We start from the raw sequence: 69,619 nt of genomic DNA on the forward strand, positions 1-69,619 counted from the left end.
TGACTCCTCCTCCTCCTATACTGACTCCTCCTCCTTACTTCCTTTAGCTTCGGGTTACCCAAGTAACCCGAAGCCTTTTGGCCTTCACCGCCAAATCATCTGCCCTTTCATTCCCCTTTACTTCGTTATGGCCCGGCACACAAACGATGCGGATTTTGGCATCCTCAGAGAAGGCGGTAATTTACTTCTACTTCTTCTAATCTACTTCTTACTGCAAGACTGTTCCTAACCTTACCGCCCTGGTTGTTATTGTCCTTATGGCAATTTTACTGTCTGTAAAGAGGTTCACACTCGACGTCCTCGCGTTATCACCACAGCACTTCACGCATTCCCTGATCGCCCGGATCTCCGCCTGCAGGACCGTATAATAGTCAGGCTGTCTAAAACAGATCTTAGTTCCTGGATTCTAAATGTAAACCCCCAGGCTCACTCTGTCCTCTAGCTTTGATCCATCCGTGTAACATGACCATCCAGATGGCAATACTATGGTTTCGTCAATACAAGACTTTGCCGCTGGCCGCAGTGCCTTTTACTCGACCTCAAGGTTCATCTCAGGTACCCGATCGGAAACCTCTTCTCTTCCTACCAGGTTCCCTATCGTTTCCTCGATTATACCCAGGTGGTAAGAGTTGCTCCCATCCTCAATCCATTCTCCCATCGCCCTAAGTCTCATAGCCGCAGTGGCTGCCTCACACTTAATCTGTATGCCAATGGTCGGATATCGGAATAGTCTCCAGTTCCCTAGTGGGCGTAGTCCTCATCGCTCCGCCTATGCCAAGACAACATGTTCTCTAAACCTGTTGTATGGTCCTTATGTTGCACTTTTTCTTCATAGCATTCCACCAAACTAATGAGGCGTAAGTAAGTATTGGTGTGAAATAGCAGTAAGAAATGTTTGCTTGTACAGCAACCCTAAGTTTGCTAAAACAGCAGTAATGTATTTTTCTTCCATTTTCAGCAGACAAAAAACTGCTGTTTTAGCAAACATTTTTGCTGTTTTTAATAACAAATTAAGTTGAGTGTGGATGTCCCATCACTTCAAACTCTGCAAGCAACATGTTTTCTATCAAAAAAATAGCTTAGGCGCATCAAATCCCCTTCGCATATAAATATGTTGTTGTGGCAATGTGTTGTACACTGAGGCAGCAACCCTTCCCAATTAAGGACTCCCTCGGTTATTTTACAAGGGCTTTCTTCAGCACATCCATACTAGCATTGTATACCCTCCACCATTGGACGGGGGCTTACTAATTTCGCCATTGGAGCTCAGATCATCGAAATAATGATCTGATCTCCAACAAAGTATACATATGTAGGATGGTAACCCTGACGATGTTGGAAAAAGAGGAATAGCAGATAAAGAAAAGGTTAGACAGACGACACTGACCTACGTTAGCTTCTCACACTTTGTGCAATGTCTTTTCGATGCACTCTTACGGACCGTGGACGATAACAACGTGTGATGTTATCGTTCTTTTTAAATAATATTATCATTATACCCTACACCACTACCGTGATACAGGGTATTATAACTTAGTGCATTTATTTGTAACACCCAGAAGGAAGAGAGATAGATCCATTGATAAGTATACCGATCGACTCAGAATCATGTTTATTTGTGTACAAAGTACAGGTCGCAGTTTTCATCCGATCGTCTTAAAATTTGGTACAGGCGTGTTTTTCGGCCTAAAGACGAAGCCTATTTTCTCTTCTAGAGCTACTGCAAGCGCTTTTTTTTTTTTGACCAATCTTGCCAAAATTTTGCACTACGCTTTTCTCGACGACTCCAACATTATCTAAGAAGTTTGCTCGAAATCGGTTCAGAATTAGATATAGCTCCCATATATATGTTCATCAGATTTTCGGTAATTTGCAATAATGTTGTCATTTGTCAACCGTAGTTATTACAGTTTGAACATATTTGCTCGAAATTTGATACGGATTGTTTAATAACCCAACTGAAAACATCCGGCGATGTCCATCAAAATTGGTTTAGAATTAGATATAGCTCCCACTTTTGCCTTTCGTTACTGGTTTCATTTAAATTAACTGAAATCAATTGAAATACTTTTAAGTTATTTTACACAGTAAACATTAACCGGTGAACATTGCAATTCGGAAGCTGTTCCCTTTGTAACTCACTGGGAACCCCACATATATTCTTGGTTCTTTTTTATTTAGTCGATTTAGACATGTCCTTCCGTCTTTTGAAAGCACTCTTATTTTCGAAGGAGTAAAGCCAGGTACTGAAATTTCACAGAAATTCTTCTTATTAGTGTAGGTCGGTTGGGATTGTAAATGGGCTATATCGGTCCATGTCTTGACATTGCCCCAATGTAAAATGATCGCCCAATTTTACTTCTTGTGCGTCTAACGTCTAAGAGTGAGGTTGTGGCTTGGATATCTCCAAGGCATTTGATAGCGTCTGGCACCGTGCATTACTATCAAAGCTTGTCGCATTTGGTGTCGGCAATGGCTTTGTTTGATTTATTTAGAGCTTTCTCAGAGATCGCACTATTCGAGGCGTTATAGATGGGTTCTCATCCAATGAGCATAAATTGACCGCAGGTGTACCCCAGGGCTCTATTTTTTCTCTTTCTCCTTCTCTTTTTCTTATTTTCATCAACGATCTGTTAGGGTAGATATCAAATCCGATATATTCATTTGCGGATGACAGTAATCTCTGTCATTCGTACTCATTGGACCATAGGCCGAGTCTTCGGAAGACAATGCTGTTTGTTGTCATACAAACGAATCGCTTAGGCCTAAACAGAATGAATGAGCGTTAAGGAGCGTCGCTTGGAAAATGCAACTCTTCAAACAAATGTCAAAAAAAAAACAACTCGCAAAAGTTAAGTAATTATTATCTTTGACATCTAAAAACAACGTGAAGTATAGACGTTTGGTAGCACAGAATGACGATCACTTTCAAGCGTCAAAGTTTAAAATTTTCTTAACTCTTCCGTGTTGTTTTTGTTGGATGCACAGTCGCATTTTTGAAACGTGACGCTCAAAAACAAAGCTCAACGCGATCATTCTGTTTCGGCCTTTAGGATGGTTGTTATGTACATACTTTGAACAGCGTGCAGATTTTTGATCTATTGGCCACTAGAACACAACACCATATAGCATTATAGGTCGAACAAGATTAAACTTGCAGCCGTAGCGCAGAGGTTAGCAAGTCCGCCTATATCGCCGAATACCTGGGTTCAACGGGAAAAATTTTCAGCGGCGGTTTTCCCTTTGCTAATGCTGGCTAAATTTTTGAGGTATCCAACCAATCGGCACTTCGTTCAGACTCGGCAATAAAAGTGAGGCCTCTTAAATATTAATCGGACTGCACTCATTGATATGAGAGAAGAATCCCCTGTTCCTTAATGGAATGTTCATGGCAAATTTAGTATTAGTAAGTTTAAACTCGCAATCAGCATACACAATACGTATCTGCAATAATACAGCAAATCATGTTTTCAGAATTTTTTATTACCACTTTTTGCATATATTACAATTCTCAACATTTTCTCATAAAACCCTTGGAATATTGTCTGCGAAATTACATTAAAAAGCCATTCGCCTCTTTAGATACATATTTGCATAGTAGTCTATCTATAACAAGTCATAAATCATCTTTGCCATGTATTTTTGATTATCCTCCATCGCCTACGCCTTCATAGATTTTTGTTTGCCACCCATTTGATTTTCATTGCAACATATGACGTTGAACGAAGGAAATGCTTTGGAATGCATTGCATCCATCCACTGTCTATCGGCCTACTCAGCCTAACAATGATACCAAAATAGAAAAAAAAAGTGGCATAAACATTTTATTATAGTTTTTATTTTTCTGACTAGGCATATAAAGGCAGCTACGTCGAATGCGTTATTAACGCCATACCAGACAAATGGATAAAAATTGAGTGTGTTGGAGTCGAAACTTATTTTTAAACATTTTTTCTCTTTTCCATTTGTCTATAGAGTTTCGCGGTGCGTGCATGGCATGCATATAATTTATTAAACCTAATGTGGCACAAGAAACTGAAAGGAATTTTTGGTGGGTGAAGCAGCGCAAATTCAAATAATAAAAGAAAAATATTTTTATAATTCAATATTTTCTAAGCCATTAGCAATCTTTGGGATAAAATCAAATTGTCATTGTCAACAAAAAGATTTTGAGCTTAAACCGAGCTTTCCATCGTTCCAGTAAAGTTTAAAATTCCCACTTATTATTATAATTAGCAAAAAACAAGTAAAAGCGTGCTAAGTTCGTTCGGGCCGAATCTTGGGAACCCACCACCATGGTTTGTTCTGGAATATGGGAGCTATATCTGGTTATATACCGATTAGGACCGTAATTGGCACAGTTGTTGAGAGTCATAACAGAACACTATGTGCAAAATTGCAGCCAAATCGGATGACAATTGCGGCTTCCAGGAGCTCAAGAAGACAAATCGGGAGATCGGTTTATATGGGAGCTATATCAGTTTCTTGACCGATTTGGACCGTACTTGGCACAATTGTTGGAAGTCATAACAGAACACTATTTGCAAAATTTCAGACAAATAGGATGACAATTGCGGTTTCCAGGGGCTCAAGAAGACAAATCGGGAGATCGGTTTATATGGCAGCTATATCAGGTTCTTGACCGATTTAAATCGTACTTTACACAGTTGTTGGAAGTCAGAACGGAACACCATTTGCGAAATTTCCGCCAAATCGGACAAAAAAATTGCGGCTTCCAGGGGCTGAACCAAAGGCCATGCCAGTCATGTACACAATTGTAGAGCATTAACAAAAAATGCGAGCGAGCTCAGCCACATTTCGAAATGTATGCCAATGGATGGATCAGGTAGCATCTTTACAGTAATATTCCACAAATTAAAATCATCTTTTCCAACGAAATTTCTAAAATAATGCCTAAACTAATCAAAACAAGTAACAGGCAAACATAAAAAATAGCATAACATTTTTTTCAGCAGATTTTGGTTGCTGATTTAGCTGACCGAAATGTTTGCTAATATAGCAGCCCTATGTTTGCTAAAACAGCAGTAATGTATGCTTTCCCATTTTCGGAAGATAAAAACTGCTGTTTTAGCAAACATTTCTGCTGTTTTGAATAACAAATTTGGTTGAGTGTAAACTGATCTCCCAATTTGACTTTCTGAGCCTCTAGAGGCGCAATTATTACTTGATTTGCCTGAAATTTTTGAGGTGGTGTTTTTTTATGATTTCTAACAGTCATGACAAGTACGGTCCATATCGGTCAATAACCTGATATAGTACATATATATTTGAAAAAGTCATTCAAAGTACTTGACAAATGCGATCCATGATGAAGGGTACATAAGAATCGATCCGGGCGAATTTAGCACGCTTTAACTTGCTTTTGTGTAAGATCGTGTGCATTTTAGAACTTTTAAGGCTTTACCTTGAGCTAATTTTTTAACATATGTTGCATGCTTTCACGGAATATTTTCTGACCTTAGCTATTTAATTGCCACTATGGTGTGAATTTCTTTGAATTCGAGCATTCACTCGCCGAACCATTTCAGGTGTTGTTGCAGTTTCTATTTTGACCACCATAATGGCGTTTAATAACGCTACTAGTAGCATTATAACGATTTATAGTGCGATACACAAACATTTTGCTTACTTTGAGGTGTTTGAGTTCGCCAACAATTCCTGCCAAATTTTCTGCAAAATTATAAATACCCAAATAGATAACCAAAAAAGGTATTTATTCGGTATTTACCCAAGCATTGCGTATTTACCCGGTAGAAACTCATCTCTAAGGATAATGGATGAGAATTGTTATGCTATTGGAGCTATGTCAGATTCAGGCCATACTTGGCTTGGATGTTAAATACAATAGTAGATCGGTTTGCATGGATATCAGGCTATGGACCGATTCAGACCATAATTGGCTTATATATTGTAGGGCATAGAATTTCAGCTAAATCGGATAAAAATTACTCCCTATAGAGGCTCAAGAAGTAAAATTGGGAAATCGGTTTATAAATCATTTAATTTAATCGACGTACCAAGTATGGTCTGAACTGATCCTTAAATTGATATAGCTCCCATATAAACACATCTCCCTCTATAGGGCGTAATTCTTATCCGATTTAGCTGAAATAACCAATTTCAGTCAAATCCGATAAAAATTGAGCCTCCTGTAGAGGATTAAGAAGTTAAATCTGGATATCGGTTTATATGGGAGCTATATCGAAATATGGGCTGATATACACCAATAGGAAGTACTTGTGCAAAATTTCAAGCGCCTAGCTTTATTCCTTCAAATGTTTGCAGGCTTTCCACAGACAGACAGACGGACGGACATGGCTGGATCGACTTAAAATGTCAAGACGATCAAGAATATATATACTTGATGAGGCCTTAGACGAATATTTGAGGTGTTACAAACGGAATGACGAAATTAGTTTAACCTCATTCTATGGTTTAGGGTATAAAAATGCGAGCTAGCTCAGCCACATTTTGAAATGTATACCAATGGAGGCCACCGTAGCGCAAAGGTTATTATGTCCGCCTATGACGCTGAACGCCTGCTTTCGAATCCTGGCGAGACCATCAGGGAAATTTTTTAGCGTTGGTTTTCCCCTCCTAATGCTGGCAACATTTGTGAGGTACTATGCCATGTAAAACTTCTCTCCAAACAGGTGTCGCCCTGCGGCACTCCGTTCGGACTCGGCTACAAAAAGGAGATCCCTTATATTTGAGCTTAAACTTGAATCTGACTGCACTCATTGATATGTGAAAAGTTTGCCCCTGTTCCTTAGTGGAATGTTCATGGGCAAAATTTTCATTTGCATACCAATGGATGCGATGTCATGTGTACAAAGAAGCTGTTTACAGTAATATTCCACAAATTAAAATAATCACTTCCAACGAAATTTCTAAAACAATCAAATCAAAAGAAGTAATAGACGAACATAAAATAAAGCATACATTTTTTTTCAGCAGATTTTTGTACTTGAAACTGCAGATTTTGTTTGCTGATTTAGCTGACCGCAAAGTTTGCTAATACTGCAGCCCTATGCATGCTGAAGCAGCAGCAATGTCTGCTTGCCCATTTTAGCAAACAAAAACTGCTGTTTCAGCAAACATTTTTGCTGCCTTGAATAACAAATTTGGTTGAGTGTGGTTATAAAAGTGGAGGATATAAAACGTGTAAAACAACAGTTTTGTCCGCGGAAAATGGTAAGCAGATATGTCTGCTGTTTTAGCAAACATAGGGCTGTGGTTTTAGCAAACATTTTGGTCTGGCATTTAACCAACAAAATCTGCTGTTTCAGCTATGAAGTCTATTAAAAATTTTGAACACTTCTACAACTTATGCCGCGGCAGCAAACTATTCTGCTATAAGAGCAAATCATATGATGTGAGCTCGTTTGAAATTATTCTTTGAGGTTGTTTAAGAAATATGTTCGTCAATAAGTCAAGTAGAATTTATGAGCTAAAAGATGCTATAATTCTGCACATACACTACCTTGAATCTCAATCCTGTTCAAAGTCATTGAGAACTTATGAACTGGCCACCTAACAATCCCATCCTAAATGAGTAGCAGTCATTTTCAGCAAACAACAGATTTTTCAGCAGTCAGCCTGCTGTTCTGAAATTGCAAACATTTTGCTATAACATCAAAACCATTGCTGTAATAGCAGCGAATTTAAATACTAACAGTCAGCAGACTTTTTTCTATTATTAGCAGACTTTTTTCTATGACTGAAGTGCAGTATATGGGTTAATACAAAAATTGTGAAAAAGTTCATGAAATGTCATTGACTTTATGAACTAGGCACAAGAGCACTAGCCTATGAATCTTACAAAAAATCTTGGCAGCACCTTTTAGATTTTGGTTGCTTTCACTAAAAGCAGGGCAACAACCATAGGCATAATGTTCACATACATACATTTTCATTTATTCACAAATTGTGAATCACAACCCCACTTTTGCCACCCTTTCACTGAAGCCAGAAGTGAAATGTTTACATTTATCAACCACATTGGGAATGTTCATCGAGCATAGTGTCGTCTTCGCTGGTGCTACAGATGCTTGATATCAAAATGTTTTGTAGTCTAATCTGCGATGCATTGTTTGAAATACCCAAAAAAAAATGTTAAAACCTTGAAATATGAAAACAACATCCATTCATTCGTATTGTATGTTTATATTTATTATGTATGTATGTAAATATTTTCATTATCAAACATGCAATACATTTGTCATGTTTTTGATGTTCATCTTATGTGGTGTTGTTTACTTTTTCATTCAAAACTAATGGGGAACAATTAGATAAATGTGTAGCCACAAGTGGCATTGTATGACGCATGCGTGGAACACTTAAAAAAGTTTGTTGGAAACGTGAATTAAGTACAAAAGCTAAGTCTCTTTGCATAGCGTTTTATATTTTAAGAGAAAAACTGGGATATTTTTATAATCATATCAAAATTTTTTTAATACAATGATAATATATTAACTAGCATTTCCATACTCGGAAGTCCTTAAGAAATCGGCCAGACCTCCCCAAATTGTAACAATGTACAAAAGGTTGATATGGGAGGCGATTCAAAATAATATCTTTCGGGGATCTATGTTCCAATATTCATACTCAAGTGGTGGACAAAGCCCGCTCCTCTGCGCCTTCTTTCACTGTCTTATTTTATCTGAGCCCTATGCTGGCACGGTCAGAAAAGTCCTGTTTGGGGTTGCTGGTACGGCCTTTCAAATATTTCACCTCAATGTCGATAACATATTAGTGCTCTGCTCCCAAATACCTTTCATTTGAGCATTATATTGCTATGGTTTGTTTATAGGTTCGTTATGGGCTTATTTTTGGGGTGAGGTGAACCGTCATATGTCAGATTCATTTTCTAGTCTCAAATACCTTCCATTTGAGCCCCATATTGTCATTATTGGTTTATATTTCCTATTAACGGACTTTGTAGGTGATATCCCACCCTAAACAAGGAAACCAAAATTCGGGTTTTGAGTTATTATAAACAAACTAAACCTCACTTAAATTGGCCCAGCCATCTCCGAGATCTGGCGTTTTTGAAAATAGAGTAAGAGGATGTTAAAGTTTGGATGTTACTTTATTCTCTTGGTTTTCGTAGCCAAACCCTTTGGCCCGAAAGTGGATATCTGATACATACTCTACTCTCAAAAACCACATTTGGGTTACATATTGCCGTAGTCGGTATATATATGTGTTTTAGGAGGAGTTTACGTGAGGCGTCCCTGAAACTAACTACATTTCCCATGAACATTCCCTAAAGGAAGATACTTCTCTCATATCAATGTGTGCAGTCCTATTAAAGTTTAAGCTCAATGATAAGGGGCCTCCTTTTAATGCCGAGTCCGAACGACGTGCCTCCTAGCGACACCACTTGGTAGAGAAGTTTTAACATGGAAGGATACCTTACTAATGTAGCCAGCATTAGTAAGGGGATAACCACCGCTGAAAATTTTGTTGATGTTCACGCTGGGATTTGAACCCAGGCGCTTGCCGTCCTATGAGGACATACTAATCTCTGAGCCACGGCCTGAAGCACTTGGCCATAAAACAGATAACAGATATGAGCCCCTTTTTGCCATAGTCCACAAATATGTCCAGTTTGAGGAGTATGTCGGGTCGGGCGTCCACCCACACATCACATCAGCATCGTAATCTACTCTCAAATTCTTTTTATTTGAACTCCAATTGCCATTGGTTTAGGGGACATTTTTTTTATACGTTAGACGACCTCCAAGCACTTGGTCTCAAAATTGGATATCAAAATCGTTTTCTACTAATATAAAATACTTATTTTTTGAGCCCCTTGATAGATGGTCACAAAAAGGGTGCTGTGAGCATTCCAAAACTATAAAGCCTAATCTAGACTTGAAGAGGTCTACCGCTTTGCTGTCATTGGCTAGAACAGACGTCTCAGTCGGAATAATCGGAAAACATGCTGGCAGACTGAAGGTTGCCAGCAACGATTTTTGCAGAAGCTGTGAGGACATCGATGAAGAAGAGACTACAGAACACCTTCTGTGTGTGTGTCCCGCACTGGCAGTCAGAAGGAGTTCCACGTTAGGTTCTCATTTCTTTGAGAACCTGTCTGATTTAGCAGATGTGAACATTCGCAAGCTATTGGGCTTTTTAAAGCGATCTGGATGGTACGGGATGGACGGTAGGAGCTAGAGGGATTCTTTATTCTTCTGTTCCTGTATCACAATGAACGAAAACGTCTAAGTGAGCCACTTAAACGTAACTTAACCTTCCGTCTACTTCCAATTTTATGGCCAATTAAAAAATACAGCTGTAACAAGGTGAAGCTAAAGGTTTATTCATTCATCATTCTCCGTCATTCATCATTCTCCTCATATATGTACTCTGAGCATTTCAGATAAATCGGTCCTGATCTTATACCGAGCAAATACTAAATTTCACTTTAGGTTAAGTTCAAAAGAGGGTGCAAATATTAATCCGCCCTATACCACTATGGACATACACCTAAGCCAGTAATCGGCTTGTTGTGCGCTCTAAAAACTATAAAATAACTCCGAAAAAGAAAATTTTAAGTTAGGAATTCCGTGCTACTTACAAAATCCTTAATTGTTTACAATACCACTCCCCTAAGTTGGGTCATGTCTGGTATTGTGTCTCCACCTAAGTGCCGGTATCAGTTAGACACTTTAACTTTTAACAAAACAAGAAGATCTCTTCTAAAGGCGAAGATAACGTTTCAGCTAAAACAGGTTAAAGCGTGCAAAGTTCGGCCGGGCCGAATCTTGGGAACCCACCACCATGGATTCTGATAAAATATGGGGGCTATATTTGGTTATAGATCGATTTGGACCATACTTGGCAAAGTTGTTGGGAGTCATAACAGAACACTATGTTCAAAATTTCAGCCAAATCGGACAAAAATTGCGGATTCCAGGAGCTCAAGAAATCAAATCGGAAGATCGGTTTATATAGGAGCTATACCCAAATCTGAACCGATGTGGTCCATTTGCAATTCTTAACGGTCTACATCGATATTAAGTATCTGTGCAAAATTTCACGCGGCTAAATTTACGCATTCGACCTCTATCGTTATTTCGACAGACGGACGGACATGGCTAGATCGATTCAGAGCGACGAGACGATCAAGAATATATATATGCTTTATGGGGTCTTAGACGAATATTTCGAGGTGTAACAAACGGCATGACTAGATTAGTATACCCCCATCCTATGGTGGTGGGTATAAAAAGTTTTATATTACAGAATAACCTCGATGCACATTCAAATCAACTTCACTGTATTCCAGAGTACTATACCTCCTTGCATGAATGCATCCAACCTTTTGGTCATAAATTCTTCATTGCCGCAGCAACATTCATTCATTTTCAAAATTGTTTGCCAACGTAATTAAGTTGACGATAATTGCTTTGAACTTTAAAACAAAAAAAATTGCACGTTATACAACTGGGAAGAGAGCTACTCTACGAATGACTTCATTGCCACTTCCCTTGCGATGCTTTTTTTTTTTTATTTCGTATTTTTCACTTTTAATTTGAAACTTTAAAATTTTGAAATTGAAGTACTCCCCGCACATGTGCGTGTTCATATTTTTGTGTTTAAATAAAAGTTAGCACAAACAAGGAGAAAAAATGATGATGGTATCAATTAACATTTTCTTTGTATTCGTTTTTGATTGCTATTCAATGTGAGTGAAAGTTTCTGATATCATCATTTAAGAGATAGTATAGTAGAGTCCATCTAAAAAAGTGAGGTGTGTTTTTTTTTGTGATTTGTTTCTTTGTATTGCTATCAATGGCTAGAGTTTACATTTTATGTCTTTTCGGTTATAAATAATTTTTTTCGTCAATACACATTTCGTTAAGCTATTGATTGTTGAGACAATCAAAAGGTCATTAAGAAATTAACAACATTTAATTGGCTATTGTAAAGATTTGTCAAAGTTATAGATTTTAAACAAGTAAAAGCGTGTTGAGTTCGGCCGGGCCGAATCTTATATACCCTCCACCATGGATCGCATTTGTCGAGTTCTTTTCCCGGCAAAACAGTATATAACAAAAGATTTGCTCTGCTATTAGAGCGATATCAAGATATGGTCCGCTTTGGACCACAAATAAATTATATGTTGGAGACCTGTGTAAAATGTCAGCCAATTCGAATAAGAATTGCTCCCTTTGAGGGCTCAAGAAGTAAAATAGAGAGATCGATTTATTGTATATGGGAGCTGTATCGGGCTATAGACCGATTTAGACCATAATAAACACGTATGTTAATGGTCATGAGAGGATCCGTTATACAAAATTTCAGGCAAATCGGATAATAATTGCGATCCCAGATCGGTTTATATGGTAGCTATATCAGGTTATGGACCGATTTGTACTATACTTGGCACAGTTGTTGGATATCATAACAAAACACGTCGTGCAAAATTTCATTCCAATCGCGTAAGAATTGCGCCTTCTAGAGGCTCAAGAATTCAAGACCCAAGATCGGTTTATATGGCAGCTATACCAGGTTATGGACCAATTTGAACCATACTTAGCACAGTTGTTAGAAGTAATACTAAAACACTATGTGCAAAATTTCAGTCAAATCGGATGGGAATTGCGCCCTCTAGAGGCTCAAGAAGTCAAGACCCAAGATCGGTTTATATGACAGCTATACCAGGATATGGACCGATTTGAACCATACTTAGCACAGTTGTTAGAAGTGATACTAAAACACTATGTGCAAAATTTCAGTCAAATCGGATGGGAATTGCGCCCTCTAGAGGCTCAAGAAGTCAAGACCCAAGATCGGTTTATATGACAGCTATACCGATTTGAACGATACTTAGCACAGTTGTTAGAAGTGATACTAAAACACTAGGTGCAAAATTTCAGTCAAATACAAGGGGTTTTTAGTAACGTCAAGTTGGAGTCCATACACGGCGCTCTAGTGGAAATGAAGGTCCCACTTCTTGTGATAAATTGGGTTGATACGGTGCCGAAAGGCCGAATTATCAACGCATCACTGGCAAAGGGCTAGATAAGGAAGATTGTGACTAAGGAGATTTATCTCTTCTATTGTAGCTTCTAATAATCAAGGGGATTTTGAGGCCTTTCGAGAGGAAGATGGTCTTCGCCTTAACAGGAGGAGGAAGCTTGGTGTCTTTTTATAGGGAACCTGTTCTGGATAGTGTGGAGCTGCCGATTTCTTCGGAGACCAAGTACTTGGGGATTCTGAGGTCTTTCGAGAGGGAGATGGTCGTCGCCTTAACAGGGGGAGGAAGCTTGGTGTTTTTATAGGGTACCGGTTCTGGATGGTGTGAGGCTGCCGATCTCTTCGGAGACCAAGTACTTGGGTGTGATTCTTGACCAGACACTAAACGTCGAAGAAAGCGTCAAAAGGGGACTGAATGCACTCTACTCCTGTCGCAACTCGTTAGCAAGAAGTTGGGGTCTCAGGCTGGGACGGTGCACTGGATCTAATCGGCGGTCATTCCATCAATTCTCAGATGTCTGGTGTGGCACAAGGCTCTGGACAACTCGTTTGTCCTCGCCGTACCAGGAGGAGGAAGCTTGATGGTTTTATAGAGGGCTCGTTCTGGATGGTGTGGAACTGCCTTTCTCTTCGAAAGCTAAGTATATGAGTGCGATTATTGACCAGAAACTAAACGTCGAAGAAAGTGTCAAAAGGCGCCTGAGTGCACTCTACTCCTGTCGCAACTCATTAGCAAGAAGTTGGGGGCTCCGACCGGGAACGAACAAATGTTTTCGGCGGTCACTCCTGACCTATAAATGTCTGGTGTGGCACAAGGCACAAGGCAAACTGTGCTCTCCTCAGGATGATGGAGAGGTTAAAGGATACCGCGGCAGCGGAATGTCGATCTTATGCCTTTTCACCATTATGTTGGAAGTGTGGCAACAAACATGAGTCAGAGACGTAGCCAGGTTTTTTTTGGGACGTAGCCAGTTTTTTTTTCGAATTACGAAACACTATTCGAATTTTTTTATTCGAATTACGAAACAATAATAAGAACTAACAGCATTATTGTGTTATGGGGGTATGGTGATTTCGCGTGACAGCATGCTACATGCGACGCGAATGATTATATATTAGGGGCCACACCCTTCCCCCGGCCCTTGGTATACAAATGCCATATTTGCCCATGAACATTTCAATAAGGAACAGGGGCAAACTTCTCACATATCAATGAGTGCTGTCCGAAGCAAGTTCAAGCTCAATGATAAGGAACCTAATTTTTATAGCCGAGTCCAAGCGGCGTGCCGCAATGCGACACCTCTTTGTAGAGAAGTTTTTACATGGTTGCCATACCAAATAGTACAGTACCTCACAAATATTGCCAGCATTAGGAGGGGAAAACCACTGTTGATAATTTTTTTTGATGTTTCCGCCGGGATTCGAACCTAGTCTTTCAGCTTCATAAGCGGACATGCTACCTCTGCGCTACGGTGGCTTCCCGGCCCTTTGTATACAGATCCGACCGAGCAGTAATTGGATGGATTTTTACTGATGTCAATAACTGGCGAGAACATCAAAAATATTTTTTTTCTTTAGTCACCTCCTCATTTAATGCTAGAAACATTTATGAATACTTCAGTCATGTAAATCTTTAGATTCAATGGTGTGGCTCGCTGTTCGGATTTTGCTAAACATAGTAAAAGCTTGGATGATGGAGACCAAAATGGAACTCTTTGTACAAAATTTCATCCAATTAAGAAATAAAATTGGGAGATCTGTTTATGTGAGAGCTATATCATGGTATGAACCTACTTTTGACCATAGACCATAGTAATTTTTGGCCAAACCAAAACACTTCATGCAAAATTTCATCCAAATCGGATAATAATTGCGCCCTCTAGAGGCTCACGAAGTCAAGATCCGAGATCGCAATATATGCGAGCTATATCAGGTTATCAAACGATTTGAACCGTACTTGGCTCAATTGTTAGAAGTTAGAAAAAAAACACTTCATGCTAAATTTCAGCCAAATCGGATAATAATTACGCCCTCTAGAGGCTCAAGAAGGAAATATCTGAAATCGGTTTATATGGGAGCTATATCATGTTATGAACCGATTTGAGCCATACTTGTTGATGGTCAAACCCAAACTCTTCATACAAAATTTCAGCCGAATCGGATAATAATTGCGCCCTCTATAGGGTCAAGAAGTCAGGATCCGAAATCGGTTTATATGGGAGCTTTATGAGGTTATAAACCGATTTGGAACATACTTGTTAGAGTTGTTGGATGTCAAAATGAAACACTTGGTGCGAAACTTCAGAGAATTGGATAAGAATTGCATCCCTTGGAGGTTCAAGAAGTCAAGATCCGAGACCGGTTTATATGGGAGCTTTATCAGGTTATAAACCGATTTGGAACATGCTTGTTAGAGTTGTTGGAAGTCAAAATGAAACACTTGGTTCGAAATTTCAGTCAAACTGGATAAGAATTGCGCCCCTGGAGGTTCAAGAAGTCAAGATCCGAGACCGGATTATATGCGAGCTATATCAGGTTATGAACCGACTTGAACCGTACTTGGCACAATTGTTAGAAGTTAGAACAAAACACTTTATGCAATATATCACCCAAATCGGATAATAATTTAACCCTCTAGCGGCTCAAGATGTCAAGATTCCAGATCGGTTTATATGGGAGCTATATCAGGTTATGAACCGATTTGAACCGTACTTGTTACAGTTTTTGATAGTCAAAACACTTCATGCTAAATTTCAGCCAAATCGGATTAAAATTGCGCCCTCTAGAGGCTCAAGAAGTCAAAATACGAAATTGGTTTATATGGGAGCTATATCAGGTTAGGAACCGACTGGACCCATACTTGTCACAGTTGTTGAGGGTCAAACCCAAACACTTCATACGAAATTTCAACCAAATCGGATAATTATAACGGCCTCTAGAGGCTCAAGAAGTCAAGAGCCGAAATCGTTTTATATGGCAGCTATATCAAAACATGGACTGATGTGGCCCATTTACAATCCCAACCGACCTGCACTAATAAGAAGTATTTATGCAAAATTTCAAACCTAGCTTTACTCCTTCGAAAGTTAGCGAAGGAGTAAAGCTCCGAAGGAGCTCCTTCGAAAGACAGACGGACGGATATGGCTAAATCGACTAAGAGTGTCAAGATGATCAAGAATATATATATACTATATATATACTTTGTTGGGTCTCAGATCAATATTTCGATGCGTTACAAACGAAATGACGAAATCAGTATGCCCCCATACTATGGTGAAGGGTATAATCAAAGGTTGCTTACAAATATTCATGGAAGTTCCAGTGTAGAGGTAAACTCTTTTGTAGAACACTGTACATGTTATTAAATTCTCTAGCTACCCACAAAAAATATTTGGAATTTGTTTCGATTAACCCATACGCCATGCTAATAAGAAAAGCAACAATTTCCATAAACTGTTTTGTGGGTTAGTAGTGTAACCAATTCAAGACAGAATGTCAACGTTTATTCGACGACAGTTTATGCCAACAAATCACGTACAACCCTGACAGTTGCGGTGGAAGTGCATTAGGGTAGAGGGTGTCAAAAATATGTGAGTTGCTGGGGGCGTTTTGGTCTACTAATTGTTTGGCAGTCTGCTTAGTATTTTTTTACTACACCCAAGCATGAAAAATTAAACGATACACAATACTGCCGGATATACAGCTGGCATGTAACGGATTGTAATTGTCACTGTAGGCCACTTAACTGTTTTTTTCTTTTCAAAATGAAATTTAAGTACGATGCTTAAGTATCAGACAGAGGAAAAGTTTAAAATAAAAAAATTAGGTAAAGCATGCATGCATGCAAGCGTTTTGAGGTAGGGCTTTTTACTTTCCTTTATTTTTTTTTTCTTTGTAAAGCGTCAAATTAATATTTTTAAGCGTAATATGATATAATATTTCTAATTTCACTTTCATATGGGAGATAAACAAAAAATCAATTTCTGCTACTTGTCATTTATTTATTGACACAGTGAGACATTTATTGAATGTTGTTTATGAGCGCTCTCAAGTTATTGACCTCATATGGAATTGTTACAAGCAGAGCAAAATTGAACAGATCTCAAGCAACCAGTCAACGAACCGGTTCACCTACCTTCCAAATTAGCCGTGAAGATATTCGGTGGCAAATTCTCAGAGTATTAAAAAATTTTTTTCTATTTCCATTCACTACATGTGTCTGTTTTTGTAGACGACAAGTAATCATTAATCTGATTGCACAAATGAATGATCATATTCAAACATAGGCATATATTTTCTCTTTCAAAATCATACATTTTAGCTTGGTCTGCTATTTTTATAAATTTTTTTTTTCACATTTTGTTTATATTTTTGAATTCTTTAGCGCATACTACGTATGCATGTACATATGTATGGTAATTTGTTTATTTTTAAAATATATGTTTGCTTGCAAAATGAGTTTTCATTTCAAATATAACGGTGGACAGTGGTTTGTGGGGGCGAAATATATTTTTTATTTGACAGTTGGTGGCATGGCTGCGGCTGCCTACAATCAACCAAACTTAGACAATCTGATTTCACAGAAAACAAAAATAGAAACTATACAGTCGAACCCGGTTAATTGAAAACAGCCAAATATAAGAAACTAGCTGACCCGGGTCCACTCCGCTGCGCCTTCTTTTACTTTATATGGAACAAAATTTTAATTGGAATATTTTTTTCGACAATTAAAGAGCTTTTAGTGAAATACCATGCCACGAAAATAGTATATCGCTTGACTAACAGTTTAACAATATATTGGGTTGCCTAAAAAGTAATTGCGTATTTTTCATATAGTCGGCGTTGACAAATTTTTTCACAGCTTGTGACTCTGTAATTGCATTCTTTCTTCTGTCAGTTATCAGCTGTTAATTTTAGCTTGCTTTAGAAAAAAAGTGTAAAAAAAGTATATTTGATTAAAGTTCATTCTAAATTTTATTAAAAATGCATTTACTTTCTTTTAAAAATCCGCAATTACTTTTTGGGCAACCATAAATGCCTTTATCTGAATCCTATATGATTTTTATTGGTCTACGAATTTAAGTTTGGATGTAAGGTCTACTCCACTCTTAAAATACTTTATTTCAGCCCGATATTCTCATGTTATCTGATTTAGGGGTGTTTTAGGGTGAGAGGTGGTCCCCCAGACACTTGGCCCTGAAAAATATCAGCGTAGTGATCTTCTCTCAAATACCATTCATTTAGACCCCATATTGCCATTAGTTTAAGGTGAGTTAACACGATGAGGCGTCCCCGAAATTGATTATCAAATTTGTTTTCTAATCTCAAATACCTTTCATTTGAGTCACATATTGGCATGGTCGAAAAATTTTTACCCTTTGGGGGGTGTTTTGGGGAAGGGGTGATGCCCTAAATACATGGTCCTACGTACTTTTATTTGAGCCCCATATTGCGATGGTCAGTAAAAAATTGCTGTATGTGGGGTATTTTGGGAAAGGGGTAGACCCCCAGAGAATTGGTCCCGACAATGGGTATCAATTCTTGCTCTACCCACCAATACTTTGTATCTAAGCTCCACATTGACATCGTAGGTAAATATGCCCGATTTAGGGGTGTTTTGGGGATTGGGGTGGTTCCCCCACATTGCAAATGCAAATTTTGCCCATGAACATTCCACTAAGGAACAGGGGCAAACTTCTCACATATCAATGAGTGCAGTCCAATACAAGTTTTTAAACTCAATGATAGGGGGCCTCCTTTTTATAGCCGAGTACGAACGGCGTGCCGCAGTGCGACACCTCTTGGGAGAGAAGTTTTACATGGTATAGTACCTCACAAGTGTCGCCAGCATAAGATGGGGCAAACCACCGTTGAACATTTTTTCTGATGGTCTCGCCAGGATTCGAACCCAGGCGTTCAGCGTCATAGACGGACATGCTAACCTCTGCGCTACGGTGGCCTCCAACATGGTCCCCCAACATTAAGCCCTGAAAATATATTAGCAACGTGGTCTATTCTCATATATCTATAAATCATTTATTTGAAACCTATTGCCATTGGCCTCAAAAATTGATATCAAAATCGTTTTCTAATCTAGTTTAAACTCCTTATTGTTTTTAGGGATGGATGGGCGGCCACTCAGTGAGTTGGCCTTGAAAATATATATCGGATTCGTATTCTACTTTAAAAACCCTCTTATTTGAGCCTCATATTGCAATATTCAGCAAATACTCCCTATTTGGGTGGTGTTGTGGGGGTGGGGTAGCTCCATAGACACTTTTTCCGAACATAGATATCAGATTCGTGCTTTACTTCCAAAGACCTTTGATTTGAGCCCCATATTGCTATGGTCGTAAATTTGTCCCCTTTGGGGATCTTTTTGGGGAGAGGCGGCCCCCTAACACTTGGTCCCATATTTGGGTATCAGAGTCGTATTCTACACTCAAATACCTTTTATTTAAGCCCCATATTCCCAAGGACAGTAAATAAGTCCTGTTTGGAGGTGTTTTGGGGAAGGGGTGGACCCCCAGAAACGTGGTCCCACATTTGGATATCAGATTCGTATTCTATTCGCAAATAGCTTTCATTTGAGTCCCATATTGCCATGGTCGGTAAATAGGTCCGATTTAGGGGTGTTTTAGGGGTTGGGGTGGTTCCCCTAACACTTGGTCCGACAATTGGATATCAGATATACTTTTCCTTATCCTAAATACCTTTCATTTGAGTCCCATATTGTTGTGATTGGTCTAAATATATGTTTGGTAGATTTAGGGTGGGGCGTCACCCCTAGGTACCCTATCCGAAATTTGGATACAAAATTTTTATTTTCAGGGTGCTATGCAGAGTGCTAGAGCACACAAAATTTCGCTTAAATCGCACCACCCATCTCCGAGATCTGGCGTTTCTGAAAATTAGGGTAAGGGGGAGGGTCACATCCGCTAAATCAGACAAATTCTCTAAAGAAATGAGAACCTAAAATGGAACTCTTTCTGGCTGCCACTGCGAGACACTCACATGCAGAAGGTGTTCTATAGTCTCTTCTTCTTCGATATCCTCACGGCTTCTGCAAAAGTCGTTACTGAAAACCTTCAGGCTGTCAGCATATTTTCCGTTTAGACAGTGACCTGTCATGAAGGACGCAATAACTGAGACGTCTGTTCTTGCCACTTCAAATGTATTGGGTTGCCCAAAAAGTAATTGCGGATTTTTTAAAAGAAAGTAAATGCATTTTTAATAATACTTAGAATGAACTTTAATCAAATATACTTTTTTTACACTTTTTTTCTAAAGCAAGCTAAAAGTAACAGCTGATAACTGACAGAAGAAAGAATGCAATTACAGAGTCACAAGCTGTGAAAAAATTTGTCAACGCCGACTATATGAAAAATCCGCAATTACTTTTTGGGCAACCCAATAGATTAGGCCACTTTCTTTGTGACCATCTATCGTTCATTGTCCTACGGGCCTGGTCCTGAAAACTTAGCTTACATGTTGTTAGAGGCATACCCACAGATGCCAGCTTTCTTGGAATGTGAAAGCTCTTCCGCTTTACAATTCCCTGGGATATCTCTGTGGAGCGGCACTCAGAAAAGGTGAATTTTGAAATGTTCAGCAACCTTGTCAAGAGATCTGCGACGGTCGAGGGCTGTTTTTAAGTTCGGAAATACGTTCTCCTGGGATTTGATTACATTATATCTTAGCCATTGTAAGGATCTCCGCTCGATACACACTTCAGTAGTCGGGTGACCTTTTCGATATGACCAGTTCTAGATCTTTAGAGTACACCCCAAAGCCCACCTGGTCGTTTAGTTTGGAACCATCCGTATAGAAGTCTACGTAACTTCTGTTACCAGTGATATCGGTTCTATCAAGAATAGTGGTACAGTACTTTTTATCAAAAAGGGGCTCACGTATGGTGTAATTCACACTGCCTGGAACATCGGATATTATATCAAGCATAACACAGTGTCCGTAACCGCCCCATTGTCAATGAAAAAGCTCCCTTAACCTCACGGGCAAGAGTTTCTCGTCCTTTCCAAAATGTTGACCCATCTTTTTAGATCCTCAGATCCCAAGCCTGCCATAATGCATCTTTTAGTAAGTAAATTATTAATTTCGGACAGTATAATTGATGCCGGGAAACTCCAACTCCTTCATGATTGACGTCGGTTTTACATTGTTGAAAGCACCTTCAATGTCAAGAAATGCTACCATTGTATATTCCTTGGCAGATATGTTTCCATCAACCTTTTTAGAGTCTTCAGCATTAAGGATGATAGACTAATAGGTACGTGTGGTACGGTTTTCCTGCTTCCGTAATGAAAATGACCTTTGTGTCTCTCCATCCCATTGGTATATAAGCATACTGATACAAGCAGAGTGTATCTTCCTAAGCCAAGGAACCAGTCTATCAGACACAGCTTGTAATTCAATCGGTGATACATCACCATGGCATCTGGCGACTTAAAGGTGTCGAAACTTCTTATCGCCCAAAGGATTTTCGGCTCAGACACAACGAATGCATACCAGTAACAACCTCTTCTGGCGCCACGTTATTCTTTGGAGAATTTCCCGGGAAATGTGTATCACCGATTTTAATGTAACTAACTAAAAGTACCTTTCTTTTGTTGCAAAACCAAAAACTCTTTAACGGCAAAAGTGTCTCGATAGCCGCAAACGATTATTCATTTACCAGACCAATAATTATGCTCTTGTATTTCTTCTACTAGAGAGAGAGGGAGGGTGAGAATTTAAGCGTATAGACTCTTAGAGATATACTCGTACTTCAAAAAAACTAATGTACGTATGCAGAGTGGGCTACCGAAAGTGGTCTAGGGGTAAATCTGTGGAATGGAACTGGTTCTTTTCAGCAGTAGATACAAGTTACCTACAGTGGAAGTTGTCTACTTGGGAGGAGAGAATGTTTCATTTACTGAAAGCGCAAATTACCTGAATGTTTTGCTGGACAGGAAATTAAAGTATACACGAAACATTTTGAAATTGGCAAGAAAGGCTAGTTCTGCTCCTTGCCAAAAGTTGGTTGCTCAAACCGCGTGTCATGCACTGGGTGTATACTGCAGTTGTCAGACCTATAATGCTATATAGTGTTGTAGTCTGGTGGACGGCGCTTAAAAAGTCCAAATACTGTTCAATTTGTTTGGGCATCACAGCCGCACTGAGGACGACACCATCTGATGCAATTTTATACTGCACCTAATGCCTCTGGACATTGTGGCTAGACAAATTGCTGCGACCAATACGGTGAGGCTAAGGGAGCTTTCTCTTTCGGCTACAGACACTGTATTATCCTTCATTCAATGCCCAATGTTCCAGGCAGCGGGGATTACACATTGCCTGAGCCGCTTTTTGATAAAAACAAGTAATGTATCACTATTCCTGATAGAACCGATTGGAATTACGATATCCCTGGTAATATAAGTTGCATAGACTTTTATACTGATGGGTCCAAGCTAGCCGACCAGGCGGGCTTTAGGTGTACTTTAACGAACTATGACTGGTTATATCGAGAAAGTTAGCCGACCATTGTATTACAAATTTAATTTACTAGCCCTAAAAGAAAATTTCACTTAGCGTCAGTAAAAATTTTTAACTTTAGCAAAATGTACTATGTATGATTAATTTGCCGAATTAATGATAAGTTGGAAATTGGGGTGTATTTGGTAATGTAGTGAAATTGGAAGTCAATTTCAATTTGTTGTTCACAAAGTTAATTTGCTTGCCCTAAAATAAAATTTAACTTAGCGTCAGTAAAAATTTTAAACTTTAGTAAAATGTACTATGTATGATTAATATGCCGAATTAATGATAAATTGGAAACTGGGGTGTATTTGGTAATGTAGTGAAATTGGAAGTCAATTTCAATTTGTTGTTTTCAAAGTTCGGAAGCCATGTATTATGAGTTAATCAAACTTTGTGTTCTCTGCACGAGTAGTTTATTTTTTAAATGATTCTGCCAGTGCGATAAAGATCCCTCACCAAGTTGGGGGATATTACCTCATTGGAATAGTTCCAACTAAATTTGTGGTTTTATTTTTGTTGAGTTACTGATAGCCAATGCATTTAGTGCATTCGCACTTTTAATTGGCAGGATCAGTAGGAACATAGCATATTGCCCTAGAATGCCAGTCCATTTACGAAAACATTTAAAAATAAACAAGCTGCAAATCATTTGTTTCCATGATTTTTGTTTATTCGGTGTTTTTGTTTAAAACATTAATGACGCCCGTCTTTAAACGTCACAGTCAAGATCGGCAATAAACAATGCCACCTAGCAATGAACTAGCTATCAGCTAGCCAGTTAATTGACCAACCACCGGCGTGCACTAAATTAATTCCAATTTGCTTTCCACGTCTATGCAGAGAAAATTGAAAAATTCGTACGCATTGTTGATTTAATTAAAAAACTTCAATTGACTTCAGACTGACCATCCAAATAACCAGTTCTGTATTTTCTCTTGCGGTCTCGAGATTGGCAGCGGCGGCGCTTACATATTTAAAATGTATGATTTCTTTCTTACGTACGAAATCATTTCTAATTGCACGTTTTCGTATTGCCTGCCTTCTTTGTTTGTTTTGAAAACAATAAAAATTCGATTTGTGCATTTGCAAAACATGTACTGAAAATAAAAAAGGTTGGCTGGGTGAGTGATTTGGTACATTTTTGGTAGATCATCAACAAGTGTTTTTGTTTTTTTTTTTCACGTCTATATATATTTTTTTCGTTGTTTTCGAATAGTTTCCTTTGCCAAATCGCCTTTCAGTTAGAGGAGGTGGTACGGCGCTCGCAGACGGACATGCCCATAACACCCATAATTCACACACTATGCAATTACTGCAGACGAAGAATTGTTCATCCATTTCAAAGTTCACTTGGCCAGCGAATTGCTGATTGTTGATAGCTTTAATCAATATTTATCATTTGCTGATTACGTTTTCTCTATGTTCGGGGTGTTTGTTCGCTTTTATTTGCGATTATAATTTCATTGATTTATTTATAACATTTTAGATTGCAATAGATAAATAATGAAATTCGACAAAATAATGCATTTCTGGGAATAATAAAAATTGATTAATTTAGAACTAAATTATATGAGCTCAGAGCTTAGAATAGAATTCCACGCACTGAAAAAAATGTCTTTAAAGATTTGTTGAACAAAACTTAATGAAGCTCTATTTTATTTTGGGGTCACAAACTTGCCGATTTGAAGAAATTGCAATGAACAACTCGTAAACTCATTTTAATAACCTTTTGAGAAAAAACAAGTAAAAAGGTGTTAAGTTCGGCCGGGCCGAACATTGGCTACCCACCACCTCGGGTATATATGTAAACCACCTTTCGTTAAAATCCGGTGAAAAATACATACCTTATGTCCCATAGCAACTAAAGGGTGTTTTTTTTGAGGTTAGGATTTTCATGCATTAGTATTTGACAGATCACGTGGGATTTCAGACATGGTGTCAAAGAGAAAGATGCTCAGTATGCTTTGACATTTCATCATGAATAGACTTACTAACGAGCAACGCTTGCAAATCATTGAATTTTATTACCAAAATCAGTGTTCGGTTCGAAATGTGTTCATTCACCGTTCAGCGATGAGGCTCATTTCTGGTTGAATGGCTACGTAAATAAGCAAAATTGCCGCATTTGGAGTGAAGAGCAACCAGAAGCCGTTCAAGAACTGCCCATGCATCCCGAAAAATGCACTGTTTGGTGTGGTTTGTACGCTGGTGGAATCATTGGACCGTATTTTTTCAAAGATGCTGTTGGACGCAACGTTACGGTGAATGAACACATTTCGAACCGAACACTGATTTTGGTAATCAAATTCAATGATTTGCAAGCGTTGCTCGTTAGTAAGTCTATTCATGATGAAATGTCAAAGCATACTGAGCATCTTTCTCTTTGACACCATGTCTGAAATCCCACGTGATCTGTCAAATACTAATGCATGAAAATCCTAACCTCAAAAAAATCACCCTTTATATCGAAATATGTTCCGATTTGCCCAAAAAGTAATTGCGGATTTTTTGAAAGAGTAAATGCATTTTTAATAAAACTTAGAATGAACTTTAATCAAATATATAATTGCCATTTTGTTCGATAACCTTTTGCCATCTTCCTGGCAAATGTAGTATTCCACGCTCATAGAACTTCTGGCCTTTATCTGCAAAAAACTGAACCAAGGCGATTTTATAGCCTCATCATTGCCGAAAGTTTTACCATTTAAGGAGTTCTGCAAAGATCGAAATAAATGGTAGTGTGATGGTGCAAGGTCAGGGCTATATGGTGGATGCATCAAAAGTTCCCAGCCAAGCTCACTCAGTTTTTGGCGAGTGACCAAAGATGTGTGCGGTCTAGCGTTGTCCTGGTGGCATATGACACCTTTACGATTGACCAATTATGGTCGCTTCTCCTTGATGGCTGTATTCAATTTGTCCAATTGTTGACAGTAAACATCCGAATTAATCGTTTGGTTCCTTGGAAGCAGCTCAAAATATACCACACCCTTTCAATCCCACCAAACAGACAGCATAACCTTCTTTTGGTGGATATCAGCCTTTGAAGTGGTTTGAGCTGGTTCACCATGCTTGGACCATGATCGTTTTCGACTAACGTTGTTGTAAACAATCAATTTTTCATCTCCAGTTATGATTCGTTTTAAAAACGGATCGAATTCATTGCGTTTAAGGTGCATATCACAAGCGTTGATTCGGTTTGTTAAATGAATTTCTTTCAATACATGTGGTACCCATATTAAAATTGACGCCAAACAAACAAATGTAAACAAAATTTCGCGCACTTTTTTTCTAAAGCAAGCTAAAAGTAACAGCTGATAACTGACAGAAGAAAGAATGCAATTACAGAGTCACAAGCTGTTGAATAAATTTGTCAACGCCGACTATATTACTACTATATTAGCGACAATTACTTTTTGGGCAACCCAATATATCAAGTCCGGTCGCCTAGCTTCACCAATCCCAAGCAATATGTACTTTTGGTCCAAAAACCAGCCTCTCTCGATTTGGCCCAATCATTGATAATCCTAAATGTTTCCCTATGTCAGATCAAGAATCTCCTTTCAAGTATATATCTCAAAAGTGGCATCCTTTCCTCTATTATAAAGGCTTAAACCTAAAATCTTCGAATGAATTCGAGAACACTTACTTCTCTAATGTTGGTGTCTGAATTCCCCAAAGAACGTGACGTGGTGAGCGTTCGCGTCACAGCCCAGTATAAAATTCATATTCCTCGTTCCACAGTATTGAATGAGGTCTCTCACAGCCAATGGAGGTTACAACAGCTGATCATCATGAGGAAAGTATGCACATGACAAGGACACCACGGTCTGATCTCCTGTACAGAACAGATTCAATATAAAGCATGTCAAATTCCGCCTCGCCAAAATACAAGTTATACACTTGACGAAGCTTTCATAGATCTGGAAAACTATAGATGAAGACACATCAAACTGTTAAAAAAAAAAACAAGTAAAAAGGGGTTAAGTTCGGCCGGGTCGAACTTTGGATACCCAGCACATCGGGCATATATTTAAACCATAATCCGATGAAAAATGCATAATTTATACCCACCTAGAAATAATATCGAAATATGTTCCGATTTGGACCAAATTCGACACGGATATTGAGTGGTCTAATAGGTACAAGTCATTGTTAAATTTTGTAGAACAAAATATTGGTCTTTTGGTATCCATATCCAAGTATAGACCGATCTGAACCATATACGACACGGAAGTCGAAAGGACCAACATAAGTCACTGTGTCAAATTTCAGCGAATTCGGATTATAAATTATAAAGTCCCGGTTTGCGTGTACCCTAGTGCTTGTCTTCAAAAGACTTCTTTGCTGGAGTTTCTTCATTCATCCTGACAACATGACCTAGCCAACTTTGTATTTTGATACGTTTAACCATGCTAACGTCGTCATACAGCTCATAACAACGAACTGTTCATACGACGCCTATATTCTCCATTAACGAAAATTGGTCCATACATTTTACGAAGGATCTTTCTCTCAAATACTCCAAGCACTGCCTCGTCTGTTTTCACAGGTACCCATTCCTTGGAACCATATAACATCACGGCTATTACCAGTGTCTTGTATAGTGTTATCTTCGTCTTTCGAGAGGTGGGCTTGTTTCTAAATTGATGCCTTAAATCAAAGTAGCATCTGTTTGCCAGTATTATTCTTCGCTTTATTTGAAAACTGGTGTCATTTGTTTTGTTTGCGACGATACCGAGGTAGATAAAGTTGCTGACTATCTCAAAGTTGTGGTTCCCAACTTTCTCCATTTTCTTATCAAAACGTTGTGGGAATTGATACCATCAATTTTGTCTTATCTTCATTTACTGTTAAACCCACTTTCACAGATTCTTTTTTGATTCATTCGATTCAAGGCTGCAGTTACTACTTCCGGTGACCGACCCATGATACCGATATCGCCCCCAAAGGCGTGTATCGCAGTGTGAATATCTGGCCTGTGTTGAATTTACCAGGTCTAAAGCCGCATTCATAGGGTCAATTATCTCATTGGCATTAGGTTTTAATCTTTCATACAGTACGCTCAAGAGTATTTTGTATGCGATGTGGAGAAGACTTATTCCTCTGTAGTTGACACATTCTGTTTTTGTTTCCTTTCTTTTCTCCTTTCTCGTGTGCGGGACATAGTATGCTGAGGTTCCAATCATCGCGTATGTGTTCTTCTAGCCAATTCGCGTAGACGAGCTGAAGCATACGCCTTATCAGCGTGTCGCCTCTGCTCTAAATAGTTCAGCGGGCAACCAATCGGCTCCTGCTGCTTCACTCGGAAACCCTTGGTGCATTGTGTTGGTTCTAGATTGAGATTAAATAAAAGATTGAAACGAAAGCAAGGGAGGGAGTAGTTCGACACAAGGACAAAACACATGCGCTTGGAGAGGAAAGGGAGAGAGACGAGAAACGAAACGCCGGCGCACACGGCTCTTAAACTAAAAAACCTCATCTACTGTAGTTCCGCCCCGCTAGAAGTCCAGAATGACAAGAGAATCGAGTTTAGGAATGAAGAAGGGGTGTTGACCCATAATCCTACGCCTTCTGCCCACCACCACGGGTTGCTATCATCGGGCCAGTTCGTAGACGAGCTGTTGCATACGCCTTGTCAACGTGCGGAAAACCCATCGGCTCCTGCTGCTTCACTCGAAAACCCCTTTTTTTTTATTGTGTTCGTCCTAGATAGAGATAAAAACGAGAGTAAAACGAAAGTAAGAGAGGGAGTGCTTTGACACATGTACAAAGTAAAACAGCTGTAAAGGCACATTGTGCTGGGGAACGTTTGTGGTCCCCCCAGCACATTGTGTCCTGCTCGATCAATTGATTGTTTTTAAATTCTCCCGCATAGGATGCGGGTATACTAATTTCATCATTCCCTTTGTACCTCATCGAAATATTGATCTGAGACCCAACAAATTATATATATTCTTGATGGTCTGGCAATTATAAGTCGATCTAGCCATGTCCGTCCGTCTGTCACCCTAACTTTCAAAAGAGTAAAGCTAGACGCTTGAACTTCTGTACAAATACTCCTTATTAGTGTAGGTCGGTTGGGAATGTTAATGGGCCAAATCAGTCCATGTTTTGAAATAACTGCCATATAACCGATCTCCTGTTTCGACTTCTTGAGCTTCTACAGAACGGAATTCTTATCCGATTTGGCTGAAATTTGGCACCTGGTGTTTGGTTATGACTTAAAAAAACTGTTTAACAAATATGGTCCAAATCTGATATAGCTGCCATAGTAACCGGTCTTCCGATTTTACTTCTTGAGGGGAAACATCTCACATGTCAATGAGTGCTGTCTGATTCAAGTTTAAGCTTAATGATGAGGGGCCTCCTTTTTATAGCCGAGTCCGAACGGTGTGCCGCAGCGCAACACCTTTGGGGGAGAAGTTTTTACATGGCATAGTACTGCACAAATGTCGCCACCATAAAGAGGGGATTACCAACGCTGAATTTTTTTCTGATTTTCTCGCCAGGACTCGAACCCAGAAGTTCACCGTCACCAGCGGACATGCTAACATCTGCTACGGTGGCCTCCGATTTCAATATATCTTCCATATAAAATTGTGCTTGTGGAGGGTAGGTTTGGCATGGCTGACCGTGTCGAATACCTTCGACAGGTCCAGTGCTACGAGTACCGTCCTATCACATGTCCTGGACTGATTGAAGCCACGGCAAATGTGTGCGGTGATGGCATGCAAATCATTTGTTGAGCTATGCAGTCTTCGGAATCCATGTTGATGCTCTGCGAATGGAAATTCTCCTACGAGTCTCCGGAGGAGTAATGCCTCAAGCGTCTTTGCTACTGGTGAGAGAAGAGAGATCGGTCTGTACGACTCCCCCCAACTCGGGTCCTTTCAGGGTTCCGTAGCGGGATCACTCTGCCCATTTTGCAGACATTGGGAACTATAAGAGTGTTAAAAGACAGGTTAAGGACAGTAGTAAGGTACTCAACTCCAGGTGAATCCAGATTCTTCAACATCAATGTAGAAATTCCTTCGGGGCCCAACGTCTTAGATGATTTGTCGCCACGGATGACATTCGTAACTTCACCCACGGTAATTTGTGATGGCTGTTAATCGGCTCGGAGACCACGAATACGGCGAATGGCTCTCCTCCTTGCCCTGTCACTCTCAGGATGCACAATAAATTGACGGTTGACTTGGCGCATCTCTTCGGATCAGTCACGGTTATTTCGCCAAAAGCGACTGAGGTCCTGTCATCCCGTCTACCGGGGTTCGAGAGTGATTTAACAGTAGACCACAGCTTGCCTATACCGGTGTCGAATGCCTTCGACAAGTCCAGTGCCACGAGGACCGTCCTATCACATGGCCTGGACTGATTGAAGCCACGGCAAATGTGTGCGGTGATGGCATGCAAATCAGTAGTTGAGCTATGCAGTCTTCGGAATCCATGTTGATGCTCGGCGAATGGAAATTCTCCTACGAGGCTCGTTAGGAGTAATGCCTCAAGCGTCCCCATCGAAGGATGGGAGTATACTAATTTCGTCATTCTGTTTGTAACACCTCGAAATATGCGTTTTAGACCCCATAAAGTATATATATTCTTGATCGTCATGTTATTTTAAGTCGATCTAGCCATGTCCGTCTGTTTGTTGAAATCACGCTACAGTCTTTAAAAATAGAGATATTGAGCTGAAACTTTTCACAGATTCTTTTTTTGTCTATAAGCAGGTTAAGTTCGAAGATGGGCTATATCGGACTATATCTTGATATAGCCCCCATATAAACCGATACGCCGATTTAGGCCCATAAATGCCATATTTATTGTCCGATTTCGCTGAAATTTTGGACAGTGAGTTGTCTTAGGTCCTTCGACATCCTTCGGTAATTTGGCCCAGATCGGCTCAGATTTGGATATAGCTGCCATATAGACTGATCCTCCGATTTAGGGTCTTGGCCCATAAAAGCCACATTTATCATCCGATTTTGCTGAAATTTGGGATAGTGAGTCGTGTTAGGCCCCTCGACATACTTCGTCAATTTGGCCCAGATCGGTCCAGATTTGAAGATGGGCTATATCGGACTATATCTTGATATAGCCCCCATATAAACCGATACGCCGATTTAGGCCCATAAATGCCATATTTATTGTCCGATTTCGCTGAAATTTTGGACAGTGAGTTGTCTTAGGTCCTTCGACATCCTTCGGTAATTTGGCCCAGATCGGCCCAGATTTGGATATAGCTGCCATATAGACTGATGCTCCGATTTAGGGTCTTAGGCCCATAAAAGCCACATTTATCATACGATTTTGCTGAAATTTGGGATAGTGAGTCGTGTTAGGCCCCTCGACATAATTCGTCAATTTGGCCCAGATCGGTCCAGATTTGGTTATAGCTGCCATATAGACCGATCCTCCGAATTAGGGTCTTAGGCCCATAAAAGCCACATTTATTATCCGATTTCGCTGAAATTTGAGACAGTGAGTTGCGTTAGGCTCTTCGAAAACTTTCTGCAATTTGCCTCAGATCGGTTTAGATTTGGATATAGCTGCCATATAGACCGATCTCTAGATTTATGGTTTAGGGGCCATATTATTGTCTGATTTCGCTGAACTTTGGGACAGTGAGTTGTGTAAAGCCCTTCGATATCCCTCTTCAATTTGGCCCAGATCGGTTAAGATTTGGATATAGCTGCTATATAGACCGATCTCTCGATTTAAAGTCTTGGCCCCATAAAAGGCACATTTATAATCCGATTTCGCTGAAATTTGATACAGTGAACAATAAGTCAAAGGCTTTTCGACATCCGTATCGTATATGGTTCAGATAGGTCTATATTTGGATACAGCTACCAAAAAACCAATATTTGTTCTACAAAATTCAACAATGACTGTACTTATTAGACCACTCAATATCCGTATCGAATTTGACCCAAATCGGACCATATTTCGTAAAAGCTGCCATGAAGGCATAGACTACAAATTTTTCATCGCATTATGACGAAATGTGGTTTACATATATACACGAGGTGGTGGCTATCCAAAGTATGGCCCGACCAAACGTAACGCCTTTTTACTTGTTTTTTTATTTTTTATTTTATAATTTTATGTTCTAAAAATGTTAATCGTAGTATTTCTAAATAAAATTTTCCATTGCACATGAAAATTCATATTTTTCCTCCCCATTTCGAGGTTAATATTTATTGTCGAATACTAGTAGTAGTAGTTTATATATTGGGTTGCCCAAAAAGTAATTGCGGATTTTTCATATAGTCGGCGTTGACAAATTTTTTCACAGCTTGTGACTCTGTAATTGCATTCTTTCTTCTGTCAGTTATCAGCTGTCACTTTTAGCTTGCTTTAGAAAAAAAGTGTAAAAAAAGTATATTTGATTAAAGTTCATTCTAAGTTTTATTAAAAATGCATTTACTTTCTTTTAAAAAATCCGCAATTACTTTTTGGGCAACCCAATAAACCAAAAAGCATTTTGCATCCATTTTTAAAATATTTTCTCTACATTTCATTTCAGATATTCCTTCTATTGCTGATTTTACTGTATTTCGCCTCGTACGTGTTGATTTCACGCTTTAGACGCAAAGATCGTGACGATCTATTTTCCAATGATGAAGATGAATTACTGGTGTATCGCATAAGGTAACCCAATAAAAAAAATGCCCATAAACATGGCATCAATAATAATTTATTGAAAGAAAAAATAGAATGATTAATAAAACACCAATAGCAATACCGATAGGCAATTGTTCTCTTTTTTTTGCTATAAAATTCACAAGTTTCCTATTTGTCTCAATACTTTTACAGTTCATGGCTTTGCACATTTTCAATGGCAATAGCAGTAGGAGCAGCACTTCTCTTGCCCGTTTCCATAGCAAGCAATGAAGTTTTATTGCTGTATCCAAACAGTTATTACGTTAAGTGGCTGAATAGTTCATTGATCCAAGGTAAGTGAGTGAGTGAGTGCGTGAGTTATAAAATATCGCAACAATGCATATTGCCACCGCCAATTGTTGATTTAAGGTTCCACTTGATTTGATATCATTTTGTGGTCTTTGTTTGTTTGCAGGTCTTTGGAATCATGTTTTTCTATTCTCCAATTTGTCACTGTTCGTTTTCCTGCCATTTGCCTATCTATTCACTGAATCGACCGGCTTTTCGGGTCATAAAAAGGGAATTATAGCTCGTGCCTATGAGACCTTTACAGTATTCAGCCTTTTGGCTTTTGTAGTTTTGGGCTTGACATATGTGCTGTCGGCCGTAATGGATCCAGAGAAAATTGGATTTCTATCGCTGCTAAGTAAGTATTATATGCAATAACATGTCAAATTACTTATAGGTATGTAGTAAATTTTAATATCGATGAAGATAATGGCCTCACATTTATTGCACCGGAAATTGCTTTTGTTCCTTTGGCTAGTTTTCAATGCAATTTTTTTTCTGGGTGCGCAGTTTAACCATAGTTGGAACTGGATGCCTCTACATTGATAAACTTTTGTTTTCTATTCTCTTTTTCAGATTTAGGCAGTGTTCATTTGCCGTTTTTGTATTCATGTGTATCGTTTTTGGGAGTGCTACTACTGCTGCGTAAGTTGACATTTTCGATTTTATTCTTAGTAATTATTTTTGTGTATTACAATACTTTGTGTGTATGTATGTGTATTTGGGGCAATTAATTATTAAGTGTTATTATCGATTAGTTGTTGTTGTAGTTACAGTATGTTGCGTTGTTGTTGTTGTAGCAGTGTGTTGTACACTGAGGCGGCAGTCCTTGCCGATGAAGAACTTCATCGGGTCAATCCGGTACGACCAACCGGCTGCCATGGGATTGTTGTTGTAGTAATAGTATGTTGTGCTGTTGGTGTAGTAAAAATATGTTGTTGTACCAGAGTATCGTTGTATGTTGTATCAGGGGGCAGTCCTTGCCGATGAAGGACTTCATCAGGTCAATCTAGTACGTACAACCGGCTGCCATGGACTTGAGTATTTTGTGTCTTCATCCTTTTTTGGTAGAGGATTCTCTTAAATGTCCAGGTCTAGGTGTTCTGCAACTTGGATATGGAATCTGATTGTATAGCGAGTAGGATTGGGTAGGCAGATAAACAGCAGACGTGTTGCTCCTGATTATAAGTAGAATACGTCTCCACCACTTTGGCACAATCCTAACCCAATATGAATTGAGGCGGCTACATGTGTTGGAACGCAATTGAACCAAAACTGTTGTTGCTGTAGCAGTTGGTTGTGTTTTCATTCATTCTTCTGCGGCGTCTTGTTAAATATCCAGATCCAAGAACTCTGAAACTAAGTTAGGGTTCGTCCAGAGATAGCGTGTGTCGTTTTGTCCTAGGTAACAATGGAGACATACATCCAACACGCTGGTATCAATCCTTGCTCTGTAGGAGTTAAGGCGGCTCCATCTGCCAGAACGCAATAAAGCCAGAACTATTCTGGTTTGCTAAGGGAGGCTTACTTCTTCAGGATATAGGTGGCGGTGTCCAAGGACTGTGTTCACTTGCTTGCTCTTTACCGCTTCTGCTACCGTGTCTTCGTCAGTGCTAACCAGACCGCTTTGAACGCCACCAGTTCTAAAGGTTCTCTCGTGAAGCCCTTTTACTCAATGAGGTTGGATGCCTATCCACAAGATGGTGATTGGGATGGTGTCAGTTAATTGTGTTTATACTATATACTGCTTTATATACTATACTAGCCGAAGCGGGCCCGTTCCGCTACGCCTTCTTTAACTCTTTAATATCTTTTTAGGGCGGGGACACTTTGCCCTGAATGCGGATATCGCATTCTTGCCATTATAGGCTATGACGCTGAACGCGTTCAAATCCTGGCGAGAAAATCGGACAGCGGTGTTTACCCCTTCTTAATGTTGACGACGTTGCCATGCGTTTTCAATTAAAAAATTTTCCCCAAAGAGGTGTCGCAATGCGGCCGCCGTTCAGAATCGGCTATTAAAAAAGGTCTCTTATCATTGAGTTTAAACTTGAATCGGAAAGCACTCATTGATGTGTGAAAATTTGCCACTTCTCGGTTCCTGGTGGTAATGTTCTTCTTGAGGGTAATGTCACCTCAGACATTTCGTCTCAAATATGGATATCAAATTTAGGCCCGCTGGATAGTTGAACCCAAATTTTAATACCATATTCGTTTTCTGGTCTCCAATACCTTTCATTTGATACCCATATTGTGCCCATCGGACCATTTTCGGATATGGATCGCGTTTTTGGGGTAAGGAGGAGGGTCCGCCTCCACCCGATATCTAAAACTTATATTGCCTTTGTTTCCTTCCGGACAAACGTACACAATCTATGAAAAGATATTAAGATATTGGAGATATTACCCGCACTTTAATTATAAGAGTTTTATATTCTTGTTGTGCGGGTGTAAACAAATAAATAACAAAAAAATGACAAATCGGTTCTGCCAAGTATCATATAATCATAATGGGTCTAATGGCGTTTTTTAAGGGGTGGCGTGACCCCCTATACTTCGATCTGTGTTTGTATGCCAGATTCGAAATCTATTTCCGAATACCTTTGATTTGGACCCGTATTGAAATGAATGCTTTGGTGTTGGGGCGGTCCGACGGGTACTTAGACTCAAATTTTAATATCATATTCGTATTCTACTCTCCAATACCTTTCATTTAATACCTATATTGTCCCGATTGGTCCACTTTAGATTTTGGGTCGTGTTTTTTGCATAAAGGGGAGGGTCCGTCCCCCTTCCGATACCGAAAAAATATATAGCCTATGTTTCTTTCGAGACCAACATACACAATATGCGAAAACTTCGAGAAAATCGGTTCTGCCGTTTTTCAGTCTATACAGAACAAACAAAGCGAGTCCCATATATCCGTGATTGGCTAATGTGCCCATTTTGGGCGTTTTTGTGGGGGGTGTGGTGACCCCCTATACTTCGACATGAATTTGTATGCCAGATTCGTTATCTACTCCCGCATACTTTTCATTTGAGTCCCATATTGTCATTATTGTTCCACTTTTGATTTTGGGTGGTGTTTTTGGGGTAACGTTGGAGGGTCCGCCCCCTTCCGAAACCAACAAATTACAAAGCTTATTCCTACTTCCTGACCATATTCGTATTCTACTCCCAAAAACCTTTCATTTGAGTCCCATATTGTCATGATTGTCAAATAAACCTATTTTAAGGGGTTTTGGGGCTGGGGCGGCCCCCGAGGTACTTAGACCCAACTTTTATTATGAAATTCGTACTCTACTATTGAATACCTTTCATTTGAATGCCATTTTGTCGCGATCGGTCCAATTTTATTTTTGGGTAGTACTTTTGGGGTAAAGGGGAGGGTCCGCCCCCTCCCGATATCATAAAATTATATACCCTATATTTCCTTCCAGACCAACCTACACAATCTGTGAAAATTATAAGGTAATCGGTTCAGCAGTTTTTGAGTCTATACGGAACAAACAAACAAACACAAATTGAATTTTATATATAAGACTAGCTGAACCGCAGCCCGTTCTTTTACAGTAGGCGATTTTTACCAGACAACAGGTGACAAATGTTGGGCCTATTACTAGATGAACTTATACCAACTGACCCCGGCATGGCATAACTACAATATGAGCACCACACAGATCTGTGTGGTGTTCATTGTTATCAAGAGACGCTTAGCTGCTAGCGACGAGGCGCGTCCAAAGGTTGCGGATAGTGGAATGCTCCATACGAAGTAGCTGCAATTGCATCCGCGAACACTCAGCGGTATCAAGCGGAGAGTCTCAGTGAGGGTGCTGCCCGGGCTCTCAATAATTAGCTGACAGTATGTACAGGTTTTAAGGGTCGATGGCAACCCATCATCAGTTGCGTTGCCAACGGTCAAAGTTGTTACAGAAATTTCATTTTTGTATCCAATTTCGTACTTTTTTACAAATTTCTTAATAGCTGAACTGTAGCGGAAATACTGATATTGAATGAAATTGACTAAAATTTTCAACTTCATATTAATGTTTGCTTCGTGGTTTTGTCGCCTGGCAACGCAACTGTTGTCGAGTTGCAATCCACAATCGACCCATTAGAGTTTTTTAATGGTTTAGGGCACGTGAGTTACCATTTCAGAATAAATGAATGAAATGAAGGCAACACAAAATGATTTTTATATGTAAAATTTTATTAAAAAAAAGAGTTCAATTGTCAGTATTTTTTATGTATACCATGCTATGTGTCTCCAAAAAGTCTATTTTTAATTTTTTTAATGTTAATATTATACTTGTTTCGAGTTTTTCAAATGGATTCCATTTTTAATTTCTCCAAAAAGTCATCAATAAAATCGCCCTTTTTAGGATTATTTTTGCGGGCCAGCTTAATACTAGTTTCAAAATTCTTTTCATCTCCCAAACGTTTATAAGCCGCAGCACGATATAGCCAACTACGAATGTTTTTCTCCTCTAATTTGTTTAGGACATAATCACAATCCATGATACCACGTTTATAATTTTTCAATCTGCAAGAAAATTTCACATACATGAGTGGTGTTGTCTCCAACAATATTTCATAAAGTGAAGTCCTACTTCATATAGGCCAAGGCTCTATTATTGTATAAAATTGGACTATCCCTTATGTGTTCCATAGCCTTTGTGTACATATTAATCGCTTTTTCATAGCTTTTTTTATGGAATGCCTCATTGCCCAAACTGAAAGTAGAGAGGTGACAATAAGGATATAACCACATACATGCATGTTTTGAGTAAAATATACATACGTTCTAAAATGTTGCGCCAATCTCTCACGCTCTCTACGCGCTTTGGTCCTTTCCTCTGCATCCTTTTCCAATTGTTGCATGAATGTAAATTTATCCATTTGATTATTTGTCGTCTTCGTATCAACTTCATCATTGTCCAAAGCACTTCTATTCAATACTGTGCGATTTTCTTTGACGGTTACTATGAAATTATTTTCATCAATATCATCAAAGAGATTTTTTTGCCTAAAATGAAAGCATATGTATGTTGGAAGGCATTTGCTTTAATGAGAATCCTCAAACGTACACTGGCTTTTTGGTAAGACTGTCTTCATCTTCTTTTTTATTTGCATTATTTATGTCCTCCAATAACTTCATGACTTGCGTTACCTTAGATTCAAATTCTAAAAAATCTTCATCAAATCCCGGTGCAGCATTCATGATGAATTTAAGTTCTTGGAATCATATAATGCAAACGCAGCGCTTTGTGTTTTTTATCGGAACTCTATGTAAACTTTTTTTCAATTGAATTGAATTGAATCAGAAAATTCTTAAATAAACAAAACTTCGTAGCAATAACAAGGTGTTTGATATTGTTTGTTGTTGTCATAGTTACTTTGATACATATTACAACAATACGCCCAATGCGTATTTATTGGGTTCCCAAAAAGTAATTGTCGGTAATATAGTAGTATATAGTCGGCGTTGACAAATTTTTTCAACGGCTTGTGACTCTGTAATTGCATTCTTTCTTCTGTCAGTTATCAGCTGTTACTTTTAGCTTGCTTTAGAAAAAAAGTGCGCGAAATTTTGTTTACATTTGTTTGTTTGGCGTCAATTTTAATATGGGTACCACATGTATTGAAAGAAATTCATTTAACAAACCGAATCAACGCTTGTGATATGCACCTTAAACGCAATGAATTCGATCCGTTTTTAAAACGAATCATAACTGGAGATGAAAAATGGATTGTTTACAACAACGTTAGTCGAAAACGATCATGGTCCAAGCATGGTGAACCAGCTCAAACCACTTTAAAGGCTGATATCCACCAAAAGAAGGTAATGCTGTCTGTTTAGTGGGATTAAAAGGGTGTGGTATATTTTGAGCTGCTTCCAAGGAACCAAACGATTAATTCGGATGTTTACTGTCAACAATTGGACAAATTGAATACAGCCATCAAGGAGAAGCGACCAGAATTGGTCAATCGTAAAGGTGTCATATTCCACCAGGACAACGCTAGACCGCACACATCTTTGGTCACTCGCCAAAAACTGAGTGAGCTTGGCTGGGAACTTTTGATGCATCCACCATATAGCCCTGACCTTGCACCATCAGACTACCATTTATTTCGATCTTTGCAGATCTCCTTAAATGGTAAAACTTTCGGCAATGATGAGGCTATAAAATCGCACTTGGTTCAGTTTTTTGCAGATAAAGGCCAAAAAGAAGTTCTATGAGCGTGGAATACTAAATTTGCCAGGAAGATGGCAAAAGGTTGTCGAACAAAATGGCAATTAAATATTTGATTAAAGTCCATTCTAAGTTTTATTAAAAATGCATTTACTTTCTTTAAAAAAATCCGCAATTACTTTTTGGGCAACCCAATAATAATGTGGCCGCATCGGCGAATTGCTACAACAAAGCATCTTTTTTGGGAACTTGATATGTCAAAATTTGTAAACAGGGCGAAGAAAATTCAATTCGTCCTGACACTTAAAATTTTCGGCAAATTTGTTTCGACCAATCAGAACAAGAAGAAATAACTTTATTAATTTTTGGGTGTCAAGGAAACATATTTAAATATGTTCAAAATACCAATTAGCTTCAGAGGCTTTACCCACAAAACTGGCTGGAACATTGTGGTCCGATCTGTGTGGTGTTCATTGCTGTCACGAGAAGCTGAGCTGCGAGCTACCGTTTAGAGTGCATATAGTATGCTGCCAAAATAACTTGGTATGTTCAGTGGACCTCGGCTAGATGTGATGGAGCTGCCGCTCTCACTACTGAATGTCCTGAAAAGCCATTACAATGTCAGGACTTTGATCTTGCGCTGATTACATGGCGGGTTTAAGTTTCATTTGTGGGGATGAGGAGGAGTCATAGACGGTTGAGCACTTATTGTGAAACTGCATTGAAATTGTGAGAGTAGGTGCAGGATTATGGCTGCACAAATTTTATTTTCCTGTCTAAATTATCTTCATGAAAAAGTCCTTTCGCCATTCTTGACTACTATAGTTTCTAATTGCATATTGGAGGGAGCTTCTCCAGACCTCCTGGCCGTTTTTTCATGCATGTTGGCTCCTAATCTTCTTCATTTTAATGTCTGGCATTGTATTGACGTAAATGTTATCAGTGTTCCTCTGCGCTTTTTGAATCTTTCGGGGGCGACACAATAGACCTAAGTTCCCTGAGTGAAACTTATGGCGAATGAGGTTCCTAGATGCGCCATTATGTACCCTAAGTTTAAAAACCATAACAGCAGCAATTACAATTTATAAATTATTTATTTTGAAGCAAGGCGTATTTATAAGGTTTTCGCATCGGCGAATTGCTACAACGAAGCAACTTTATATGAGAACTTGATATGTCAACATTTGATATGTCAGAGCGAAAAAAATCGATTCGCCATGACGTGGCAGTTGCGGTTAGGTGAAAGTTTCCCTACACTCTAAGAGATATACTTCAGGAAGCTCTACGTGCAAAAGCAAAGTGGGCTAGCGAAAGTGGTCTATGTATAAATCCGTGCAAGACAGAAGTAGTTCTTTTCAGCACGAGATACAAGTTGCCTACAGTGGAACCTGCCTCCTTGGAAGGAGAGAATATTCCATTAACAGAAAGCTCAAAATGCCTGCGTGTGTTGCTGGACAGGAAATTGAACTTCAAATCTAACATTTTGAAAAGGGCAATAAAGGTAACTCTTGCCCTATACACCTGCAAGAAAGCCATTGTCAAAAGTTGGGGTTTAGACCGCGTGTCATGCATTGAGTATATACTGCAGTTGTCAGAACTATAATGCTATATGGTGTTGTGGTCTGGTGGATGGCGCTTCAAAAGTCCACCTACTGCTCAATACTTAACCGGATCCAAAGGATGGCTTGTTTGTGCATCACAGCCACACTGAGAACGACACTATCTGATGCACTGAATTTAATACTACATCTTATGCCTCTGGACATTGTGGCTACCCAAATTGCAGCGACCACTGCTATGAGGTTAAGGGAGCTTTCTCATGTGACGGCTACGGACACTATGTTATGCTTTCTACAATATCCGGTGTTCCAGGCAGTGTGGATTACACCCTACCTGAGCCGACCAGGTGGGTTTTGGGGTGTACTCTAAAGATCTAGAACTGGTCATATCGAAAAAGTTACCCGACCACTGCAGGGTGTATCAAGCGGACATCCTTGCAATTAAGGAAGTGGGGGAATGGCTAAGATATAATGTCATTACGACGATTGGCTTAAATATCTTCTCAGACAGCCCGGCAGCCATTAAATACCTGGAGAAAGTATTTCTGAACACAAAACCGCCCGCGACTGTCGCAGATCATTGAACGAGATGGCTGAACAGTTCAAAATTGTCAAATGGACGAGCTTGCGAGACTAGAAACTACCCTACACATTGCAGAGATGCTGGAATCTGTGGGTATGCCTTTAGCGACATGTAAACTAAGTTTTCAGGACTAGGCCCGAAGGACAACGAATGATAGATTGTCACAAAGAGGGGGCTGTGAGCATTCCAAAACTATGTGGCCTCATCTAGACTTGAAGAGATCTACTACTTTGCTGTCATTGGCTAGAACAGACGTCTCAGCCATTATGTCCGTCATGACAGGTCACTGTCTAATCGGAAAAAATGCTGACAGACTGAAGGTTGCCAGCAACGACTTTTGCAGAAGCTGTGAGGACATCGAAGATGAAGAGACTATAGAACACCTTCTGTGAGTGTGTGTCCCGCATTAGCAGTTAGAAGGAGTACCACTTTAGGTTTTTATTTCTTTGAGAACCTGCCTGATTTAGCGGATGTGAACATTCGCAAGATATCGGGCTTTTTAAATTGATCTGGAGGGTTCAACGGTAGGAACTACAAGGCATCTTCCTTCTTCTGTTCCTGTGGTATCACAATGGACAAAAACGTCTAAGTGATTCTGATGGCAGACTGCCACTATCCTATCCCAAAAACACGAAATTTGTATAAAATTTCAGGATCAAATAACCTGGGGGGACCAAATCAAAGGTATTAAAGAGATGAGTACGAAATTGGCATAAAAATGTCAACCCACGCGTCGGGGGTGGTCTCCACCCCCTAAAAAATTTATTCGTTGGTGTTTGTGGGGCCTCCCCACCACAAAAAAACCCCAGCAGGACCTATTCACCGATTGGGGTAGTATGGATAACAAATGAAAGATATTTAAAAGTAGAATAAAAAGCTGATATAAAAATTTAAAATAATAAAACCCATTCAATAAGACGTGCAGTTTGATCGGGATAATGTGTCTACGACAATAGAGTTTAAATCTAATGTTGATATAAGTCAGGTCCTGCCATTCAGCCGGACACGTTAATCGCGACAATAAAGAACTCAAAAAATTATCTTTTGGGTCGGGGGGACTGACCCTCTCCTCCCAATTAAAAAAAACACTGTCATGTAGGACGACCGAGAATGTACTCAAATAAAAAGACTTGTTAGAGGACAATCGCCCTCACCACATCCTACCCAAAGAAAAGAAATTAGAAATAATGTGTGAAGGCCGGTCAGAATAGAAAAGGACATCAATAAAAGGTTTTTGGTAATGGAGTACACTTTATGCCCTCAAATTGGAATAGATACAGAAAGACCTTAATAAGTGTGGATCTGAACGAGACCCGTAGCCCTGAATATCTTGATAGCCACCTTCAAAATGCTTGACATTATGGGGATCAAACAAAATCGTGCTCTTGCACGATGGTGATATTATTTCAGGGTACGCCACCTAAACTCCTTGAAAACCGGCTATGTTTGCCTTTTATGGCAATAAGGGGCTCAAATAATAGGTATTTTACAGAAGACAAAATTGCAAATTTTGCCCATGAACATTCCACTAAGGAACAGGAGCAAACTTCTCACATATCAATGAGTACAGTCCGATTTAAATTTAAGCTCAATGATAAGAGGCCTCCTTTTTATAGCCGAGTCCGAAAGACGTTCCGCAGTGCGACACCTCTTTGAAGAGAAGTTTTACATGACACTGTACCTCACAAATAAGGGGTTCAAATAATAGGTATTTTAAAGTAGAAAACGAATGTGAACTCCAAATTTGAGGCCAAGTGTTTGGGGGTTGTCTGACCATATATACACCCTACAAACCAATGGCAATTGGGGCTCAAATAAAAGGAATTTGACATTAGAGCACCATGCTTATATTTTTTTCATAGCTAAGCGCGTGGGTGGCCGCCCCCTCAAACTGGACATATTTGTGGACTATGGCAAAAAGGGGTTCATATTTGTGGCCAAGTGTCATCCAAACTTTAATGGGCGGATCCTGCCCTTGGAGATGGTTGGGTCGATCTAACGGAAATTTGGTTTGTTTATAATAACTCAAAAACAAAAATTTATTTAGGGTGGGATATCTAGGGGGGCGCCCCATCTCAAAGCCCGCCAAATGGACATATAGACACATAATAAAAATATTGGACTCAAATGAAAGGTATTTGATACTAGAGCATGAATCTGATATATGAGGGTCCGCTTCACCCCCAATAATACCCCCATACCGGACATATTTACCGACTATAACAATAAAAGGTATTTGGGAGTAGAGCACCAATATGATTTCCACATTGGGGCGAAATATCTGAAAGGCCGTATCAGCACCCCCAAACAGGACTTATTTCCTGACCATGCCAATATAGGGCTCAGATAAATGAAGATAGTGAAAAAATGCGCAACGGGTCTGCCGCCTCTCTCAAATGCAAATGTCACTGAGAAGAAATTCCGAGACATCATTAACGCAGATCAATCCCATGGCAGCCGGATGTACGTACCGGATTGTCCCAGTGGATTCCTTCATCGGCAAGGACTGCCGCTTCAGTGTACAACACTCTGCTACAACAACAACAACATTAACGCAGAGGCACCTCGCTTTATATCAGTCAGTCGAATATCCTGATGGATTCGTTGTTTCGATTCTGCGGACCCGAAAATAAGAGAACTCAATCGGAAATAGGCTGGTTAATGAGCATGAGTGGAATTTATGGGTAGAGCACTTCAAGCACTGTTACTGAAGCAACGGTATCGGCAAGCTGTGGTCTACTCTTAAACCCCGGTAGAAGGGATCACATGACCATAGTCATATTTGGCGAGTACCCGACCAATTTTTCAACTTGTTTCTGAGTACTTTCATAGTTTCCTTCACTCAAGTTGTAGAGTTCTTAGATCTGGATATTTACTCGTAACAGTACCTAGCAAGAAAATTAAGGATGAAAATTGAAAAATAAAAAACCTCATGTGTATATATAATAACCACATTTCGCCGATATACGTTGAAATTGCGCCAACTTTAAACTCGTAGCAGCTATATCGAAATATTGGCCAAGCTAGGTCAAACGCAGTGGGCGCCCCAGTAGCCGAGTTGGTAGCGTGCTTGGGTTACCAGTGCAGATGTCGTGGGTCCGATTCTCGCCAGAAGCCTTCGTCTGTCGCTACTGTGGTATCACAATGGACCTAAAACTGTCTAAGTGAGTCTGTAAAGGGCTGCCACTCTTATCTAAACTAACCTAACCTAGGCCAAACGCAGCATGGATGTCGGGGTTCTAACGTAGCTCCCTATTTCAAAATTCAGCGAAATGGTGTAATAAATGGGCCTTATGTGGGTTCAGTACCGTAAATCGAAGATCAGTAAATATGACAGCTATATCCAAATATGTAGTTGTAATACAACTCATCTCACTCAATTTAAGCAAAATCGGGTCATAAATTCGGAATTTATGGGTGAAAGACTTTAGGTCGGGTCTGATCGGAACCATACTCCGCACGGACGACGAATGGCACAACACATCACACAACGACAAACTTAAGCGGATAATAAGTGGGAGTTTCTACACCAAGTTTTTGTTTAATATCTTCGTTTTTATAACCTCCACCATAGGATGGGGGTATATTAATTTCGTCATTCTGTTTGTAAGTCCTCGAAATATTCGTCTAAGACCCCATAAAGTATATATATTATTGATCGACATGAAATTTTTTGTCGATCTAGCCATGTCCGTCCGTCAGTCTGTTGAAAGCAAGCTAACTTTCGAAGGAGTAAAGCTAGCCGCTTGAAATTTTGCAAGAATATTTCTTATTAGTGTAGGTCGGTTGGGATTGTAAATGGGCCATATCGGTCCATGTTTTGATATAGCTGCCATATAAACCGATCTTGGGTCTTGACTTCTTGAGCCTCTAGAGGGCGCAATTGTTATTCGATTTGGCTGAAATTTGGCATGGCGTGTTTCAGTATGACTTCTAACAACTGTGCTAAGTATGGTTCAAATCGGTCCATAAACTGATATAGCTGTCATGAAACCCGATCTGGGATCTTGACTTCTTGAGCCTCTAAAAGGCGTAATTATTATCCAATATGGCTGAAATTTTGAACAACGGCTTCTCCAATAACCTCCAACGTGTCAAATGCGGTTAAAATCGGTCTATAGCCTGATACAGCTCCCATATAAACCGATCTCCCTATTTTACTTCTTGAGCCTCTAGAGGGCGCAATTCCTATTCGATTTGGCTGAAATTTTGCATGAGGTGTTTTGTTATGACTTCCAGAAAACTGTGTTTAGTATGGCGCAAATCGGTACATAATCTGATATAGCTGTCATATAAACCGATTTGGGATCTTGTTTTCTTGAGCCTCTAGAGGGCGCAATTACTATCCGAGTTGGAGAGTTGGAGAAAACGAGTTGGAGAAAACGTTGCTTTTTGCAACGTTTTCTCCAATGACCTTCAACATATGTGTCAAATATGATCTGAATCGGTCTATAGCCTGAAACAGCATCCTCTATAGCCTGAAACAGCACAACAGAGATACCGGGAAAAGAACTCGACAATTTTGATCCATGGTGGAGGATATATAAGATTCGGCCCGGCCGAACTTAGCACGCTTTTACTTGTTAAAGACTGTAGCGTGATTACCACACACAGACGGACGGACATGGATAGATTATCTTAGGATAGCGTCGAAAATGGATATTTCGACATGTTACAAACGGAATGCCAAATGAAGATATCCCCATCCTTCGGTGGTGGTGGGTATAAAAATCGTATGGCAGCCATGTATAATTAAAATGCAATTTTTTCTTATTTAATAATTAGGAAATGTTCAGGAAAAAACTGAAATCGAGTTATATTGTTTTCCCTGTAAAACTTCAACAGCAATTAAATTTAAATTAATTTAATTTCGTCTTTTTTAAATCATTTCAGTTTGTACACCCTTCGGCTTTGTGCGCCTCTTTGGTGTGGTGGGTCAAGTATTGGTCAAGCCACATTTGCTGCGTGATGTCAACGAGGAGTATATTGCTTTTCATATGGAGGAAGCCAGTGTCAAACGCAAACTGGCCAATTTGGAATTGCAAAATGTCAGCATCAATGAGTCTCTCAATGGTGGCAATGGTAGCCTCAACTCTAGCAGCAATAATTACAGCATCAGAGCAGGCACCTACGACATGCCAAATGGCAATTATTTGGCAAGCACCATAACATTTAGTGCTAATCAAGCCAACTCATCGCAACAAGAACATTATAATTTTAGTAATTACTACAATCACGTAATCCAAAGAGCTTCGCTGTCACATCTCATCCAGAGGAAACCTCTGGGTGGTGAGGGCCACGACAGCCAAGCAAAACTTAATGAAAGACTGAGAGAATTGGAGTCTGAACGCAAAGAATTGGATAAATTGCGGAAATCCTCAGCATTCCAGAGGAATTTTGTCTATCCATTGGCCATGCTGTTGTTGTTATTCTTCACCGGCATAACGATACTGCTGGTGGTGCAAAATACATTGGAATTGCTGATTGGCATTAAGGCATTGCCCTTAAGTACACGGGTATGTCTTAAACCGAGGCTTTAATATTTTTGAAATTAAAATAAATTGTTTTTCTTTTCTAGCAATTTACTTTGGGCATTTCATCTTTGTCCAAACTGGGACCATTTGGTGCTGGTCTTGAGGTGTGCCTAATTTTTTATTTGGGAGCCACTTCTGCTGTGGGCTTCTACACCATGCCATTTATGCGCAATGTGCGTCCTCAACGCCGTAAAACTTCACTATCACAATTGATAGTCAATTGTGCTCTGGTGCTGATTCTAAGTTCCGCATTGCCATTGCTTAGCCGCATCATAGGTAAGACAGAAAAAAAATTTAAATTTCATTACAAAAAATCGAAAAAATAGAAATATTAAACGAAAGAAAATTTATTTGTTATGGTTGCCTATTATGATTTGGCCATTGATTTCATATATTTCTTTCACTAATCTTCCAAAGGGGAGAGAAACGATCCCTAATGTAAAATTTGGCAAAAATAGAAAAATTCAACCAAATTTAATATTACATTAGAGACCTGTCCTAGATTAGGTGGAGCTTCTACTACCGCTCTATGACCTGGGCGTGATTCTTGACCAGAGCTGGAGAAGTAACATCGAGGAAAAGGCCAAAAGGATGCTGAATGTAGTCTACTCGTATTGCAAATCGATAGGAATCACGCCGGCACCGCGGTACGCTAGATGCCGTACTCAAACTTACGCCTTTGTACGTATATGTTGGGGGTGTGACAACGAAAATTGCCCTTAGATTGAGGAATTCAGGAACTTGTCACTCATTAAACTTTGTGCACTGTTCTGTTTTGCTGGAGGTTGGAGATATGGTGTGATGGAATGCTATATGCGCTACGACGGATTATTTTCCAGAAAAGTTCTTCCTCGTTGACCGTTTGGACGTAGTTTTTCCGGAAAGGTGTCTCTGGGCTTGGGTTACCCCCTTTCACGGACCCTCTTTGTACACGCATAGGTCTAAATTGTATGGTGGCGCCGGGAGCAGGAGGCTTCAATGAGTTCCTGGGAGTGTAGAATTCTTTAGGCGGAGGTTTTCGAGGTCCGCAAAGCACAGGAGACGTAGATATTAAGTGCTTTTTTGAACCAAGGAAAAGTTTGCCAATCTTCACTGGGCCCCGGGACATCAAGGGTTGACGGCCGACGAGCTAGCCATTAATCCCTGGTTAGTGCAGATTGTACTACGAAATCAGTGAGACTTCGAGCGAGCCTTTTGGAAGGGTGAATTCAATGATAACGGCGCGAATGAGCTATGGGCTAATGGTGTGGGTTTCGGGTTGACAAATGTCGGTGACCGAGTAGTATTATTATCATGGGAACCCACCACCATGGATTCCGCTAAAATATCTGTATCTGGTTATAGACAGATTTTGACCGTAATTGGCACAGTTGTTGAAATTCATAACAGAACACTATATGCAGAATTTTAGTCAAATCGGACGAAAATTGCGGCTTAAAAGGGCTCAAGAAGCTCAATCGGGAGATCGGTTTATGTGGGAGCTATATCAAGTTATAGACCGATTTAGTCCGTACTTGGCACGGTTGTTAGAAATCACAACAAAACACTACATGCTAAATTTCAGCCAAATCGTATAAAAATTCGGGCTCATAATGGCTCAAGAAGCCAAATCGGGAGCCTCGTAGGAGAATTTCCATTCGCCGAGCATCAACACGGATTTCGGAGACTGCACAGCACAACAACAGCTTTGCATGCCATCACCACACACATTTGCCGTGGCTTCAATCAGTCCAGGCCATGTGATAGGACGGTCCTCGTAGCACTGGACCTGTCGAAGGTATTCGACACGGTCAGCCATGCCAAATTATTTGAGGACATCGCCAACACGTCCCTCCAGCCAGGCCTGAAACGTTGGGTCGCGAATTATCTGTGTGGCCGCCAGTCATTTGTGGAATTTAGGGATAAGAAGTCAAAACACCGTAGAGTGAAACAGGGTGTTCCCCAAGGTGGGGTGATATCTCCGGCTCTGTTTAACCTCTACCTATCCTCCATCCCACCTCCTCCAGACGGCATAGAGATCGTATCATATGCGGACGATTGTACGATCATGGCATCAGGCCCCCCACCCATTGATGACATCTGCGATAGGTTGAACGTCTACCTCAACGAGCCTCATATTTCGCTGCAAGAAATCAGAACATATCCGCCACCAAATCTTCAGCCACACTGTTCACTACAAATACGCGTGAGGTGAATACTGAGCTGACTGTGATGGTCGATGGAGAAATGATTCCGACCATCAAGTGTCCCAAAATACTTGGCGTCACATTTGACAGCTCCTACACTTTCTCCCCACAAGCCACAGCAATATGCAATAAAGTCAAAAGTAGAAACAAAGTCCTCAAGTCACTCGCTGGCAGCACTTGGGGTGCAGGCAAAGAAACCTTGTTGACCACGTACAAAGCAATTGGCCGGTCTGTGGTAAGTTATGCAGCGCCAGTGTGGTCACGTCAACTTTGTGACACGCAGTGGAATAATATTCAGATCTGTCAGAATGCCGCCCTTCGAACTGCGACGGGCTGTCTCCTCAGTTCTCATGTGGACCACCTCCATCAGGAGACAAAGATCCTACCAGTGCGAAGACATAACTACATGCTGTCTAAGCAATACCTTTTGGGCTGTTATCGCAGAAATCATCCAAATCATCATCTTGTGGATAGATACCCACCGCCCAGAAGCCTTAAGGTAGATCTACACGATCTAGAGCGTGAGGTCCAGCGCTACAAGAGAGAACCTCTAGATCAAGCGGCATATCAGGCGGGTCTGAACAACATTCATGCAGACACGGTAGCAGACGCGTTAATTGGCTACCGGGTGAATGTAGTCCTTGGAGAACGACCGCCACCCATTGCACCCGAACAAATCGACCTCCCCCGGCAAACCAAAGTGGTTCTGGCTCAATTACGTTCCGGCAGATGCAGCCGCCTCAATTCCCACAGAGCTAGGATTGATGCCGACGTGCAAGATGTATGTCCCGATTGTAACCAGGGACCGCACGATACACGTCACCTGTTTAACTGCCCGGCCAGACCCACTCGACTCAGACCCAGATCCCTGTGGACGCACCCCATCTTAGTCGCGGAGTTCCTGGGTCTTGACACTCAACAGAATCAAGCAGACGAAAGATAGTACGCAATAAACTGCTACAACAACAACAACAACAACAACCGTAGCGCAGATATTATCGTGTCCGCCTATGACGCTGCTTCAACCCAACACAAGATGGCTTATGTGAGATACACTCAGTCCACTGATTTAACGATTTTATTAAAATTGGGTATGTAGGGCTCCGGTAGCCGAGTTGGTAGCGTGCTTGGATTACCAGTGCAGGAGTCGTGAGTTCGATTCCCGCCAGAAGCCTTGATCTGTCGCTACTGTGGTAACACAATGGACTTAAAATTGTTTAGTTGAGACTGTAAAGGGTTGCCACTTTTACCTAATCAATTCAACCAATCAGATATCACAATACAGCATGCAAGTCAAGTGTTTTGAATAACAACACACACTTGCCCAACTTTTATAAGTTCTTTGCTATGCTATTCTTTGAAAAGAAAGCATGGAATATGTTCGAAAAATCACGAAAGATTTTAAAGATCAAAATAAAAAAGTAAAAAGGCGTTAAGTTCGGCCGGGCCGAACTTTGGATACCCACCACCTCGGGTATATATGTAAACCACCTTTCATCAAAATTCGGTGAAAATTTCATACCTTATACTCATATACATCATACCAATCTGAACTATATACGACACGGATGTCGAAAAGCCGAACATAAGTCACTGTGTCAAATTTCAGTGAAATCGGATTATAAATGCGCCTTTTATGGGGCCAAGACTTTAAATCAAGATATCGGTCTACATGGCAGCTATATCCAAATCTGGACCGATTTGGGCCAAGTTGCATAAACATGTCAAAGAGCCTAACACTAAGCACTGTCCCAAATTTCAGCGAAATCGAACAATAAATGCCTCTTTTATGGGCCCTAAACCTTAAATCCAGAGATCGGTATATATGGCAGCTATATTCAAATCTGGACCGATCTGGGCAAAATTGAAGAAGGACGTCGAAGAGCCTAACCAAACTCACTGTCTCAAATTTCAGCGACATCGGACAATAAATGCGTCTTTTATGGCCCCAAAACCTAAAACCTAGATATCGGTCTATATGGCAGCTATATCCAAATCTGGACCGATCTGTGCGATATTGCAGAAGTATGTCAAGGGGCTTAACTTAACTCACTGTTCCAAATTTCGGGGACATCGGGCAATAAATGAGCATTTTATGGGCCCAAAACCATAAATCAAGAAATCGGTCTATATGGCAGCTATATCCAAATTTGAACCGATCTGGACCAAATTGAAGAAATATATCAAAGGGCCTAACAAATCTCACTGTCCCAAATTTCAGCATAATCGGATAATGAATGTGGCTATTATGGGCCTTACACCATAAATCGGAGGATCGATCTATATGGCAGCTATATCCAAATCTAGACCGATCTGAGCCAAATTAACGAAGGATGTCGAGGGGCCTTACACAATTCACTCATCAAAATCGGATAATAAATGTGGCTTTTGTGGGCCTAAGACCCTAAACCGGAGGATCGGTCTATATGGCAGCTATATCCAAATCTGAACCGATCTGGACCAAATTAAAGAAACATGTCAAAGGGCCTAAGACAACTCACTCTCCCAAATTTCAGCGAAATCGGACCATAAATGTGGCTTTTATGGGCCTTAGACCCTAAATCGGAGGATCTGTCTATATGGCAGCTATATCCAAATCTGGACCGATCTGAGCCAAATTGACAAAGGATGTCGAAGGGCCTAACACAACTCACTGTCCCAAATTTCAACAAAATCGGATAATGAATGTGGCTTTTATGGGCCTTAGACCCTAAATCGGCGGATCGGTCTATATGGGGGCTATATCATGATATAGTCCGATATAGCCCATCTTCGAACTTAACTTGCTTATGGACAAAAAAAGAATCTGTGCAAAATTTCAGCTCAATATCTCTATTTTTAAAGACTGTAGCGTGATTTCAACAGACAGACGGACGGACATGGCTAGATCGTCTTAGATTTTTACGCTGATCAAGAATATATATACTTTATAGGGTCGGAAATGGATATTTCGATGTATTGCAAACGGAATGACAAAATGAATATACCCCCATCCTTCGGTGGTGGGTATAAAAAGCAAACAGACAAAATTGGTTTTCTTTGAAAATGTGGTTAAACTCTAATCATCAGACTATTTTATTTAAATGCAATAAATAATTATTTTTTATATAAAAAAAATCATCTATTAATGGTTTCCTTTTGTTTCAATTTTCTTTACAGGTATAACAAATTTCGATCTATTGGGCGATTTTGGCGCCATAGAATGGCTGGGAAATTTCCAAATTGTATTCCTTTATAATTTCGTATTTGGCTCAACTACAGCATTGGTGGTAGCAAATAAATTCACAGCCACGGTGCGGCAAGAGTTATGTGCGCGGTTAGTAGAAAACTATGTGATCTTCACCAATTACATGTCATTCATCAACTGATATTTACTAAAACGACGCATTAAAATCATTTCTCCACTGCCTACAAATCATTACCATCATCTGCATCACCATCATAAGCATTATGAGAACGCCAACGCTGCTACAGCAAATCACAAAATTTCCTTACCACTAAAATCTTCATCAAATCATATGTCCTTAAGCCCCTCAGGCGCCTCTACAAGTGCTGCTGCCACCTCGCTTACCTTAATGGTATGGCAGCGTGTAGGTGAACATCTAAATGAGAATGGTTTTCTTGTGTCGTTTATGAGAACATTTCGCAATTTTCATGCAAGACATTTAAAAACTAAACCTTAGTCCATAAAATCCACTACAGCAACAATAATAGGCTAATTTAAAATAGGCTGTCGAATGCCAACCATGTATCTCCTCATCCCATTGAGAAATTTATTTTCAATCGTATTTTTATAAATTTTAAACAATAAGTGCATTCAAACAATAAGCGTCACTTCATTTCAGATTATTGTGCATTGATTTTTACTAACGTTTCGAGTGTTACCGCTTCATTATTTACCATACTATATACATACATACCCCCATTCAATCATAAATAACAATATGCTTAGTTATAAAGAAACTGTCCTTAAATCGATAATGTACTTTATTTTACAAAACAAAAACAATCGATAAAGAATGAAGGTGTATTATTAATTATTATATTATATACAATTGTTGTGTTTTATTTTAGTCCTATCCAGTGCAAGTCAATGTTCTGGATAAAATATCAGTGCAAAGTTGTACTGGTAAGTTATCGATATCATGCGATAACAGATAATAAGAATCGATTAATCGTGATTTGCTATATATGGTACTAAAATAAAATGTAGTACTAAAACAACTAAAATAAAATACAGCAAACATAAGTTTCTTTAACATTTCAATGGTCATTTTCTCAATGTTCGATTAAAGTTTCAGCAAACATGAGTTTCCTTAACATTTCAAGGGTCATTTTCTCAATGTTCGATTAAAGTTTCAGCAAACATGAGTTTCTTTAACATTTCGAGGGTCATTTTCTCAATGTTCGATTAAAGTCTCTGCTTGTAAACCTTAATATGTCCATTGCTTTATGTTAATGTTATGTTAATCCTGGTCTTTTGTTTCATAAAATGTTTCAAATATGGCAACACAGGAACCTAATTATCGCATCTATTATCGATCCAGAAGTTGTTTTAAGTTTAATTCCTTTCTTAAAATACCAGTTGGTTGATGGCTTACGAACAAAATTTGCAAAAAAGTTATCATTTTGGGAAAGGAATCAAATAGGATATTTCCACCTAATTTCTTGAAAATAGACGTAAATCGTTTGTCTACGATAGATAAATTGCTCTGGGCAAAAACTCGCATACTTCTATTTCAAGTTTATAGTTTATAGAATTAAGCGATAACGGATGGCATCATTCAAAAAATGCGAAACTCGATCATAATTAGTTATTGTGGTTGTTATACCCTCCACCATAGGATGGGGGTATACTTATTTCGTCATTCCGTTTGTAACACCTCGAAATATGCATCTAAGACCCCATAAATTATATATGTTCTTGATCGTCATGACATTTTAAGTCGATCTAGCCATGTCCGTCCGTCTGTCTGTCGAAACCATTCTAACTTTCGAAGGAGTAAAGCTAGGCTCTTGTAATTTTTTTACAAATACTTCTTATTAGTGTAGGTCGGTTGAGATTATAAATGGTCAAATCAGTCCATGTTTTGATATAGCTGCCTTATAAATCGATCTTAGATCTTGATTTCTTGAGCTTCTGGCAAATTTTGCACGTGGTATTTTGGTATCACACCCGACAACTGTGCCTGATATAGCTGATATAGCGATCTAGTTATGTCCATCCGTCTACCTGTTGAAATCACGCTACAGTCTTCAAAAATGGAGATATTGAACTGGAACTTTGCACAGATTTCTTTTTGATCCATAAGCAGGTTAAGCTCGAAGATGGGCTATATCGGATTATATCTTGATATAGCCCCCATATAAACCGATCCTCCGATTTAGGGTCTTAGGACCATAAAAGGCACATTTTATATCCGATTTTGCTGAAATTTGGGACGGTGAGCTGTGTTAGGCCAGTCGAAATCCTTCTTCAATTTGGCCCCGATCGCTCCAGATTTGGATATAGCTGCCATATAGACCGATCTCTCGATTTAAGGTTTTGGATCCATAAAAAGAGCATTTATTGTCCGATTTTGCCAAGTTTTGGGACAGTGAGTTGTGTTAGGCCCCTGGACATCCTTCTTCAATCTGGCCCAGATCGCTCCAGATTTAGATATAGCTGCCATATAGACCGATCTCTCGATTTAAGGTCTTGAGCCCATAAAAGACGCATTTATTGTCCGATTTTGCCAACATTTGGGATAGTGAGTTGTGTTAGGCCCCGCGACATCCTTCTTCAATTTGGCCTAGATCAGTCCAGGTTTGGATATAGCTGCGATATAGACCGATCTCTCGATTTAATGTTTTGGGCCCATGAAAGGCACATTTATTGTCCGATGTCTCCGAAATTTGGGACAGTGAGTTGAGTTAGGCCCCTAAACATCTTTCTGCAATTTGGCCCAGATCGGTCCAGATTTAGATATAGTTGCCATATAGACCCATCCCTCGATTTAAAGTCTTGGGCCAATAAAAGATTATTATTGTCCGATTTGGCCAAAATTTGGGACAGTGAGTTGTGTTTGGCTTTTCAACATCCGTGTCGTGTGTGGTTCAGATCGGTTTAAATTTTGGATATAGCTACCAAAAATACCAATATTTTGTTCTACAAAACTGAACAATGACTTGTACTCATAATACCACTCAATGTTCGTGCTGAATCTGGTCCAAATCGGACCATATTTCGATACACCTGTTTTGGAAAAATTTTCAACTTAATACTAATTTTTTTCATAGTTTTATCTCATGGCAACGCAAGTCAAAATCGGCCCATTAATCTTACAACTATTAATTAAAACTTCCAGCCTTTTGTGGTTTTCCTTAAAATAAAGAGATCGAAACTAGAGCTGGTAAAATGTCAATGCCACTATCGATAATTTTTTGTTTCTTTATCTGAATATCGATTGGTAGTTTTCCTATCGATACTATCGACAAAGTTAGATTTTTTACCAAATTCAACAAAAATATGCTATCCAATACTGAATGTATCCTATAATATACATTGCGCCTATAGAGGGCGCATTTTTTTCTGATTGGGCTAACATTTTGTACAATGATTTCCAACTAACTTTATCAAATTTGGTTTGTTTTGGTCTGTGCATTGATATTGCTTCTATATAAATCGATCTCTTGATTTTTACTTCTCATTTTCGTTTGAAATAAAGGGGATGGGAAATCAACGATAGTATCGATACTATCGATATTTGTTATTAAAAATATCGAATATCTTTGCCAGCTCTAATCGACATCCATGCATAAACGAATTAAAACGACGTTATAAACTTAAACCGTACATTGAGAAAATGGTCCTAAGCAGTTGCAATAGAATCAGTCAATTTTAATAACTTATTTTAATTTAATTTAATCATTCAAATTCTTTCCAAAAATTTTAATTTATTATAGGATATATCCTATACTCAAAAATTTTAATAATTTTAATACACAACACAGGGTACGTTCTTTTATTAGGTACCACATATAAGTTCGAAGATTTGAATAAAATAAATTAATAACTGTATTAAAATTTAGAAAAATATATAAAATTCGAAGAATTTATAGACAAAGGCTTTAATATAAAAATTGACTTTTCTATGCTATTCTGTCCTACGTTGTATTTATGATTTTGTAGGATATTGTGAAGTGATTGAAATTCTAGTACTAACAAAGTGACACGATTAAACAAAACTTTCGCATACAGATACTGTGATAGTTTTCAATTTGTGAAAACATTTCGTTTCTTCATAATTTAAAGAAAGAAATCTCGGTATAGTGAATGGTAACTTTAGTCTGAAATCGATTAACCATTTGGTCTGTTTTCGGTTTCACTTTTCTTTAGTCGTTATCATGTGAAAAACTTGTAAACATTTCATAACTTTTCTTTACAAAAGGTATGAAACAAAACAAAAGAAGTTTTTTACCACAGGGTTTTGATTTTGAAAGATTTGACATGATAATCGCAAGTTGTTTGTAACAAAAATAAGACCTTTTATATGTCCTTTAAAGGAAACAAGTTTTTTATACATATAACAACACGTACTTTTATTTAATTTTTACGTTATTTCTTTTAAGCAAAATAAAAACAGAAGCTTCTGGAAATAATAGACTACTTTTATAACCATTAAAGTAAGTTTACATTGGCCACTAAAACGGGATTTATGGCCTTTCGAGATTTAAGTGCCAAAACCCCATTTACACTGCTCTTTAAATTCAGATTTAATGGCTAGATCATCTGTTTTTCCTTTATGAAATCAGCTGACGAGAGCCTTAAATCCAGATTTAATGAGCAGTGTAAACGGGGTATAAATACTGCGATTTTTTGCAGGATTTGTTTTTAAATTCCAAAAAAAAAAAACCGGTTTCAGTGCTGTATAATCGATAAAAGTACCAAAATATACAACTGTTCTCAAAAATTGTGTTGGATGTGTGTGATATGCATATTCATGTATTTTTGTGTATTGTGTATAAAGTGTTATAGCACGTTTACATTGAAATTTTTATGATCTGGATTTAACTAAATCCAAAAACACATCCTGTCCGTTTACAATTCGTTTTTGGGGATTTAAGTGATATACACAAATATACATGAATATACATATCACACATATTCAACTCAATTTTTGAGAACAGTTGCATATTTTGGGTAAAATCGGGTTTATTTTGGGATTTAAAAATAAATCCTGCAAAAATGGGATTGATATTTGTATTGTAAAACCTGCAAAAAACACAGGATTTTGCATTTAAATCTCGAAATGGTTATAAATCCGGATTAAAAGCATGTGTCCACTAGAGCCCAAATCCACTTGATTTGAGATATTCTCCAAAACCCGCCTCCACTACGGTTTATGCAGGTTTTTATTTGTCAACAGTGACGTTTTTGACACCGTTTTTATTGTGATTAGCATTTTGATTGTGTTCAGCATATACATTGCGGTCAGCAATTCTGTTAATGAAACGATTTTTTTAAATTACTTCCACATTTTATAATTTCAATAAGAAATTGTCAAATGTTAAGAAAAAGTGTTGCCCAAAAATTCCAATAATAATCGGTATTCAATGCAAACGCAGTGTTGCATTTGAATTTGGAAGGAGATTTGCTGCAAATCTCCTCAAATAAGTAGATTTGCTCAAATTGAAAATTTATGGGAAACCTCGTTGTAAAACACGAGATTTCCGAAATCTCGTCGCAAATCTACATTTGCTCCAAGTGGAAACATGGTATAAGTGGCCAATGTAAACGTACTTTAAACGAATAGGATTTGTTTTTGGATTTAGTTAAATCCAGATCTTAAAAGTTTCAATGTAAACGTGGTGTTAGTTACAATTAAAAAGCAATTCCATAAAAAAATACATGAAAATGAACTAAAAATTAAGGCTTCTGAGCCTTAAGTTCGGAAATATCAAATAACAGACATTCTAATATTTCAATAACTATTCATGTTATGGTAATCGATTCACCATTCACTACTAATTCTCTCATCATATACATTTATTTATTAATTTATTTCTATGATATAAGAACTATATCCATGATCTAAATTAGGCTTTAATAATTTATTAAAAACTTTTGAGACTGCCAATCAATCATTTCAAATTTATTAATAAAAGAAAAAAATAAGGAGCGAATTTGAATTCTTCACTTCATGACATTCTAAGAAAAATCATTACTTAAGCTTATACTATTACAAATAATTTTGTCATAACTATAGAAATATATTAACTATTATATACGCATACAATTATTAACGAAAAACGAAAACGAAACAAAAGAAAAGATAAGAATATCATTAAAAATAGTGTTTGCAAGTTATGTTTATTAACCACTCGTATAGACTTTTATAAAATTTTATTAAAAAAAAAAACAAACAAAATTTACGCAAAAATATAAATACATTGTTTGGTATATACATCCAAATTGTTAAATATTTTAAATAACGTGTTCATTTTATTTCTAAGTCTTGGAATGACTAGCTTGTTTCTATATAGGATAAATGTAAATTACCAAACAGCGGGGGTAGTATTCTTATATCAATACAAATCATGTGTCTTCTCTCGTGGAATCGCGGGGCTGTAACACATAAGGTGCTCGACCGTCACCAACTCCTCATTACCACAAACTCTGCAGAAGTCTCCTTGCATGCAGTGCGGCGTCAAAGACCTGAGTTTAGTCTAAATGGTACTTTAACCCAAATATCTACCGATTTGGACCATATTTAGCGTGTGTATGGAAAAGCTCATTCCCAACATTTTGTTTAAAATTTGAGCCAAATCTTATATATAAAATTCTATTTGTGTTTGTATGTTTGTACTGTAGGTTGGTCTAGAAGGAAACATAGGCTTTATAATTTTTCGGTATCGGAAGGGGGTAGGACCCTCCCCCCCTTATGCCAAAAACACAACCCAAAATCAAAAGTGGACGGATGGGGACAATATAGGTATCAAATGAAAGGTATTGGACAGTAGAATACGAATATGATATAAACATTTGAGTCTAAGTACCCATCGGGCCGCCTCAACCCCAAAAATCTCCCACACAGACATATTGAACGTTCATTTCAATATGGGGCTCAAATGAAAGGTATTGGGGAGTAGATATCCAATCTGGCACACAAAATCAAATCGAAGTATAGGGGGTCACGCCACCCCTAAAAAACGCTTTTAGACCCATTATGGCTATATGATACTTGGCTAAACCGATTTTCTTAAAATGTTCATAGATTGTGTACGTTTGTCTGGAAGGAAACATAGGCTATATAATTTTTAGATATCGGGTGGAGGCGGACCCTCCCCCTTACCACAAAAACGCCACCCATATCCGAAAGTGGTCCGATGGGTACAATAAGGGTATCAAATGAAAGGTATTGAAGACCAGAAAACGAATATCGTATTAATACCCCCACCGAAGGATGGGGGTATATTCATTTTGTCATTCCGTTTGCAACACATCGAAATATCCATTTCCGACCCTATAAAGTATATATAAATATATTTGATTAAAGTTCATTCTAAGTTTTATTAAAAATGCATTTACTTTCTTTTAAAAAATCCGCAATTACTTTTTGGGCAACCCAATATATTCTTGATCGTCGTAAAAATCTAAGACGATATAGCTATGTCTCTCCGTTTGTCTGTTGAAATCACTCTACAGTCTTTAAAAATAGACATATTGAGCTGAAACTTTGCACATATTCCTTTTTTGTTCATAAGCAGGTTAAGTACGAAGATGGGCTATAGCGGACTATATCTTGATATAGCCCCCATATAGACCAATCCGCCGATTTAGGGTCTTAGGCCAATAAAAGCCACATTTATTATCCGAATTAGCTGAAATTTGAGACAGTGCGTTGTAATAGGCCACTCGACTTCCTTCTTCAATTGGCCCATATCGGTTCAGTGGGCCCACAAAAGCCACATTTCCGCATGTCCGATTTTGCTGAAACTTGGAACAGTGAGTTGTGTTAGGCCATTCAATATTATTCTTCAATTTGGCGCAGATCGGTCTAGAGTTGGAAATAGCTGCCACATAGACCGATCTCTCGATTCAAGGGTTTGGGCTCCATAAAAGTAGTATTTATTGTCCGATGTCGCCGAAATTTGGGAAAGTGAGTTATGTTAAGCCCCTTGTCATCTTCCTGCAATATGGCTCAGATCGGTTCAGGTTTGGATATAGCTGCCAAATTTCCGATTTCGCCGAAATTTGGGACAGTGGGTTGCGTTAGGCCGTTCAATATTCTTCTTCAATTTGGCGGAGATCGGTCAACATTTAGCTGCCATATAGACCGATCTCTCGATTTAAGGTATTGCGCCCATAGAAGGCCCATTACCGATCTCTCGATTTAAGGTTTTGGGGCCATAAAAGGCGCATTTATTGTCCAATTTCACCGAAATTTGGGACAGTGAAATGCGTAATGCTCTTCGACATCCTTCTTCAATTAGGCGCAGATCGGTCCAGAATTGAATTTAGCTGCCATATATGCCGATTTGTCGATTAAAGGTTTTGAGTGAGTTGTGTAAGGCCCTTCGACATCCCTCTTCATATTTCGATATACAATAGCTGCTATATAGACCGATCTCTCAATTTAAAGTCTTGACCCCATAAAAGGCACATTTATAATCCGATTTCGCTGAAATTCGGAACGGTGACTTATGTTAGGCTTTTCGACATCCATGTTGTATACGGTTCAGATCGGACTTTTTTTTTGGATATGGCTACCAAAAGAGCAATATTTTGTTACTTATTTTTTAAAACAGTTTGATGTGTTTTCATTAATAATTTTTCAGATCTATGAATTCTGCGATTATGACATAGTTTTTAGGAAAGGCTTCGTTAAGTGTAGAATTGTATTTTGGAGAGGCGGAATGAAAAGTTGCTTTATATTGAATCAGTTCCGCACAGGAGATCAGACCGTGGTGCCCTTGTCATGTGCATATTTTCGCATACTTTCCGCATGATGATCAGCTGTTGTTACCTCGGTTGGCGGTGAGAGACCCCATTCAAAACTGTAGGACGATGAATATGAATTTAATACTGTGCTGTGATGCGAACACTCAACACGTCACGTTCTTTGGGGCAGTTCAGACACCAACATTAGAGAAGAAAGCGTTTAAGCCTTTATAATAGGGGAAAGGATGCTACTTTTAAGATATATACTTGAAAGGAGATTCTAGATCTGACATAGGGAAACATTTAGGATTATGAAATCAATGACTAGGCCGAATCGAGAGATGCTGGTTTTCGGACCGTAAGTACATATTGCTTGGGATTGGTGAAGCTAGTCGACCAGACGTGATATAATTCAGGGATTTCGGGGCGTGGGGGATATAGATCTCGAGGTTCAGGCCCTGGAGTTCCAAAATGACGTCGGCTTTTAAATAGGCTTGTCCGGTCAGTAGGTCGAAGAAGAAGGATAAGAGATTGTGGAACAGGGACCTAAGACAACAAAGGAAGAATGCGAGAGGGGCGTTCAATGCGGCAAGTAGCAGCGGCGACAGGGATTTATGTAAAGCTTATAAGCATAAGTTTAGAATTTATAAGAAGGCACTGAGAAAGGTCAAAATGGAGGACTTTGTGAGTATTCGTTGGGTTTTACATTCTTTCGGAACTTGCAAGTCACCCGGACCGGACAGCATTTAGCCGAAAACGCTATAGGAGGCCTACTCTGCTCTGTTGTTGTTGTTTTTGTTGTAGCCACATTATAATGTGGAGGTGGCGATCCTCGTCAAGCACTTATAAGCGAGCAAGCTCGTTGAGGTCATATACGACCGACCGCCGCGGGAACATGATAGCCATTGGTTATTAAAAGGCGCCAATATCTCTCCTTGTCGTATCGAGCATCATAGGTATTCAGTATTTAAGCAAGAGCCGTTGTCACCCAGCCTCTCACTGAGACTCTCCACTCGATAGTGTTCGTTGGGCTTTACACTCTTTCGGAACTTGCAAGTCACCCCGACCGGACGGCATTTAGCCGAAAATGCAACAGGAGGCCTACCAGTGTCTTTAGGGAAGGTTTATTGTGCTGTTGAGGGCTTGTATAGAGTTTGCCTATGTACAACAATCTTAGAGGAGGGTTAAGGTGGCGTTTATACCGAAGGCAGGTAAGCTGCAATATAGTGCGGCCAAGGATTTTAGATCGATCAGTCTCTCTTCGATCTCTATTAAGACATTGGAGAGAATTTTGGATTTCCACATTAGGTGTAAACTTGGTTGGCATCTAGAGATATAAGACCTTTTCTAGATCCCAGCACGCATATATTAAGGGCAGATAAATGGACTCTGCTCTATTGTTGTAGCCACATTTTCATATGAAGGTGGCGATCCTCGTCAAACTCCTGTAGGCTAGTTCCGGTCTGTACGACCGATCGCCGCGGGAACATGGTGGCCATTGGTTATTTAAAGGCGCCAATAACTCAACTTGTCATATCGAGTATTATAAGCACTCAGTATTTGTGCAAGAGCCGGTGCCGCCCGGCTTCTCACTGAGACTCTCCGCTCGATACCGCTGATTGTTCGCGACTGCCGTTGCAGCCACTCCGTATGGAGCTTTCCACTATCCGCAACCTGTAGACACGCCCGGTAGCTCGCAGCTGAGCTTATCGTCACAGCTATGAACATCGCACAGAATGTTCCAGCCTGTGTGGTGCTCGCAGCTATCCCGCGCCAGGACACACAGCTATCCCGTGTCGGGACTCTGCTCTATATCACTTTGGGAGGACACTGGATTATGAGGAATTTACCTTGGCAGCTTTTTTTTGGATATTGAAAGAGCCTTTAACAATGTGCATGTGTCTGCAGGTGTGGATGATAGCGTGATAATTTGGATAATGAGAATGCTTTCGTATAGAGAGATCATGGCTAGTATTGGTCAAACGACGGTAAGAGTTAAAGCCACTAGGAGTACACCTCAGGGCGGCGTCGTTTCACCTATGGATTCTTGTAGTTGATGTGATTCTGTTCAGATTGGAGGAGAAATTGGTGAAGCTGTGTGCTTATGCAGATGTCCTTATCATTCTGGCTACGGGTAAATTCCTAGACACTATATCGAACATTCTTAGTGCTCCTTTTGGGCTGCGGATGGTGAGTTGGTGAAAACCAACTGGACAAAATTCGGGAGAATACTTGGACAAAATACTTTAGATTTTTTAAGCTGCTTCTATGCTTAAAGAATTAACGGCAATGCCAACAGGATAACGACTGCAATAGTGACCATATTGAATCGTCGCCATCGACTCTCACATTCCACTGCCCACATAGTAAAGAATGTGGCTGAAGATTTAGTAGCATATATCTCCAAATTTCTTGCAGCAAAAAGTGGCTGAAGATTTAGTAGCATATATCTCCAAATTTCTTGCAGCGAAATAAGTGAAAAGATGAAGAAGGTAAAAGGTAAACCAATTGCAGTTGTCATCAACTTGCGGGGCCTGAAACCATGTTCGTACAATCTTCCGCATAAAGTATGATATATGAAGGGTATGGATAGAGGATAGGTAAGGGTTAAAAAGTGCTGGAGATATCCCTGTTTCATTCTAAGCAGTTTCGACTTCTTATTCAACATACGACTGGCAGCTATACAAATAGTTCGTTATCCAATGTATAAGGCAATATTTCAAATAAGAGTGGCATGGTTAGCAGAAGCTACTTCAGCTGAAGTGATACAGCCACTAATTGCCATCTCTTCTCTGATATCTAAGACGATATAGACGATGTCCCCTCTAAGGCCTGTCGATAGCTGAATTACTACCGATCTAGACATTGTATTTCACAATATTTCTTATTATTCTGGCATTTGAAGTTACAAATATAAGCTCCCTTACATACCGAACCTTCGATTTGACTCCTTGAATCCCTGAACGCTACAATTCTAATCCGAATTCTGATCGGACTTTTATTATTCAGAATATGTATGGTCCAAATCGGTCTTTAACTATACATAATTCCTTGACAGAGTGCAAATTCAAATTTCCCCATGAACATTCCATTAAGGAACAGGGGAAACTTCTCACATATCAATGAGTGCTGTCCAATCCTTCTTTAAAGGGACCTCTTTTTTATAGCCGAGTCACGGACACGTAAGTACACCTGAAAAGCATAGGTATGTATGTATATATGTATTGATATTCACATCTGTCATATAAACTGTTGTAGAGGCTTGTTCTAACAACACTAATGTAAAAATGGGTCATTACAATTATGTACAAGTAAATTACTAACTGCCTTTCCCATTCCACAATATTTATTTTTTTCCCCTGCATTAACATTCATTAGACCATTTATAAATTCCATTTATTTTTTTTATGTTTCCCCAAATGTATGAATGTTTATTTGTTTTTCTTTGTTTTGTGTTCAATTTCAGATTAAGCGCAATTTTCACATTGGGATAATGTTAAGACATATATGTATTTACTTTATGTACAAATGTAAAACCAAAAATTATAAATACGAACTAGAAGATAATTAGTATTATGTGTAATCCTTCCCTCACTATATTAATATCGAACTTTTTTTATATAAATTAAAAAAGAAAAATTACAGAGAATTATTTATTTTATTTTGAAAATGGAAAAATATACGTAGGTACCGACGCAAAAGGAAAGTGTGTGTAAATCTAAAATTTCAGCCAATTCGAGTAAGAATTGCGCCTTTTAGGGGCTCAAAAAGTAAAATAGAGAGATCGGCTTATATGGGAGCTGTATCAGGCTAAAGATACAAGGTCATGGAAAAGGTCATGGAAAAAGCCGTTGTACGAAATTGAAGCCAAATCAGATAGGAATTGCGCCCTCTAGTGGCTTAAGAACTCAATATCCCAGACCGTGTTTTATGGCAGTAATAGCAGGTTATGGACCGATTTGAACCATACAAAGCACAGTTGTTGGAAGTAATAACAAAACACTTCAAGCACAATTGCAGCCAAATCGGATAAGAATTGCGCCTTCTAGAGGCCTTAGAAATCAAGATCACAGATCGTTATGTACCGATTTGAACCATACTCACCACAGTTGTTGAAAGTCATATAAAAAAAAAACTCACGCAAAATTTCAGCCAAATCGGATGAGAATTGATCCCTCTAGTAGCTCAAGAATTCAGGATACAAGATCGGTATATATGGCAGCTTTATCAGGTTATGGACCGATATGGCCCATTTACAATCCCAACCAACCTACACTTACAAGAAGTACTTGGACATGGCTAGATCGACTTAAAATGTCATGACGATCAAGATACTTTATGGGGTCTTAGACGAATATTTCGAGGAGTTAGTATACCCCCATCCTATGGTGGAGGGTATAAAAATCATTCCGGTATCTCGTTCGTAGAAGTGCTGCCACCCTTTTACTCTTTAGAGTCTAACTTGTTTTTACTTTGGTGTAAGATGTGCCTTTTGGAAAGCCTTACATACCTTGATCTCGTTTTTCAATATCTGTTACATACTTTCACGGGATATTTTCAGATCTTCAGCCGTTTGATTGCCACCACGGGATTGATTTCGAGCCTCCAGTCGCCGAAACATTTCCGGTGTTGTTGCAGTTTTTTTGGACCATCATTTGGCAACGCTACCCGTATCATAACGACTTATGATTGATACACAAACATTTTGTTCACTTTGAGGTGTGTGAGTTTGCGAATACTAGCCGATTGTGATTTCCAGCCAAATATAACACAATCACTTCACGAACAATTTTCTTTTTAAAACCAGCAAGGCAAAAGTCGGGCGGAGCCGACTATATAAAACTCTACACCACCGAGTCTACGTACTATTTTTAATACACGGAACCTATGTAGAATTATTGAATAGAACCTTGTAAGATTTGCTTACGATAGGACCAAAATTATGGCTACTACAGCCTTAAAGGTCCATATCGTATGATAGATATATATGGGATCTGGACCGATTTTGATGAAATTTAGCACACGTCTAAGACTTCAAATAAAGTACCTCACGCTAAATTGTATAAAGATCGAACAAAAATTTTAGCTTCTATAATCTTTAAAGGTCATATCGGATGAAAGATATAGAAAGATTATAAGAAATTTGAATCGATTTAGTGAAATTTTGGGACGTTAAATAAAACATATCGCGCTAAATTTTGTAAAGATTGGACTAAAATTGTGGCTACTACAGCTTTAAAAGACCATATCGGATGAAAGATATATTCGGGAGCTATATCTAAATCTAAACCAATTTTAATAAAATTTTACGCATGTATTGGGACGTTAAATAAAACATCTCGTTCAAAATTTTGTAAAGATTGGACAAAAGTTGTGGCTACTTAAGCCTAAAAAGGTCATATTGGAAAAATTGAAATTTTGCACACATATTGAAACGTCAAATAAAACATCTCGTGTCAAATTTTGTAAAGATCGGACCAAAATTGTGGTTACTAAAGTCTTAAAAATCCATAAAATCCACCTAAAATTTTGAGGCATGGTGCATTTGAAATTTGTCTTCCAGAATAAACAAAAAAACTCAATTTTTTGTTACTTTACGGGAGAAGGAAAAAACTTGACTTAGGCTTCTATTGAAATTGTTATAATTCTGTTATTTGCAATTGTATTCACCTGAAATTTGGAGGCCAGGTGCATCTGACATTTGTGTTCCATAATAAACAAAAACACCACTGGATCCACTGAACCTTTCTATCCGCCCGTTACCTACTCGTCACAGTCAAGTTATGCTTCTGTTATGTAGCGAGTGAAACAATCACGCTTCCAATCACACAGTCGACAGTTTTTGGCCTTGTGTCCCACCGGCACAAGTGCCAGTTAACAAGTACCCGCGCATCGCTAAGCCACAAAGTGCTAATTTAAATAAAATACTAACCCTAAAAATAATTTAGCCTTTTTATACTCACCACAGGTTGTGGATAGTGGAATGATTCATACGGAGTAGCTGCAGCGGCAGTCGCGGAAAATCAGCAGTATCGAGGGGAGAGTCTCAGTGAGAAACTGGGCGGCACTGGCTCTTACACAAATACTGAGTGACTATGACGCTCGATACAACAGTGCGAGTTATTGGTGCCTTTAAATAAGCAATGGTAACCCTGTTCATATGGGGATCTTTCTCGCTTACTGGAGCTTGACGAGGAGCGACACCTCCGCATGAAAATGAGATATATATTTAGATATATCTGTATATATATATATATATATATATATATATATATATATATATATATATATATATATATATATATATATATATATATATATATATATATATATATATATATATATATATATATATATATATATATATATATATACAGATATATCTATATTTAGATATAGCTTTTATATAGATCTATCTGCCCATTCTGGGAATTAAGCCCATAACAGGCGCCCGATTTTGCTGCAATTTACACAGTGACTTTTACTATGCCCCCGTAATTCTTGCCAAAAATGGCCCCGATGGGACTATATAGCTACCTTATAGACCAATCTCCCGGTATAAGGTCTTAGAGCCATAACAGGCGAATTTATAACTCGATTTGGCTGAAATTTGAAATAGTGAGTTGTATTAAACCCCTCGACATCCAAATCAAATCGGACCACATTTCGATATAGCTGTCATATAGACCGGTCTGCCGATTTAGGGTCTTTAGGGCAGCCTATATCCGAAATTTGAAATTGTGAATTGTTTAAGATTTTTGACACTTGAACCAAATATGATCCAGATTGGCGAAAATTTGGATATAAATTTGGACAGAGTAGCACTATAATAAAATAGAGTACCCATAGTCGGAACGTTTGCCTTGGTTTTAGGAATGTGTTGCCGTCGTTTTCAAAGCGTGCGGATGAGGATATTGAAACGCTTTAGATAGATTCAATTATTTAATAGGAACTACATTATAAATGATTGCAAAAATCCTCTTTCAAGCAACTGAAATAAGCAACTTTAGTTGTTGTTGTAGCCAGAAACTTGCATGGAGGTGTAATGATTCTTGGCAGCTCCCTTTGTAGAGTAATATCGTTCCAGAGCATAGTTCCGCTCACTGTGGGAATGTTGACAGCTTAAGTCAGTAGTTACTATTCATAAAGAAGTTTTGTTAACTGTAACGTGGTTTTGTCGAAGGCTGAGGTACCTTCAGTCGTCTCCAGGGTCAAACTAAGGACCAAGAAACCTTAAGTGATAACACAAGTTAATTAGAATCGAGAGTGGACAATAAGGTGACTTTATTGGTTTAATGACAATGTGGTACAGGGTGATAAGGTTGTCGTCTTCGTACATTGGATGACGGTTGGATTTAGCTCGACGGAGACCCCCTCGCAAGTTCAAGGCTCCCTTATTGCTACTTTTGGTTGGTGATGTTGTCGACGACAGGCGATTTATAGTTGTTCGGGAACTTTTGGTGGGCGCTGATGCTACAATAGGTTGGAGTAATCTCGACGCAAGTTCAAAGCCATAAGGACTCTTGTTGTGAGCAAATTGAGCGCTGACCTGGCCGACATCGGGATCGTCGTATTCGACTGGAGTCGGAGAACTGGTCGGCGGATAAGTAAAGACTTCCTATGGTTTGGTGGGAGGGGAATGCAGGTGTGTTTTATACCCGGAATTATGTCAGGACAAGTCGTTTCGATTGCGGACACTGCCACTTATCTACTTAAGTATGTCCTTTTCTTGGACCAGGGAGTTCACGCTAATGGCTAATGGCAAACACCCAACCTTAAGAAAACTTACGAAAACAAATTTATTGAGAAAAAATGCATTGGAAAAAATACAAACAATTAAAATGTCGCTCCAACACTCAATGTTTGTTGTTGTAGCCACATTTTCATGTGGTGGTGGCATTCCTCGTCAAGCTCCTGTAAGTGAGCAAGCTCGTTTCGACCCAAAAGACCGATCGCCGCGGGAACAGGTTGGCCATTGCTTATTTTAACAATTCGCCTTGCCATATCGAGCAGCATAAGCACTCAAGAGCCGGTGCCGCCCGGCCTCTCACTGCAACTCTCCACTCGATACCGCTGATTGTTCGCCGCTGTAGTTACAGCTACTCCGTATGGAGAATTCCACTATCCATAACCAGTTGACGCGCCCGATAGCTCTCAGCTAAGCTTCTCTAACGAAGAACACCACACAGATTGGAGCTCAAAGTTCCAGCCTGTGTGGTGCTCACAGCTATCCCGTGCCGGGTCTTCCCATTGATTATGGTCTTCGGCTTCACACAACTCATCGGCGGAGTTGTTATGGGTATATTAGTAAAGACAAGACGTGTTGTTGTGTTGGATCGAGGGGAGTAGTTACAAGCACATACGTGGCAGGTTCGTTTGACTGAATGAAGGCTAGAAGTGAACAAATCGTTCGTATCGACAGAACAAATCATAGTTGGGCAAAGAGTTTACACAAGACATGTACGATTGGTAAAACCAGCCCGGGATAAAGAGTTACTTTGTACTTGAATATTTAAACATGTGCTCAAAGAAATGAGATCCTAAAATAGATCTCCTTCTGACTGCCAGCGCCGGACTCATACACAGTAGATGTTCTATATTCTCTTCTTCCTCGACGTCCTGACAGCTTTTGCAGAAGTCGTTACTTGCAAACTTCAGTCTGTCAACATGTTTACCGGTCGGGCAGTGACCTGTCATGGCGGACACAATGACTGAGACGTCTGTTCTAGCCAATGACAGCAAAGTGGTCGACCTCTTCAATCCCATGACAGCCGGTTGTACGTACCGGATTGACCTGATGGAATCCTTCATCGGCAAGGGCTGCCGCCTCGGTGTACAACACACTGCCACAACAACAACCTCTTCAAGTCTAGGGTAGGCCACATAATTTTGGAGTGATCACAACACCCCATTTGTGTCTATCTGTCATTCGTTGACCTTCGGGCCTGATCCTGCAGACCTAGCTTACAAGTAGCACCCACAGATTCCAGTTCCCCTGGGAAGTGTAAGGTAGTTCCTAGTCTTGCAAGCTCGTCTGCTCTACAATTCCCTGGGATATCTATGTGCCCGGCACCCAGAACAGGTGAATTTTGAACTGTTCAGCCATCTCATGGAGAGATCTGCGGCAGTCGAGGGCGG

At 39.2% G+C, this 69,619-nt stretch overlaps 2 protein-coding genes across 2 annotated transcripts; one reads left to right on the top strand and one right to left on the bottom strand.

Annotated features, from left to right (window-relative positions):
- Nucleotides 1-23,570: 23,570 nt before the first annotated feature.
- Nucleotides 23,571-52,606, top strand: LOC106093179 (protein Lilipod; the record flags this gene model as incomplete). The annotated part of the gene is made up of 8 exons (XM_059370734.1): nt 23,571-23,672; nt 32,078-32,202; nt 32,368-32,507; nt 32,630-32,860; nt 33,079-33,147; nt 45,732-46,354; nt 46,417-46,648; nt 51,718-52,606. Coding segments are annotated over 8 exons (1,731 nt in total), but the record flags the coding sequence as incomplete, so codon positions are not given.
- On the bottom strand, nt 36,783-37,807 carry LOC106093180 (tetratricopeptide repeat protein 12). Its single transcript, XM_013260196.2, has 4 exons — nt 37,590-37,807; nt 37,304-37,528; nt 37,113-37,235; nt 36,783-37,045 (listed from the first exon to the last, which is right to left on the bottom strand). Exons 1-4 carry the CDS (start codon nt 37,721-37,723, stop codon nt 36,826-36,828), a joined length of 702 nt encoding a protein of 233 aa, XP_013115650.2. The 5' UTR covers nt 37,724-37,807; the 3' UTR covers nt 36,783-36,825.
- Nucleotides 52,607-69,619: the final 17,013 nt, after the last annotated feature.

The sequence above is a fragment of the Stomoxys calcitrans genome, unplaced genomic scaffold, assembly GCF_963082655.1.
Source record: "Stomoxys calcitrans unplaced genomic scaffold, idStoCalc2.1 SCAFFOLD_58, whole genome shotgun sequence".
NCBI lineage: Eukaryota > Metazoa > Arthropoda > Insecta > Diptera > Muscidae > Stomoxys > Stomoxys calcitrans.

What these genes read in the sequence shown, in the direction of transcription:
- LOC106093180 (XM_013260196.2), bottom strand. Translation starts at nt 37,723, where the DNA reads ATGAATGCTGCACCGGGATTTGATGAAGATTTTTTAGAATTTGAATCT. An exon ending in AGTCTTACCAAAAAGCCAGT is followed by an intron (nt 37,529 to 37,589) that starts GTACGTTTGAGG and finishes CTTTCATTTTAG; the next exon opens with GCAAAAAAATCTCTTTGATG. An exon ending in TTGGCGCAACATTTTAGAAC is followed by an intron (nt 37,236 to 37,303) that starts GTATGTATATTT and finishes CTCTACTTTCAG; the next exon opens with TTTGGGCAATGAGGCATTCC.